General features: G+C 48.0%; 1 non-coding gene across 1 annotated transcript; it reads right to left on the reverse strand.

The window, feature by feature from the left end:
• Positions 1 to 21,133: 21,133 nt before the first annotated feature.
• LOC116889427 lies at positions 21,134 to 21,238 on the reverse strand. The gene has a single exon (XR_004386392.1). It is a non-coding gene; the product is annotated as a U6 spliceosomal RNA (small nuclear RNA).
• Between the last annotated feature and the right edge of the window lie 50,635 nt (positions 21,239 to 71,873).

Consider the following 71,873-nt stretch of genomic DNA (forward strand, 5'->3'; position numbering starts at 1 on the left):
TCACCCTCACCCTCACCATCATCACCACTATCTCCATCATTGCTGCTTCTATTGTCAATTGACAAACTTAATGTCTACTCTTCTAAGCCTCATAACCATCAAATAAGGTAAATATCACGGCCATTTTCCAGGCAGCAACACTGAAGCTCTTAGATGTTACTCATGTTTGCCTAAGAGCAAAGAGCTAGAGACTGGAAAGACGGCTCAGCAGTTAGAACAATTGTTCCTCTGGCTAAATGTTGGATTCCCAGCACCGGGGAGGCATGTTCCAGTCATCTGACAGGGGATCTGAAATCTTATGACTCTGCAGACACCAGGCACTCACATGGTGCAAATGCGAACATTCACACGCACCAAAGGCAATCTTTTTAAAAGGAAGTAAACATAAGTAAGTAAAATGTATTCTAAAAAGAAGAGGAGGAGGAGGAAGAGAAGAAGCAGTAGCAGCAGCTAGTAGATAATGTCAGTAATGTTGACGCCCCTGCTCTCAATACACCATCCTTCGCTTTCCTTAAAATGCTATAGGGTACATCCCTTTAACCTCAGGACTCAGGAAGCAGAGACAGGCAGATCTCTGAATTTGAAGCCAGCCTGGTCTACAGGTCTATAGAGCAAGTTCCAGGATAGCCAGTGCTACCCAGAGAAAGCCTGTCTCAAAACAAACAAACAAACAAACGAACAAACAAACAATCAATCTCAGGGCTCATTACTCATTACTCTTCCTCAGGCAACAGCATGCCAGGCCCTCACCACTGAGGACTAGGTTAATAAGACAGCCTCCTAACAAATCTCCTTACTTCAAGAACCTGCCCTTCCCCCAGCATGTCTGTCTGTCAAGCAATGTAGCTTTAACTAAGCCTCCCTTGTGCCCCTGCGCAATACTTACAGTGGCTCCCTGATACCTCTTGGGCCATAGTCTGGTTCTCAAAAGCCTTCTACACCTGGGCCCATGCTCTTGGACCCTCAATGGCCTACTGTTTGTCAGGATTCAGAAGCCAGGTGGAAATGATTAGCGTCACCAACAGTTCCCTGCTTCCAGGCATGGGGGTGAGATTTCAGTTCCCTTTTATGATTTTATTGCTCTCTGCAGTTAAGTAGAGGCAGTCACGTGATTAGCTCTAGCCAATGAAATCAATCTGGATGTGTGTTACTTTGACATTGAAGCAATGCAAAGGCCCTGCAGGACTTTCCCACTTCCCTCTACCCCTTGCTGTGATGCTCTGTAGCAGTGTTCCAGATGGTGGAGTCCCCATTAGCCGGAGTCCCTGAGTGACTCTATGGAGCAGAACACGTTCCTTCCTGCATCCACTGACTCGAAGTGAACTTCAAGTGGAAATGAAATTATTCTGCTGAGCTATTGCGATCTGGCGGTTGTTCAGCGGCTTAAGACACAATGAACGTTTGGGTCTTTGACCATATTCAGGTAGATCAGCAGGAGCCTCCTCTCCTAGTCATCACTTAGGCACACAGGTAGACCGAGTGTCCATCTTTTTTTTTTTTTTACATCAAACTTGTAGCAAAGGTTACTATCAAACCCCACTCACTGGGCCAGAGTGGGGTGTTAGCAAAAACCTTGCCGCTCGTTTAGCACACTACCTATCCTTAGGAGGTCACAGAGTGTCCATCTTAACACAGGCTCTGTGATTACCTCCAAGGGAAGGGAATCTGTGGGAAATGAAGCCCAGATTCTTTAAAATGTTTGTTTGTGTGTGTGTGTGTGTGTGTGTGTGTGTGTGTGTGTGTGTGTGTGTGCATTGTATGCATATATATGCACTATGTTCATGATGTCTGGTGTCTGAGGAGGTCAGAAGGGGGCATCAACTCCTCTGGGACAGACGTTACTGGTGGTATTTTAGCCACTGTTTGGGTGCTAGGAGCCAAGCCCAAGTCCTCTGCAAGAGCAATAACTCTTAACTGCTAAGCCATCACTCCTGCCCCATACCTTGACTCTTAAAGCTCCCCCTGCCCCTTTCCCCTTCCCCCTTTTTATGGTGAAAAGAATGTATATTTAGAACTAGCCAGCTGGACTTAGTTTAGATGATCCCAATTTTGTTGGCAATATCCAGAGCATCATAATCAGGAGCCAAGCTAGCATATGCCTTCTCTCCGTCAGGCCGTATCAGGGTATCGGCTTTGGCCACATCAATGGCATAGAGGTTCTTTACAGTCTGTGTGATCTGGTGCTTGTTGGCCTTGACTTACAGAGTGAGCACAAGCCTGTCGTTGCCTTCTGTCTTCCCCATGGCTCCCTCAGTCTTTAGTGGCAATTTAATGATGGCTTAGTGGCCAAGCTTGTTTCTTCTGGGTGTGCTCTTCCGAGGGTATTTGCGTTGCCTCTGGAGCTGCAGGGCCTTGGCCTGTGGAAGGTGGGTGATGTGTGAATCTTCTTTTTGTGGCTATAAACGCCTTTCAGCACTGCCTTTTTAGCTTTCAAGACTTTCGTTTTGGCTTCGGCTTTGGGAGGTTCCTTCTTAGCTTTCAGTGCCAGCTTGGCAGCAAGGTTTCACCTAGATGGAACATAAATCATTTTGCTTAACTTTTCCTTGACAGAATTAAGTCCCCGACTCCAAAATGGGGCAGAAACATATATGCTGAGAGAGCCGGGAGCTAGAACTGTTGGTGACTAGTGAGTAGTGTTGACATCATCACTAGAACATCAGATGGGCTGGTCAACCTACTCCACTCTACCCTGCCTCTGAACTCCACACCCTTTATTATGTTTTACCCATGGCTTCTAATCCACCCTCCCCCAGAGAGCTCCCCTTGGTATTTCCAGCACACTAAGAACATCACTGGATTCTTTCTTATTCCTAGCTTTCAGGGTCTTTGTGGCAGTAAAACTTCAATTGGTCAGATTGGTCATTCACTGGTTCATATATAGGTAATGAGACCAGTTCTGCTTTTAACAAACACACCCAGCTCCGTATATTCACACATACCCACTTTTACGTCAACACTGATTCACTTTAGCTTTTTAAAACGATCACTGGATTGCTGCCTGTGTCAGCCAATGAGGGGTTCAGTGCTCCGAGATGTTTATGGAATGGCTTTGGAGTGCACAGCATATCTGAATTCTTGTCTGTCAGGGTGTGATGATTATGCTACTTTTATCCATATGCTTGAGAACTGAATGGGTTACTTTGGAAAGAACTAGAGCGCTCAGTAAACCTCAACAGTTATGATTACTCCTCTTGATAGCTCTGTGAATAACAATCTAGCTTCTGAGGGTGGGTTTGATTTCTTGTTAATGGTTCAAAAACCCCTCAGATCTGTAGAGGAGCCAACACACCCTGTGCTCATGGTCTTTGGATAAAGGCCTTGAAACTGAGGAAAGGTACTATCTGGCCTGGGGAGAGAAGAAGGTGGAGCTCATAGGTAGGCTCTGTCTTGGAGAAGGCCGGGGAAGGTCCACTTCCCAGCCAGTGATTTAGGAGACAAACGAATGGCGTGTATGTGCCTCACTATCTAGATGGGCCATTCTGTAGGATGGTGTACAGTCACTCAGAGGGGCCTCCATTCTCTACAGAAGTGACCTATCCATAACACATCCCGTTTTGTCTTGCTGACTCCTTCTTATCTCACTCTCTGTCTCAATTTTCCTTCCTAGGCTCACCTTCCAAACAGACTAGCTGTGCTTAGGAAATCCAACCCTAAGATAGGGGTTAACACCAGCTCAGTGCAAGGAAACTGTCTCTGGCAGGCCTGCCTGCCTCCCTCTCCTCCCCACCTCTTTTTCTTCAAACTCTCATCTTATAGCCTAGGCTGGCCTTGAACTTTTGGTAATCTTCCAGGCTCAGCCTCTCAAGGTCTGGATTACAGGCAGGAGCTGCCACTCTTGCCTTCGCAGTCTTTCTTTTTCTTTTTCTTTCCCACTTTCCCCCTCATCTTTATTAAATTGGGTATTTCTTATTTACATTTCAAATGTTATTCCCTTTCCTGGTTTCAGGGCAAACATCCCCCTAACCTCTCCCCCTCCCCTTCTCTGTGGGTGTTCCCCTCCCATCCTCCCCCCATTATCACCCTCCCCCCAACAGTCTAGTTCACTGGAGGGTCAGTCTTAGCAGGACCCAGGGCTTCCCCTTCCACTGGTGCTCTTACTAGGATATTCATTGCTACCTATGAGGTCAGAGTCCAGGGTCAGTCCATGTATAGTCTTTAGGTAGTGGCTTAGTCCCTGGAAGCTCTGGTTGCTTGGCATTGTTGTACATATGGGGTCTCGAGCCCCTTCAAGCTCTTCCAGTTCTTTCTCTGATTCCTTCAAGGGGTCCCGTTCTCAGTTCAGTGGTTTGCTGCTGGCATTCGCCTATGTATTTGCCATATTCTGGCTGTGTCTCTCAGGAGAGATCTATATCCGGGGTTCCTGTCAGCCTGCACTTCTTTGCTTCATCCATCTTGTCTAATTGGGTGGCTGTATATGTATGGGCCACATGTGGGGCAGGCTCTGAATGGGTGTTCCTTCAGTCTCTGTTCTGAACTTTGCCTCCCTATTCCCTCCCAAGGGTATTCTTGTTCCCCTTTTAAAGAAGGAGTGAAACATTCGCATTTTTGGTCATCCTTCTTGAGTTTCATGTGTTCTGTGCATCTAGGGTAATTCGAGCATTTGGGCTAATATCCACTTATCAATGAGTGCATACCACATGTGTTTTCTGTGATTGGGTTGCCTCACTCAGGATAATATTTTCCAGTTCCATCCATTTGCCTATGAGTTTCATAAAGTCATTGTTTTTGATAACAGAGTAGTATTCCATTGTGTAGATGTACCACATTTTCTGTATCCATTCCTCTGTTGAAGGGCATCTGGGTTCTTTCCAGCTTCTGGCTGTTATAAATAAGGCTGCGATGAACATAGTGGAGCATGTGTCTTTGTTATATGTTGGATCATCTTTTGGGTATATGCCCAAGAGAGGTATAGTTTCTGAGGAACCTCCAGACTGATTTCCAGAATGGTTGTACCAGTCTGCAATCCCACCAACAATGGAGGAGTGTTCCTCTTTCTCCACATCCTCGCCAGCATCTGCTGTTGCCGGAGTTATTGATCTTAGCCCTTCTAACTAAAGAGTCATTTCATAAGGTTTTGAGCCTTGCTCTTATGGTTGAAAGAAGTCAATGGCTTCAGAAGAAGCCAGCAGCAAGGGAGAGATGTTTGGGTGCATGTGTCCCAGGAAGTCATCAAAGCAGTCCTTCCCCCAATCTTCTCCCAGGCGTAGCCTACCTACAAGCCACACCTTCATTCTTCCCCAGGCTGGATAACACCTTCCCTCAGTTCCGAGAACTGCATGCAAGGGATGTCTGAGCACCATGAACAGAGGTGGATACAGACAGCTCCTGTTACTTTAGCTTCGACTAGGGCGAAGGGTGGGGGCAGGACACTGTACTTTGGCTTGGTGGCAGGTCTGACATGTGAGCTCTCAGGAGCCCAGCACAAGGTTGTTTAATGAATCCTGTTTGAATGACATTCTGCCCTTTGGATGAGCAGTGGATACAGGCTCCTCGGTATCTCCCTATTTCTGGAAAACCTGGAGGATGATGAACACCAGGAGATACTTGAGGTAGTTAGTCTGGTGATATTTTTTTTATACAAACAGGAAGGAAGATGCTATAGTTTGGGTATTGACAGTCCCTCAAAGGACTCTCAGTTGCCTGCAGGATCCTGGTCCCTTCACTTTAGTTTTGTTCCCTGGCTCTGTGGGGGAGGAACTTTAAATTATCATGTGCTGCTGTCCCATTCCAAAAACTTAAGAGCCACATGTAAGCCCAACCACAGACAGGATCTCCAAAACCAGGAGCCCAAAGGACCTTTTCCCTTTATGAGTTGATTAGCTCATAGAGCTGATGGTAATCAAGCTATGTTGTGTGTGTTAATGTCAGGAAGCACCTCTCAATCCAGGAGAGACTTGTGAGCCAGAGAGAGAGGAGAACCTTCACAGTGTGGAGGTGGGGAACAGACAGCTTTGAGAAGCCCCTAGAAGCCAGCTCTGCCGGCTCCTACCTGCCCTTCCTACTACCTAGATAGAGTACTCGGGGAGACAGATCTCACATACAGTGCTCTCCTTAGTGCAATGGGAGGTTTGTTTATAGCCCCGTGTTTTACATGGGTCCAGAGAAGGGAAGGTTTGCAATTGCAGATGAAAATGAACTCATTGGAGAAATTTCTAAAATTTTTGGAAGGTCCCCTGATGATGGGGACATCTGCCACACTAGTGAGGGTTAGATTGAGGTGATGATTGTAAAATGACCTCCTAGCCTCTGTACCTCTTCTCATACCTAGACGGACACTTAGCATTCTGATACTAATTACTGCTATCTAATATGCTGGGTAACCTCTCTTATGATATACTGAGTTTTGGACCAATGGATAGCTTATTCTGACCCTGGATATCCTGAGAACTATCTGAGTTGAGCTCATTCCTTCAAAGTGAACTCAAGTTCTCAGTGTCTTGGGATATCCCTATAGTCTCAGCATTTGGGATATGGAGATGAGTAGACCAGGAGCTCGAGGCTAGCCTGGGCTGCATAAAACCCTGTCTCAAAAACAAACAAACAAACAAACAAACAAACAAACAAACAAACAAACCAAAATGAATTTCAAATTGGGACTGGTGATACAGGTCCTCTATTCCCAGTTACTCAGGAGGCTGAGTCAGGAAGATTAAAAGTTTAAGGCCAACCTGGGCTACTTTGTGAGAGAAAGCCTATCTCAAAAAAAAATGTATTTGTCTTTTTGTTTTTTTGTTTTTGTTTTTGTTTTTGTTTTTCAATGGGGTTATAGCTCAGTGGTGGAGGGCTTGCTGAGCACATTCAAGGTCCTGTGCTCAATTTCAGATTTTAGTCATTTTTTTTCTGTGCTCTCCAGTACACAGTGGGTAGCACTAAGTCTGTTCACCTCCTCCAGGCTTTATCTTTCCGTTGTCTGAGACAGGGTCTAGCTATATAGCTCTGACTGGTTTCAAACTCTCGGTCCTCTGCTGTAACCTCCTAAGTGTCAGGAATACAGATGTATGCCACCATGCCCATCTCTCTCTGTGTGCTTTTAGGAGTTGGTTGGCAACACGAGGAACCCCTCTGCAGGTGCTTGACATGAACAAAGAATGGTCAAAGCAAAGTCATCTTAGCCAGACTCCAGACATCCAGACAGTCACCCCACGGGCTCTGAGCTCTGAAGACTCCACAATTGAGAACGAACAGAAGCCAGATTTAGCCAGTTACTATTATCAGCAGGGAAACCGGCTGAGAATGCGGAACACTCTGAGCTAAACACAGCGCTGGGGCCTCTGATTCAGCCTGTCACTGCAAAAGGACTGCTGGCCTTTGCAACCAAGTCCCAGACCAGTATATTTTGGGGTCAGGAGAAAAAAAAATTCATTGAAATTCTCTCTAGCTGTTTGAGAATTGTTGGAAGTAAGATTCATGCTCCAGCAAGAGCTGGCAGAAAAGCCCATCTCCAAGTCCCCAAACCACAAAGGCAGCTCTCTGCCCTCCTCATTCTTCAGCTGATTGAAACAATCTGAAGCCAGGTTCAGAACACGGGCTTTGGTGAAAGGTGGGCTACGGCTGTTTGGTGGAGAGTAGCATCTGCCTCCTGGGGCGGGGTGGGGCATTGTCCAATTTCTTACTCGTTTTCCTCTTTTCCCTTTTTCAATTTTTTTCTGCATCATTTTCTTTCATGTCAGTTAGATGAGTAGGGGTTATTGGCACATCTCACCTGGTACCACAGGGTCCTTCCACCTCTGGGGTTGCCAGGTGACAGAAGAGATGCAAAATAAGGTCCCAGAAACATGGTGGCTTTGGAAGCTGTTTGTTTCTGGGTCCCTGGGTGCACTCAGGCCATCCTCTCCTCCCAGTTTCTTCCTTACTCAAGTGGTAAATCAAATGGAGTAAGAAAAAGGCCAGGCAGGGGGCTGAGGGAGATGGCTCGGTTGGTTAATATGCCTGCACCTCACAAGCATGAGGACCTGAATTTGAACCCACAGAACCCATCTAAAAACCAGGAGTGGTAGGGAGTGTTCCCGAGCATGGGAAACTCACAAAGATCCACCCAGCTTGGGTGAATTGATGAGCTGTGGACTCATTGAGACCTTGTCTCAAAATAAAAGCAGAGACATCCGGTGTTGTCATTGGGCCTCCATATAAGCATGCCCAAAATGCACACAGACAGACAGACAGACAGATGCAAGCATGCGCCCACACCCACACCCACACCCACACCCACACCACACCCACCCACCCACCACACCACACCACACACACACACACACACACAGAGAGACAGAGACACAGACACAGACAGAGAGAGAGAGAGAGAGAGAGAGAGAGAGAGAGAGATATCCCAAAGCCTGAACATCTAACCTCATAAGATAGAACCAATAGTTTCTATGAGAAGCTAAGCCAGAATAGAAGCAAAGGACGGGGAGAAATTATTCTTTTCTCCCGGTGATAAAATTGAGTTAGTGCTGGCTGCATTAATGCCCATTTGGAGTGTGAAAGGACTGTGGTCTAATCAAGGATGGGGCTGGGGCTGGGGCTGGGGTTGGGGAGGTGAGGCAGCTGTGGCCTTACCTCCCTGGCCTGTAGCATTTCTTCCCTTTCTTTTCAAACAGAATGAATAGTCCTCCAGGCAGTGCTGTCTGGCCCCAATTGTAAAAAGGTGATCTCATGGGGAACCTCTATGTATATGAAAGCTGGGGCCTGTGGTTAGGTGTGTGTGTGTGTGTGTGTGTGTGTGTGTGTGTGTGTGTGTGTGTGTGTATAGGTGCTTCTGTTAGGACTGGTGTTGCCTCTTCAACTGTACAGCCAGTGGGAGATGAAGGGAGGACAGGCTATGGGGTGGGGAAGGGAGAAAGCCTCCCCTTGGCATTTGCCCAAGCTGGTGGGGGCGTGCTGCCTCAGGTTTCAGGCAATCTAAAGGCCCATTGCTCTTACAGAGTTCATTAACAGGCCCCAGAATGACAATTTTTATCCTGTGTTAACTGGACAGAAGGAAGAGAGAAAAGTCAGGAAGGGGAGAGAGCAAGGTTCAGGTTCCTGCTCAACTGGCATTGCTCCTCTGAACTCTAATGGTGACCTGCCCACAGCTGCCTTGGCTATCACTGGGAGGGTGGAAGTGGGAGGTGGGAAAAGAGTGTAAGTGGTGTTGTGGTGTTGTGGAGTTTCATAGGCTGCCACTTCAAACACACACACACACACACACACACACACACACACACACACACACACACACACACACACCCTTCTTTCTTTTTCATTTGATTCCAGGCTATTTGCTGGGTCCCTGGGTCACACCTAAACATATTTCCCCAAGTGATGGTTCCCAGAAAACATCTCTGACAGGAAGCTAAGCAGCAGACAGCCCTCAAGGCCGTGCCACCCTCCTCTGCCCACTGTCTCACCTGCTTCCAATCTGCCCTGGTTCTGTCCTGGGCAGCTATTGTCCTTCAAGTGTGGACAGAGAGGCCCTTAGACAGGTGGCCCACAGCAGCCACTGGACAGTTGTGTTCCTAGGGACCCTTGCTCTGGAACCTATTGTCCTTTGCTGTCCCTCAAGGTGCTATGAATTCTCAGCCAGCACTTCTATTTGCTGGGCAAACAGACAGCAAAAACGGTCCAGGGCCAGGAGGCTTGGAGGCTGGCACTTGGCCAGGGGCCCTGGCAGCACAGCGTAGGGACAGTAGGAAAGAGTATCCAGTTGGGAATTATTTAGCGCCCACCTGCGTTTTCCCCTGTACTAATGGAGAGCCCGCCAGGATGAGGGCACAGAATGCCGAGGAACTGGGGACCATTCTGTCCTGCTGCTTGTTAGGAGAGCAGAGCCCTGGCAAGAGGTTACTTGGGGAAGCTGGATGATGTTATCGACCAAATTGGGGTTTGGGGATTATCTGTGGATTTCATTTATCTGTGTTTTCCCTGGTCTCTCTTGTTGTAGGTAATTAAGAGCTGATTGCTGGTAATTAAGAGTTGTTGAGAGAGGCGGCAGGATCCAAAAAGGAGAGGCACACAGTTTGTCTTCCTTTGGACAGACTCCTGCCCCCTCCCCACCCCTGTCTGCCCCCTCCTCGTGTGCCTCCTGCAGGGAAGTGGCCCCAGAGAGCAAGTCCCAGCTTGTCAACTGGATTATTTATTTGTAAATGCCTCTCTGCCTTCTTCCCTCCCTCTATTGCCAAGCCTGGAGCCAAGCCAAGTCTCCGTTCGTTCGGGTGGGTTTTAATTCCACCTCCCCACACTCAGGTGGCCTAAAGAGAGAAAGCCTTTATTTTTCCAACAATAGCTTTCCTTGGACTCCTGAGCAAGATAACAGTCACAGCTGGCTGAATGGCGATTTTCAGAGCGATGTTGTCTCTTTGGGTCTGGACTGTCTTGTTCATTCTTCCTGGTTGTGGGCTTCTCTCCTGGGATGGCGTTGGGGGAGCCAATTCTGCACTGTCTTGGCATTGAGCAATGAATATGTGTTCACATAACTGCCTTCTGTTTCCAGGATCCACCCACTGGTCTTGCTGGCTTGGATTTGACCATGGACTCTAGTGTTCTGGGTGGTCATGGCCTCTAGTTCAGGGAGCCCACACACGACTCCTCTGGTGGGCCCCCTTTTCCTCTCAGCTCCTCTGAATGCTGCAGGTGCTCTTGGCTCTTCTCCCTGCCCTGCTGGGGTGTGCTCCAGACTCCAAGCTCACTGCAATGAAGGCATTGCCTCCTCTTGGGGCATGGTTTGGATCTGAAATGAGTGTCTTCTCCTCCAAGTTTCAGGAGTTGGAAATTTGGTCATCAGGATAAGTGATAGTGAGAGAAACCAGGTTCCTTCCTGAAAGGGTAGGGGCTTGGTTTGGGTTTTGAGACAGGGCCTTGCTGTAGTGCCAAAGCTAGCCTCTAAGTCAAGATCACCGTGCTCCAGCCTCCTCCCAGGTTCTGCCATTATGCCCACTTCAGAACAGGTTGATATAAAAACATGAGTCATTCTCTATTCTCTCATCCCCTCACTTACTCACAGTACTTCCCTTTCTGCTGCACTGTTCCTTGGTGATGCCAACAGGAGGTTCTTGCCAGGATGCTAGTTCCATGTTGTTTAAACTTTCAAGTCACCAAAACCATAGGCAAGATAAACTTTTTTCCCCCCATAGGTGACCTTCCAGCCTTGAACATTGTGTTACAGCAGCAGAAAGTGGTCAGTGGTAGCACACCTCTCTCATCCCAGCGTCACAAGTCCCTGGTTTGTTCCAGGATGGCGACACTTCAGGTAGCTGGCAAACTCCCCCATTCTTTTTTTGTGACAAGAAAACTGCTCTTGGGGTTGGGGATTTAGCTCAGTGGTAGGCGCTTGCCCTAGCAAGCATAGGGCCCTGGGTTCGGTCCCCAGCTCGAAAAAAAAAAAAAAAAAAAAAAAAAAAAAAAAAAAAAACTGCTCTTGTGCCTCCTCCCCCACCATTCTGTATCTCACGCTGCAAAACCATCCTTCCCACAGCAGAACATCTAAAAATTCCAGGTGAGATTACCCCAGCTTTCCATGTTCCGTGCCCCCCAGTGCTTGCATTTAGAAGTCATGGCTCTTGAGAACAGTCGATCTGTGAAAGATTTGCCAAAGTCTTCCTGGGACCTCACAAGCCACTTGCCTTTCTCGCAGACAACCATTTATTGAACACTTCCAGTGTGGCTGGGGCACTCCTGGCTTATCATGTTTAATCCTCACAGTGCCCTGTAATGATCTCCATTTTGCATCAAGGAAACCCAGATAGAGTGGTATTAAGAACTCACTGGATCTTTTGCCTCTGTCACCCTGCTGTCTGTCCCTTTGGACTCACCTCTGCTGCCTCGACAGTGGTTGTGGTGAGGGGGTCTCATCAGAGTTTTAACACTGACAGTGTATCTACTGGTAGTGTGCCTATGTCTTTCCTTTTGAGCCTCCAGGCTTCTGGGCTGTGACAGAAGGTCAAGCTTGTCAGGCACCATGGATTGGCCTACCTGCCTGGTAGTTATTGGTGTCTGTTGTTGCCACCCTGTTTCCCATACAGGCATATAAACTCTCCAAGTGGTTGTGTTCCATGGTCACCCATGTCCCCTCAAAGGGAGAGAGTGCCAAGTGAGGAATGTCTTTGTAGTTTATGATCCAGGGGGAAAATCACAGAGCATGACTCCTGCCATATTCTATAGGTCAAAGTGTCACTCATCTGTGTGGGTTCAAGATGAGATGAAAAAAAGACCCACCTCTCCATGGGAGTAGCGAGGTGCACCCACCTCTTCATGGGAGTAGCGAGGTGCACCCACCTCTCCATGGGAGTAGCGAGGTGCACCCACCTCTTCATGGGAGTAGCGAGGTGCACCCACCTCTCCATGGGAGTAGCGAGGTGCACCCACCTCTTCATGGGAGTAGCGAGGTGCTGGAGGAGCAGACGGGATTGGAAATATCGCTGTGGCTTTAGTTAAGGGTTAAATTCCACCACAGTGGAGGTGTGTGTGTGTGTGTGTGTGTGTGTGTGTGTGTGTGTGTGTGTGTGTGTGTGTGTATCTGAGACTATGCAGTAGAGAGTGTGGGAAGAGACACAGGCAAAAGGAGAAGGAGAAAAGGGAAGGGTAGGGGGTAGAGGAAGAATGGAAGGGGAGAGACAAAGAAGGAGAATGAAGAAAAGAAAGAGAAGACACAGGGTAAAGAGAGGGAGCAGAAAATGGAGTTGGGGAAAGGAAAACAGAAGGCTCCCATGAATGTTGTATGAAAAAGAACATTTTTGTTTCTTGTTGATGCTGTTATGATGTTGAGAACTGAACTTACAGCCTTACACATGCTAGGCAAGTCCTTTACCAGCAAGCTCATTCCCAGTCCGAGGAGGCATTTATAATGTGAGCTTGAACTGGCCTGGACACCGGGGTCATATCCAAGCTTTGAGGGCTTTCCCTCCTCTCACATACTCTGTAATCTCTTTCATTCCCATCCACAGGCACTCTCCGGCCCCAACTTCCCCACATTTGTGTTTCTCTGGTTTCATTGGTCAGCTTGATCAGATTTACAGTCACCTAGGAGATCCATCTTTAGGTGTTTCTGAGAGGGCATTTCCAGAAAAGTTTAACTGGAGAGAGAAGATCCACCCTCAACATGGACAGTGCCTTTCCATGGACTAGGGCCCCAGAATTAATACAAAGGAGAAAGCGAATGAAGCAGCAGCAGCATCCATTTGCTTCTGCTACCTGACTGCGGATACAGCACCCACAGATGTGGATCACAGATGTAAGCATCCGCCTTACTGTTCCATTGTTATGGTTTCCCTGCCCCAGCAGACCCTCAAACCCAGAGTGAAAATAAACCCTCTTTCCTTAAGTTCTCTGCTCAGGTGTTACGTCACAGCATTGGGAAAAGTAGCTGCTATCCTCGGCATGCTTTTTCTTTCTGACAACCAGATGCTGGGGTGCAGTCTAAGTGAGTCTTGTGAACTGTAGAGCAACACCTTTGACGTTCGCCATCCAGCAAGTTCTCCCTTCTTCCTCTTTTCCCTCAATGAGCCTTGGCTTGCGAGCCTGCTCTGTGTCAGGGACGAGACATGCTATTCATGTTCTCTGCGTCGCTTACGATAGTTAGGATATGACTTGGCTGGAAATCATTCTAAATCCCAAATGACAGTGGTATGTCCAAGACAGAGTTCCTTTTCATGTTTAGGATGTCTGCAAGTAGGCAATCCCAGGCAACATTGCCACTGCACAGGGCCGGGGACCTGGGGTTCTTGTTGTTATGCCAAATATGACTTGTCCAGTGCAAAGGTCCCCCTTCCCTTTTCTTGGGTTGGAATGGGAAACAAGGCGTCCTGAATTCTAAGTCTCTAGCACGGAGTCTGCTCCTAGGCCTCTATGGTGACTTGAGACCATGTCTAGACATTCTTTGACAGTTCTCCCAACCAGGTAGGCTCTCCAAACAATCAAAACGGCAGAGGTGGCAGCATGAGTGACTTCTAGAGCTGGACGGATAACCTTCCTTGATCTTCTGGGTATGTTTTTTTTTTTTTTTTTTTTTTTATTATTAACTTGGTATTTCTTATATACATTTTTAATGTTATTCCTTTCCGGTTTTCAGGCAAACATCCCCTCCCCCTCCCTTCCTTATGGGTGTTCCTCCCAACCCTCCCCCCTTGCCCCTCTCCCCCCAACAGTCTAGTTCACTAGGGGTTCAGTCTTAGCAGGACCCAGGGCTTCCCCTTCCACTGGTGCTCTTACTAGGATATTCATTTTGCAACCTCTGAGGTAAGAGTCCAGGGTCAGTCCATGTATAGTCTTTAGGTAGTGGCTTGGTCCCTGGAAGCTCTGGTTGGTTGGCATTGCTGTACATGGGGTCCAGAGCTCCTTCAAGCTCTTCCAGTTCTTTCTCTGATTCCTTCAACAGGGTCCGTTCTCAGTTCATGGTTTCCTGCTGGCATACGCCTCTGTATTTGCTGTATTCTGGCTGTGTCTCTCTCATGAGCGATCTGCACTCACATTTTGATCATCCGTCTTGAGTTTCATTTGTTCTAGGCATCTAGGGTAACTCAAGCATTTGGGCTAATAGCCACTTATCAATGAGTACATACCATGTATGTCTTTCTGTGATTGGGTTAGCTCACTCAGGATGATATTTTCCAGTTCCAACCATTTGCCTACGAATTTCATAAAGTCTTTGTTTTTGATAGCTGAGTAATATTCCATTGTGTAGATGTACCACATTTTTCTGTATCCATTCCTCTGTTGAAGGGCATGGGTTCTTTCCAGCTTCTGGCTATTATAAATAAGGCTGCGATGAACATAGTGGAGCACGTGTCTTTTTATATGTTGGGGCATCTTTTGGGTATATGCCCAGGAGGTATAGCTGGATCCTCAGGCAGTTCAATGTCCAATTTTCTGAGGAACCTCAGACTGATTTCCAGAATGGTTGTAGCAGTCTGCCCCCCACCAACAATGGAGGAGTGTTCCTCTTTCTCCATCCTCGCCAGCATTTGCTGTCACCTGAGTTTTTGATCTTAGCCATTCTCACTGGTGTGAGGTGAAATCTCAGGGTTGTTTTGATTGCATTTCCTTATGACTAACGATGTTGAACATTTCTTTAGGTGTTTCTCAGCCATTCAGCATTCCTCAGCTGTGAATTCTCTGTTTAGCTCTGAACCCCATTTTTTAATAGGGTTATTTGTCTCCTTGCTGTCTAACTTCTTCAGTTCTTTGTATATTTTGGATATAAGCCCTCTATCTGTTGTAGGATTGGTAAAGATCTTTTCTTCTGGGTATGTTTTACTGAGACAGGATCTTACTCTTTGGCCCAGGTGGCCTTGGTACTCACCATGTAACCAGGCTAGCCTCGAACCTGTGACAGTCCTCCTCATTCAGCCTCCCAAGTGCTGGGATTACAGTTATAAAACTGCAGCCCCTGGCTCAAAGGTAGGTTTTGAAGTGTTATGTGGCTTTTACATGTATCTCCCCTACTTCCCCTGTCCCTAGCTGTCTATTTTTCATTCATTCTCCTCTCCATATCTCTAGAGTTCTGAAAAGCCAGTTGTTTGAGCCCTGAGGCCACTGTACAGGAAAGAGATGCTCACGACTCCTCGTCTTCTGAATGCCGCGCCGCTTTGTGTCTGCATCTGCACATCTGCCTGCATGACTCTGCCCCTTCCAGGGTCTTCCAAGCTCGCTAGGCCTACCATCCTTGGCAACAAAGCTTCCTGAGGGTTCAGTGGGGGCCCTCTGAGGTCCTGGGACACTGATGTTCCCAGTGACTGCACTGACAGCTGTCTGCTGTCTTTCCACAAGCTGTTCACCGGGTCCCAGGTGATTCAGAACGTGTGGTTGACATGGTGCCAATTTGCTCATGTGTGTCCTTCCTTCCAGACTAGGCCAACTGGGGATCCCTGGAGCAGAGTGTGTGCGTGGGCTGAGAAATGTGAAGGCTAGTGGCAATGGGGGTGAGTGGAAGAGAGCAGCTTTCTCGGGGGCTCAGGGGGATTGGGAGAAGCAGGCTGTATGCATGCACTTACCCACAAGTATCCATGTGTGTAAATGTGGACACACGCGTGCCACAATGCGTGTATGTGTGTGGGTCAGAAAACAACCTTGGGTGCTTGTCCTTGCCTTCTCCCTGATTTGGAAACAGGGTGTCTTTTTGTGTTTTTTCTGCTGTGTACATTAAGTGCTCTAGCCTACAGTTTCCTGAGAGTCTCCTGTTTACATTTCCCATCTCACTATAAAGGCGCCGAGGGCTACCCACCCAGATTTCCGTTTTTTCAGAGGATTCTAGGACAGGTCCTCAGACTTGCATTTGAAATACTTTTCCTTAGTCCCAAGGGACCATTTTTTTTGTTGTTGTTGTTGTTGTTGTTGGTAGTGGTGGTGGTGGTGGTGGTAGTGGTGTTAGTGGTTGGTTTTCTCTGGAAGGGGAGAGAAGTCTCATATATTCCAGGCTGGCCTCACATTTTCTATGTAGCTGAGGATAACCTTGAGTTTCCGATTCTCCTTTCTCTAACTCTTAAATGTGGAGATCACAAGAATGTATTAACAGACTCGGTTTATGGTGTGCTAGGGCTTAATCTCAGAGCTTTGTATATCCTAGGTAAGCACTCTACCAATTGAACCTACCTTGAACTGATCTGTCTGCCTCCTTCTCCTGAGTGCTGAGAGTACAGGCATGTGCACTACACTTGGTTAGAGGCCTTTTGCCTTAGCTGGCAGATGACTGACCTTTCCCTATATCCTTTCGTGGCCTTCCCTGTCTATCTGTGTCCTGACTATTTCCTTTCCTTCTTGCTTTTCTGTTACCTTGAAACACAGTTTTACCGCATGGCCCAGGCTGGCCTTGAGATCCTCCTGTCTCAGCCTCCCAATGTTCCTGTGCCACCATGCCTGGTCCCTTACTCCCCTTTCTTATAAGGACATCTGTGGTAGAGGACAGGGACACACCCTAATGAGACACAAAGATGGGGATGTTAGGAACCCCATCTTTGCTTGCTTCTTTTGGAGGAGGCTGCCTCTGCACCCTGTTCTCTATCTGTGTGCCCAGCACAGTGCCACCCCAGGGCTGTCCTCCAGGTATCTCACAGCTAACAGCATAAGTGCCGTGTTCAGCAACGGAACCTTGTCGGGTATTGCAAAGCCATCGAAGCTCCCTGGGTCCCTTGCTGTGTCCCATCTGTAAGAGTTAATCCTTCACATTCCCCACACAGTGCACACACTCCCTGGCAATACAGCCGGATTCAGCTGTTTTTCTTGAAATAGGAGATGGAATTTTCCCCAATGTAAAAATAATGGTGCCCAATTCTTGTGGGAGGTGGATGGGGCTGGTGCTGGCACCGCGGGCCCTTCTTTTCCTCAGAAATAGCCCCACGGTGGCCTCATTTTCTCAAACTTGCAACTCAGCGAGCGCTTAGCCTTTAGTGAGAAGAATCCACACTGCTGAAGTCGAAAAGGGAGCCATCCATTTGTCAACACAGGCAGCCAATAAGTCATGAGAACCAAAGAAGGCCCCCAGCGCTTATCCAGCTGCCTTAGGGGTCAAGGAATGGGGCCTGACACAAACTGACTCACAGTCAAAAACCAAGACAGACAGTGACGTAAGGGCTTCCCCTGTTGCTGATAGAGACAGGACATAGGAAATGTAGGTAGGGTAGATGACATTGCTAACTGGTTTTGGAGCCTGGGACCTGACTGGAGAGATTGGGTATGGGCTTAGAGAAGTCTTGAGAAGGCAGGAACATTAGGACCCGAAACTAGGAACGCACAGGCAAAGACATAGTGGGAAAGGAAGGATTTTTTCTCAATGGCTACAGCTGAAGTTGGCAAGGACCCTGGCTTCGATTAGGTCTTAATAGACTTGACCTTCCCATACAAGCTCTGACCCCTTCTCCCTAGAGCTCAGAGCTAGTATCACACTGACATCTTTTACATCAAATGCTAACGGAGGAGACCCAGGCTCCCTTTGGACTCCATCACAGAAGAAGCTGGAAGGATGGGCATTTTTCAAATGCCATGATAGTAGCTGTAGGCCTGAGCCTGCTCGAGTTAGGGGAAAAAAGAAGGCTGCGGCGCCAGGGCCAGCAAGTACTTGAGACTTCCTTTGCAACAGGAACTAGAAAGACAACAATCTCTCTGCAACCTCTAGGCTCCAACTAGAATCCTCTTTCTCTAACAAGGGGTTTTCTTCCACTGTTGTGCAGTCTTGCTGCCCACCCCCCACCCCCCCCCCCGGGCTCTCTCAGGGGAAGGGACATCATGGCTTAGGGGAAGACAAGCTGAGGGGGCCTAGAGTGGGAGGGCTACATTTCCTAGGATATTTCCTTTTCAGACTGTTCTTTCCTTCCCCTCCACTTCCTCTTCTACTCCCTTTTCGCCTCCATCTTCCCTCCTCCTCTTCTTCCTCCCTTCCCCATCCTTTCCCTCTTCCTTCTCCCTCCTCCCACCCTTCTCCTCTCAAGGAGTGACAAGCTCACCCTGGCCCTGTGGCTTCCTTGTTTACTCTGCAGTCTGACAAGAGGAGAGAGCACTGCCTGCCTCAGGAATAAGTCTCCTGGCAAAATTAGCTGCAGGATTTGAAATCCATTTTTATTCCACCCAATATTAATCATTGTTGTTTTCTGATGTTCATTACCAGCTTGTTTCCTGGGGAAACTCTGGGGAACAAAGGATTTTCAAAGCATTTTCTACAGAGGAGGAGCCCCCACATTGCCACCCCTGTTGGGTTACTTCCATGCTCAACCCAAGGATCTTCCACCAGGGTTGGAAGCCCTTCTGGACTCCTGCACAAGGGATTTCCCCTGCTCATTGTGCCAGGAAGAGCAGGCAAGAGCCAGGACAAGCCAGATGGGACATCAGTGAGGTCCTTCCCACCCCTTTCCCTTCTTCCCTCCCTCCTCCTTTCCCTCTTTCTTCCCCTCTCCCTCTACCCTACCCCCTCTCCTTCCCTTCTTCACTCCTCAAACTCCTTCCCAAGTCTGCCAGCTTGCCCACAGCAGCTGTGCAGGAAATGCATCTTTACTGTTATTTCTGTCCCATGGAGACAACGAAGACAACACACACAGCATTACTAGAGACAGATCTTATGCCTTTACACCTAGGAATACAACCATGGTCACTTAGGCCAAGACACAGGCCTTCTAGTAACTTCCCCCGAAGCCCCTTTCGCCATCTCTCGGTTGCTGTTCTCCAAAGATATTCTGTTGTCACTGTTGGCACCAGGGTCACCACTGTCCTTTTTGTCTTCCCCATATTTCCTCAGGCTGGGCCTGAACGCCTAGGATCAGGTAATCCTTCCACTTCAAGCTCCCAGAGAACAACTGGAATGCCAGGCGCTTGGCACTACGCTTGCTTGAATTATTCTGATTTCTGAAGTCACCGACTTGGCTTGTCTGTTTTTGAACTCCGTGTAAGTAGCTCATATGCTTGCTATGTATTCTTGTGTGTGTGGTTTCTTTTGCTCAACACTGTCTAGGACACTCATCTTGTTGTTGCATGTAGTAGTAATTTATTCACTTTAAGTGTAGAACACCTACCTGGGTGGCTACGCTATGATTACTTTATCTGCTCTTCTGATGATGGACATTTGAGTTCTTTCCAGTTTAGGGCTCTTATGCGCACCAGCACTGTGTCTCTCAATATAAACCTCAAAATGAATTGAATGTCATAGGTTATACAATAAAGACATGCCTGATTTTTCAAGGAGTCAGCCAATACAGGGTAATGCTTCTGCCAAAGGTCTGAGAGAGGAAACAAGGCCATACCGTCATGACATAGGTGAAGAAAGGCTTTTACTAAGGTGCATTTGCTAAGCTGTGGCAAATATGGCTCCAAAGGACTCCTATCTCCACTCATATTGACCTTGAACTTAGTCATATGACTTGCTTTGGCCAATGGGATACCAGTAATCATGATGCTGATGTGACTTTGAATAGCAAGGCTTGTCTATTACCATATTGTAAATGTTTGTGTCTCTCCCAAATTTATTTAGATCCTAAGACCCAGTGTCCTAGGGTTATGATTAGATAGCCATGTCAGTTTGATTGCCTGCGAGACAGACACCTCAGTGATTGTTAAAGCATACCTCTGGGTGTATCTGAGGAGGTGATTCTAGAGACGTGTGGGTTCTGATCTGATCAATGGATTTCCCTTGATGGATTTGTAATATGATGACATTGTGAGAGGCCAGGATTTTGAGGAAATAGGTCACAGAGGGCAGGCCCTTGGGACTAGACCTTCCTCTGCCCCCCCCTTAAAAATTATTTTATTTGTTTACATTTCAAATTTCAAATGTTATCACCCTTCCCGGTCTCCCATTCAAGAACCCCCACCCCATCTCTCTCCCCTTTGCCTTTAAGAGGGTGCTCCCCCACCCACTCCCACCTCACCCATATAGCATCCCCCTTCTCTGGAATATCAAGCCTCCACAGGACCAAGTGCTTTTCCTCCCACTGGTGCCAGATGAGGCAGTCCTCTGCTACATATGCAGCAGAAGACATGGACCAGCTCATGTATATTCTTTGGTTGATTGTTTAGTTCCTGGGAGCTCTGAGAGGGTCCAGTTCATTGATACTGTTGTTCTTCCTATGGGGTTGCAAACCGCTTCAGCTCCTTCAGTTCTTCCCATAGCTCTTCCATTGGGTTTCCTGGACTCAGTCCAATGGTTGGCTGTGAGTATCTGCATCTGTCTCAGTCAGGTGCTAGCTAGTAGAGCCTCTGAGAAAAGCCATACCAGGCTCCTGTCAGCAAGTGCTTCTTGGCATCAGCAACAGTGTCTGGGGTTTGGTGTCTGCAGATGGGATGGATCCCAAGATGAGGCGGTCTCTAGAAGGCCTTTCTCTCAGCCTCTGCTCCATTTTTGTCCCTGCATTTCCTTTAGACAGGGACAATCCTAGGTTAAAAATTTTTAGATGGGTGGGTGGCCCCATCCCCCCACTGGGGGGCCATGTCTACTTGGAGGTGATCTTTTTAGGTTCCATCTCCCCACTGTTGGGTATTTTGGCTAAGGTCATCCCCAATGGGACCTGGGAGACTCTGTCATTCCTGTTGTCTGGTACTTTCTAGTGGTTCCCCAAGTTCCCCATCCCCCATTGCTACTTATTTCTATTCACTCTCCTAGCCCTCTGGACTTCTTCCCTGTCCCTTTTAATACGTGGTCCTCCCCTCTTTTTCTTCTCCCTCCCCTCTCCTTAGGTCCCTCCATAAAAATATGGAACACTTCACCAACTTGTATGTCATCCTTGCGGCAGGGACCATGCTAATCTCTGTACGGTTCCAATTTTACTATATGTGCTGCCAAAGTGATCACTGCTCTGGCCATTTTTATGGTCCTCATTTCTGCCTGCTTGTTGTCTGCCATGAGGCAAACACCCGTGCTTCTCCACACACTATCATTGATGTGACGTTCTGCCTGAATGCACGGGACTAAGCAACCACGGACTAATCCCTCCGAAACCGTGAGCCAAAATAAATCTTCCTCGTGGAAGTCATGCCAGTCAGGTATTTGGTTATAGCAATGACAAAAGTGACTAATGCAGCGAGTATCGAGAGGTGAGCTCTTCTGGAGGGATCAGTTCATAAGGGTTCTCTCTGGTAGCGAGATAAGTGCCTTTACAAGGAGGCGTGAGGGAACCCATTTGTCCCTTTTTGTGCTGCAAGGACACAGGAAGCAGACAGGGTTGTGTCAGCTATAACAAAAACCCTAAATTGTATGGTAGCAGGTTAGTATGCTGGGATGGCATGGAGGCTAGAAGAATAGTGAGCTCTCTTTGGTACATGTGGATGTTTGGTACATGTGGGCTGGGCTTCAGTGTCCACTGTGTTTAACTCACTTTTATTTCCTTTGTTTCATTCATATTTTCACTCCATAGGTCAAATAGCCTGGAACTCACTGTGTAGCCCAGGCTGACCTCCTGACCCTCTTGACCCCCCCCTCCAAGTTCTGGGGTTGCAAGTGTGTACCACCATGCCAAGCTCCATTATTGCTTTTATTTTATTATTTATTTTTAATGCACCGAGTTTATAACCCTGCCCTATTCACATGGGTGTAGGAGTCATATACTGAGTTATGGGTAGCCTACCAGTGGCCACATCCCCCAGAGAAAAATGACTCGACTCCAATTGCTGCCTCTTCCCTCTCCTGCTCTCTCTTCTTTGGCTCCCCTTCCTCCTTTTCTCCCTCCCCTCTCCCTTCTTCCTTCTCCTTCAAATACATGTGCATGCACATCTGTACACCACAGGTGTGCCTAGTGCCCATGGAAGTGAAAAACAGGCATTGAATCTTCTGAAACTAGAGTTCCAGATGGCAGTAAGCTGCCATGTTGGTTGTGGGAACTGAACCTAGGTCCTCTGGAAGAACAGCCACTAACGCTTATCCACTGAGCTATCTCTGCAGCTCCAGGAGTCTTTTTTTTTTTTTTTTGTAAATACAATGTTCTGTTGTATGTATATGAAGCTGAATGCATGGAGGTAGCTTTTTCTCTCCCCATGGTTCCTTGGCATTAAACTCAGGTTGCCAAGCGTGGGGGCAATGACCTTGACTCACTCACTAGTCTGGTTTATACAACTTGCCCTTCTATTTGGAGCTAGTGCCTCAGATAGAAAGGGTGGGCTCCCAGGCACTGACTTCAGAAAAGAGCACGAGCATTGTCTTCTAAGTCCCACAGAGCTGTGGAAGCATTTGGCTTAGATCTTTAGCGATTTCGGTTAGAAAACCAGAATGCAATGTTGCTTTTTTTTTATTTCTTTTAAAACATTTTAATTTTTATTATTGCATTTAATTTATTCATTTGTGTGAGTGGGTGTGGGTATGCTATATCTTGGCTCATCAGGCTTGGTAGCAAACACTTCAACTGACTGAGATGTCTTGCTAGTCTGCTTTTTACTTCTTGAGATACCTTCTCACTATGTAGGCCAGGCTGGCCTTGAAATGTCCATCCTCCTGCCTCAGTCTCCTGAGTACTGAGATTATAAGTGTGTATCTTCATACCTGACCCCAGAGTACAGCTTTCCCACAAATCAAGCATCAATTACCTCAAGATGGTGTATTTACATCTTTCAATTCCTATGAATGCTAGACTTGGGGTCAACCAGCCCCCATCTTCTCCTCCTGTGCCAATGCTACCAACCACTGAGTCCTTTCAGGCATCACGTTGATTGGGACAACCACCTTGGCCTGCCTTCATGGAGTAGTTGGGAGACAGATGTCCTAATGCTGGGGAAAGCCAATGAAGCCCACGTGAAACACAGAGCAAGTACGAGACAATGCGGCATTATTATCCACAGTGACTGCCATCGACTCCAATTGCTGCACACTGGGGCAATGGGTTTTGAGTCCACCAAGGTCGTTTTGCTTTATGACTCCTCTCTTTAGCAGCCCACATAAATTTGACACATTCAGGAGCCACAGTGGCCTCTGAAAGCTTTCTCTCATGATCTCTTGCTGCATTTTTAAACCAGTGGAGCTATGCACAAGGGCCACCACCTTTATTGGCTCGCCATGACTTCTTTCAAGAGAGATTGTCACATATTCATGACCAAGGGCCAGTATAGGTTGCACCTCATCCATACAAGAATGTCCCATCAGAAAGGAAGTCTTCTTTCCTGGACTGTTCCTATCTGACGGGGAGGTTTTGACATCAGTAGGAAGCTATCAGTGTTAAGAACTATTGTTTCAGGCTGGAGAGATGACTCAGCAGTTAAGGGCACTTCCAGAGGTCCTGAGTTCAATTCCCAGCAACCACATGGTGGCTCACAACCATATATAATGGGATCTGATGCCCTCTTCTGGTGTGCATGAAAACAGCAACTCACATACATAATCTTTAAAAAAACAAAACAAAACAAAAAAAAACCCTATTGTTTCAAAACGTTAAATGGCCCAGGGTGTCTGGCAGGAGATTGGCAAGTGGTCTGGGTAACACCATCTGAGGGACTGACTGGTGGAAGACAAGCGTAGTCTCACACTATGTGGAAGAACAGAGAAGCCTGATGGGGGTGGGTATTTTCATTTCCTGTCCTCTTTCTTTGAAAGACTATCTAGTCCTTCTTCCCTTCTCAGCTACAGGCAAGTAGTGTCACAGAAAAGGCATCTGCACTGAGAGCCCAGGGCTGACCTGGGAATTCGGACTCAGTGGGCCTTGAATAGATAGCGCCATTGGAGCTCTTCTGAGCAATGCTGGCTCTTGGGTTCTGTTTTATTTCATCTTTGAAACAGCGTCAACAGTGGAAGGAGGATGGGGGTGTGGGCTTACACAAATGATTTCTCTGCAGGAGCTTTGCTGAGAATTAACTTGCAGGGACCACCCACACTTAATCCTTACTGTAGAGTTATAGCTGGGGACTTAGTTCCTCCACAAAGCCTGGAGCCCTTGCTCACAGTGGGTGAGTAGCTGTGGCGGCCATGGCCTTGCTCTGGGTTGAAGACCATGAGGGACACTGTCCTGTGAGGACATAGCGCCTGGGAGTAGTGGGGAAGGAAAAACTACTGATTCTAAGGTGAATACTGTTTCTTTATGTAGGAACCATTCTGCTCTGTGGGAGATATTAGGAAATGGAGGTGAGTTTTGGGTTGCCAGACTGAGGCGCACGTGTGTGTGTGTGCGCGCGCATGCGTGCGTGTGTGCATGCGTGTGTGTGTGTGTGTGTGTGTGTGTGTGTGTGTGTGTGTGTATGTGTGTGTTACTGGTCTTACTAGACAGGGGTGCCAAGGATGCCTGGCATCCTATAAAGAGGAGAGTGTCTCATACAATGGGATTTGTCCTCGACCAACTACCGCCAGTGCCCCTGATGAATGAGCTGGTGTGCAAAGAAAGTTCCAGGTGTCCTTTGTATAGAACCAATTGGTTCATTTGAGACTGGAGGTCATTTTTCAAGGCAACTCAAGGGACTGGGTGAGGACTTCTCTGAGCTGGAGGGACTAATGGAAAGCCTGACAGCCTAGAGCCACAGGAAAGAGGGGTGCAGGTGCTGAGGGACCTTGTGGAGGTTAGGCAGAGGCCACCCAGAAGGGGGAGCAAGGGTCAGTGGGGAGGGGGAGGGGTTACAGGGCAGAGAAGCTTTTTATACAAATGGAAGAATGAGAAAGAAGTCCCACGGGTGGAAATGTGCCGGTGGTCCCTGTAAAGCTGGGCTCCCTCATAGCGTGACAGTGGCAAAAGCATGGAGAATCAAGACAGGGATTTAGGAAACTGGAGAATCAAGTGTTCAGGCGGGCCTAGATTAAATAGAAAGGGTCTCTGAGGCTGGCTTTGTTTTCTGCCGTTTGCTTTTCCATTACTTTAGGTCGGGCCTGGATTCTGGCTTTGCTGACACCCAGAAGGGTGGCCAGGGCAGCAAACAGTGCTCATGGAAGCTGCAAGTGTCCAGGCATGGCCTTGCCTGCTTACTGGGGGCTGTGGAAGTCCCCTCTAGGAAGTGGATTCCATATGTCCTCCACTTGGTAGAGGGACCAGAGCATGTTATGGGTGGTACCCTTCAGATACTGTATAAACAGGCCAAGCTGGAGGGGTTTTCAGGCCCTGCCAACTGTCTTTGTTGACTGTCGGCTTGTTCTGTGTCCCACAATTGTGGGCCAGGCCAAGGGACTTTTAAAAATCAGGTATTGAGGTCAATGCTGAGTCTGTATTTTGTCTTCAGTTAATCTGCGGTTTGTAAGGCAAAGGAATAAGATGACAGTGACAAGGACAGAACTCAAACACAGGGCAGAGGTGGGGGAAGGGGGGGCGCTGACTTCCCACAAGCTTGTGCGGAAGGGACTGGGGCCCAGCTGCTGACATTTTTACAAAGCAAATAAGTGTCAGGCCAAGCTGGTGACCTCAGTGTGAATGGAAAAAGATGGTCAGCTGTGTGGCTGCCAGAAATGGCATGTTTGTCAGCCCACCTGTTAGGAAGTGGAAAGGGAGATGTTGAGTAACATTGTCTCAGCAAATGGTTACCCATTGCTGACCACAGGCCCGGCATGCTCTGAGTTCTTCATGCGGCCTGGTGCCTGGGCTCTACCCCATTGCCTAGGGAAAAGGGCTCAGTTGTGGTTTTATTTTGCAAGACGTGGTAACCGAGGCTGCAGTGTTCATTTCTTTATCCTAGCTTAGACAACTAAGAGGTGGTAAAGAAAGGCTGTGAATTTTGGCAGCCTGGCACCTAGTATCTAGGTCCAGGCCAGCTGCCAGGAATGTGGAAACAGGTCCAATTGGGTGGGGTTTTTGTATGATCTCTGTTCCGGTTATGTTTGTTTGTTCATTTACTTGTACGTGTGCATGTGTGTGTGAACATGTGCATACATGTGCACACATGTGCTAAAACACCTGACAGAGGTTTTGAAAAAAGTCAGAGGGGGGTTGGGATTTAGCTCAGTGGTAGGCGGCTTGCCTAGCAAGCAAGACCCTGGTTTGGTCCCCAGCTCGAAAAAAAAAAGAAAAAAAAAAAAAAAAAAAAAGAAAAGAGTCAGCACCTTGCAGGTTTCAGTGGTTCCTTCCACAGGGACATAGGAATTGAATTCAAGTTGTCAGGCTGCATGACAAATGCCATCTCACTGGACTCTGTGTTCTTCTTATAATTATAATTATGGTGAAAATTTAAGAAGAAAAAGAGCCAATCATATGTGTAATGAATTACCCTAAAATTTCGTGACATAGGATCTGGTGAGATGCCTCAGAGGGTTAAGGTGGACTGCTATGCAATCTGACAGTATGAGTTTGATTTCTGGGACCAACGCAGAGGGAAGAGAGAACCAATTTCTGCAAACTGACCTCTGAACTCTACATGTATGATATGGCATGTATGTACCCACCATGCACATTAAAAACACAGAAAAAATTAATCAAATATGTTTAAAATAAAAGTTAGTGACTTAATTAGCTGCCATGTTGGTATAGTGCCACATTGTACTAGGACTTAATTGCCCCCAGTTAGAAGAGTTTTTGTCCAGTTCTGTGTCTCTTCTGATTATCTTTCCTTCTTCCTAGGCAATTGGCCTGGAGCTGAGTCCTAGTAAACCAATGACGTCAGCTGTTAGCTGACATGCCTCACCTGGCGCATCCCTATGTGGCCTCTTTGTATAGGATGGGCCTCCCTATAGCATGGTGATTGTATTTCAAAAGTAAAGGGGGTCACATAATGACACTTCCACCATTGTCAAAAACCTGTCCCCCTACACGGGAAAGTACAAATAATCATAATGTTTAAAAGTTCTGTGTATGTATGTAAGTATCTCTGCGTGGGTATGTCCACATGAGTACAAGTCCCCAGAGAAGTCAGAAGGGGACACCAGATCCCACAGTTGGAATTATAGGCAATTGTAAGCTGCTCTATGAGGGTGCTGAGAACTGAACTCACATCCAACTCTTCAAAATATAGTTTGCTAAAAATATGCTTTTAAAACAAAGTCTTTGTAGGTGGTCAGGGTAGCTTCAAATTTGCCATCCTCCTGTCTTAGCCCTCAGTTCCCGAGTACTGGAATCATAGATACATGCTACCATCCATAGCTGGCTGGGACCTTTGCTCTTTCTAAAGTTTTTGAACATTTCTGTATTTATGCTTCATTCTTTGACAATGGCGTAGACTTGTATGATATACTTTGATTGTTCAGTGCCCCATTCTATCACTCTTATTCCTCACTCCCTCAACAATCCCCACGCCCCTTCGAGACAGTGTTCTTCACTGGGTCCCGAGGCTTGTCTATTAGGCTAAGTTGGCTGGCCAGTCAGCCTCAGGGACCTGGCTGTCTCTGCCTCTGTACACCGGAACTCCAAGCTATACTTACAAGAGTATACCACAGTGTCTGGCTTTTTACATGGGTACTGCATGAATCATCTCCCCAGTCCTTGGATGGGAAGGGCCATGTCTTAGCACTTGGGAGACTAACAAATGAGGATCACTGGAAGTTTGAAGCTAGTCTGAGGTATAGAGTGTGACCCTGTTTGGGGGAAAGAAGCTAACATCGGAATGTAAGAAAGGCATGGGCTATAGAAGATCTTACAGCCAGCCATCTTGGGAAATATGGTCTGCTCTTTGTCCTTTTCCTTCTTAAATCTTACATTTCATTCATCCATCCATTCATTCATTCATTCATTCATTCATTCATTCATTTTTAAAAATCTCACTTATCTCAGGCTGGATGGAAACTTGTATGTAGCTGACAATGACCTTGAGTTTCTGATTCTCCTGCCTTCATCTCCCTAGTTCTGGGTTTGCAGATGTGCGCCATCATACCCAGTTTATGTAGTGCTGGGCTAGCATCCAGGGCTTTGAAGGTGTGTGCTAGGCAGGCATTCTGTTAATTGAAGAAAACCTCCTGAGCTCCATTTAATTTAATTGTTATTGTTGTTGTTGTTGTTGTTGTTGGTGGTGGTGGTGGTGGTGGTGGTGTGTGTGTGTGTGTGTGTGTGAGCATGTGTATGGTGTTTGTGTGTGTTTGAGTGTAAGTGTGGGCACATGTGACAGTCAGAGAACAGCTTTTGCGAGACAGTTATCTTTCCTCTGTGACTTGCTGAGCTAGCTTGCTTGGTGCTTATTCCCACGCCCCTCCCACCCTTTTAAAATCATACACAATCTCAACTGGTCATAAATTAAGCCCTAATTCATTCTGGAGACATGTTCCTTGGTGAAAACCTACTAAATGAACATAACCTTGTCTAACAGCTTTATTCTGGTCCCATCATAGTTTTCCTGCTGGACCAGGCACTGACCTGGGGACCGGGGATATAAAACGCTGCTCCATGGAAGATGGAGCTCTCAGCGGAAGCCTTTGGTTTGAAGGGATATTGCCTTCAGTTGCATGTACACATGCAGGAGGCTCTAAGCACAGCAAGGGATTCTGAGCTTTATCGGGTGCAGAAGTCTGGCTTGGCCTTAATTTTTTTTTCCTTGTTAGAGTTTGAATTGTGCCCCCCTCCTCCAGTACACTGAAGTGTCCCCCTCCACAACCTCAGAACTGTGACTGATTTTGGAGGTGGGGCCTTTGATGAGATGATGAAGTTGAAATGGGGTCCTTAGAGAGAGCTTTATTCAAAGTGACCCACATCCTTATAAGACGGAGCTCGAACACAGAGACGTCATAATCAGAGGTTGGATTATGGATCAGTGAGTAAAGTGCTTGCTATGCAAATGTGAAAACCCAAGTTCAGAGCCCTGGAACTGTGTAAAGTTGGATGGGCTAACTAACACATCTGTAATCCCAGATCTTCTGAGCAGAAATGGGAGGCAGACACAGAAAACTGTCTGGAACCTCACTGGCCCAGTCAGCCTTGGCTACATAGCAGCAAACAGCAAGAGACCCTGCCTCAAACAAGGTAGTGAGAAGGATCTACATCTGAGGTAGTCCTATGTGGCATGTGCACTCCTACACTCAGTGCATGCATGCATGCACATACACACACACACACACACACACACACACACACACATGCACTCATACACACATGCACTCACACACACATACACACTCACACACACATGCACTCACACACACACACACACTCATACATGCATGTACACATGTATGTGTTTTCAAAACGAAATGTTCAGCCAGGCATGGTGGTACATGCTATTAATTCCAGCACTTGGGAGTCAGAGGCAGGCATGAATTTGAGGCCAGTCTGGTCTTCCAAGTGAGTTCCAGGACCACCAGGACCATGCAGAAACACCCTGTTTTGTAACCCCTCTCCCAGACAAAAAGCAGGTAGTAGTGATGTAGCCTTCTTCCAATCAAGGAGACAAGCCGCAGAAGGAGCTGACCTTTGAACACAGACCTCTAGCCTTCAGAACTATGAGAAAGTAAATACCTGATGTTTCAGTTACTCAGCTGGCCGTGTTCTTTCCTTTCTTGTAGTGCTGGGGATTGGTCCCAGGGTTTCACACATGCTAGGGAAGTGATTGAGCTGCACCTGCAGCCCTCTTTTTCCTTTGTGAGACAGGGCCTTGCTCTATAGGCCAGGCAGCCTGGAACTTTTAGTCCTTCTTTCTCTGCTTCCTGCATAGCTGGGATCATGGGCCTGTGCCACCAGGTCCAGTTAGTCTGTGGTGTTTAGTCGTGTGAACCTGAGACATTTGTCCCAAATGTCCTTTGTAGATGACCCAAATGGCATGACTGAGGGTGGGTCCACTTTCTCAGAATGCTTCTCTCTAGGGATAGCTTCACCTGCAGGCACATAATGGTGCTTTGATGAGACTAAATTTGGGTCGTCCAGGGGATCCTGGCCTGGTCAGTGAGGGCTTACCTCAAAATAGGTCCAGATGTCAACCAGTCTGAAAGAGGATTGAGTGAGGAGCACTGTGGATACTTCTGTGTATCCTGGGCCTATTGTCTAAGGCGAACAGTCAACTCTGAGGACTTCCTCCTCCTGTGCTGTTTCCACCCCACAGGGATCCAGACCCTCCTAGTCTCCATGCATTTTTTATTTTGCTATATTCTTTCCATTGTTCTGATGTGAATAATTTAAAGTGACACAAAGGGGGACCTATCATCTCTCAGAACCCCCTGAGCCCCATCTCTTTTCTGTTCCACCCTGTTGTGCCTGCATCCCTCCTAAACCTTTTTCTCAGGTCAACACATGCACATGCGAACACGTTCCTCCTCCTCTCCTCGGTTCTCGGTGGACAGCAGAAGTGACATTTTTGTATCTGTCTCTCTCAAGCCTCTCTCGTTGCCTTTCACTCCTTGCACTCTCTCTCTGAGGTAGTACATGTGAGGAAAAGAGCTGCTTCAATTTGAGAAGCAGCTTGATCTCTCTCTCTCTCTCTCTCTCTCTCTCTCTCTCTCTCTCTCTCTTTAGTCACACACAGGGTGGGGCTTCCTTCAGGGCTAACCAGGGAAGGAAAGAAACAGTTCCCGAGAAGATTTGTCCCTTTCCCCTGGACGAAGGCATACAGGGTGAGTTTTGGGGTCATAGACACTCAGGGGATTTTGTGTGTAGCCTGGATCTTCCAAACGAAAGCAGAGCTGCAGCCGGCTGCTGGCACTGTCTGCAAAGCAGCCTTGAACCAGGAAGCAGGCTGCACTCATCAGGAGAAGGCATGGCCAGGATTTCCTGAAGGTTCTGGCCTCTAGCCTGTAACCCAGCACTGTCCAGTAGAAATGGACCTTGAACAGCGTTCAAAAGAAAACAGGTGAGGGTAATTTGAATAGTATATTTTATTTAACACCATTTATCCAAAATATTACCATCTCAGCATGTAATGCAGGCAAAAAATATTAATGAGCTGTTCCACGTTATTTTCTTGAAACTAAGCCTTAGAATCCCCTGTGACTTTCACACTTAACAGCAAATCTCAGTTTAGACTGACCACATCTCAAACTCAATAGCCACGTACGTCTGGTGGCAAGCATGCAGGATGGTGATAGTCCAGCCGAACCAAGCATGGAGGCCGCACTCCATCCAGCTACTTAATCAGTGGCATGCAGACGCCTGCTTTGTGTACTTGTGAGGAACTGGATAGGGGCTGTGTGATGAGTGCAGGGAACCAGCCTTCCTGAGTTACTGTGGCCAGCACTATTCATCATTAATGCGCTGGCAGAGCTGTAGTCCAGCCCCGTTGCTAGTGGCTTCCAGTTCACACACACGGTCCCATGCTGGGGAATTGTTGACCCACATTCTCTTTTTGGGGAGCTAAGGATACAGTTTCCAAGTGATCTGGCCCTGCCCCCCCCCCCAGCTGGGGCCTCACATCCTAGGTATTTGCTTCTCTCCCTTGCTTTAGGTCCCAGCACCCCTCTGGCCTGTCCCTTCTATATATAGCTCTCTGTGGTGACAGCTGGCCCTGGGATGACTCATCAGCCACCGTGGGTGTCTCCGGATGGAACCCTGACCATTTATTCATAGGGTGCTTTTTGCAGCTTCTGGTCTCTTCCTAGCAAGTCCTGTCCTGGGGGATTGTCCTTTAGAAACCATGGAGACTGAGGGTTTGATTAACCAGGAGGCCTCTAGCTGCAGATCTCTGGGGGCTGTGCAGGCCTGAGTCAGAGAAGTCTGTCGATGGAAAGGGATCAATCTCTTCTCGGATGTCTTGGATGGGAATGTTGCCTGTCTTTCTTCTGCTTGCCTAACTAGCCCTGGACTGCCTTGGCAGCGGGGCCCAGGAAATGCCAGCTCCCTTCCAAAGTTTATAGGGCTTCTCGCATGACTGCCGGCAAACCCTAGCTCTTTCCAGTGGGCCATCAAGGCAGTTGGCAATGCTGGGCTAAGGAAGGCAGTTCCGCTCACCTGCTGTACCATTGTGGGCAAGTCCTTTCCCATATCCTAGTTTCTGTTTTCTCTTCTGCATGGCTCTCTAGTACCACAGTGAGGGACCTCCTGTGACAACTGTCATTACTGTCCAGCCAGACCTATTACTTCCGTTTTCCCCAAAGCAAACCAAAGTGAGGATTTGTGGGGAAATCCTCCCCAGACACGCCCTAAGGGCAGAGCAGAAGTAGGGTGAGAAGGGGAGAGAGCTAACCAGTTGCAAAGTGTCTTAGTCAATTTGGGCTACAATAGCCAAATACTGTGGGCACGGTGACTTACAAGGCATGGAAGTATTATCCCTCATGGTTTTGGAGGTTGGGGGTGGACCCTTAGGACTACCATGAGGGGCGGTTCTGGGGAGACTCCTTTCTAGGTCGTTTCTCCTTGCACCCTTGCATGTGGAAAGAGGGCAGGAACTCTGAGGACTCTGTCAAAGGTACTAGACACATTGGTGAGGGTTCCTCCACCCTCACCACACTGCCTCATCTCCTGAAGGTCTCATCACCTAATCCCATCACCGTAAGAGTTGAGCTGTCCTCCATGAATTTAGAGGACATACCATTCCTTCTGTAATGAGAGACTACCCCTAGCTTGAGCCCATAGTGAGTTCTGGGGGGGTTGCACAACTCTATCTGTTTAAGTGCTGGGATGAACCAGGTCTTTCTGGCAGTCCCAACCATTGAGTTACTTCCCATGTGTGTATGCATGGTGTGTGTGTGTGTGTGTGTGTGTGTGTGTGTGTGTGTGTGTGTGTGTGTTTGAGATAAGGTTGGCCTGGGACTCACTGTGTGGACCAAGCTGACCTCAAATTTAGAGATCTAGCTACCTGTGCCTCCTGAGTGCTGCGCTCAGAGGCCCGCACTACCATGCCCATTGTGTAAGAGGCTTTTGTTCTCAGATGTCTGGTAGCTTTCTTCCTTTTGCCCCCCCTCTTTGTCCCAAACTTGTAGGGTCTCATCTTCAGGTGATCCCGCTACCAGGGCTTCTCAGGCCTGTCTTCTGAAGCCTCCTGGTCTTTCACCTCAGCTTTCAGCTTCTAACTCCTTTCCTCCAGCTTTGGCTTCCCTTTTGCCCCCTCTGAAGCAACTTAACCAGAGAAGCTGCTGGGTGCATGGCTGTACACCCTTACTCCTGTCCCCTTTATCACCCACTACTGTGACCAAGCTCAGGTATAGGGCGCATGCGATACTGAGTCTACCAAATCACCGTAATCCCTGAGTTTTCCATCCACTAGCGCAGATGAATTCATTTTCCATTCTCAGGAATTCACAGTTTGAATGATTCCCCCACTGCAGTCATCTTGCTGCATCTGGGATTGTGTTTATCGCAGGCTGAGGAATTTGCTTTTCCACCCCAGTAGAATTCTCTCCCCACGCCTTCCTCCTCTTGCATCCCCCTCCCTTTCTCCCCCTCCTCCCTGGTTTCTTTCATTTTCCTTTCTTTTCTAGCACTTCTTGGCTCCCCTTCCACTTAATTCCTCTCTGGTTTTCCACTTCCTTCCACTGCTCCTCTCCCTTCTTCTTCCCCACCCCCATTTTGGTGTTCTTAGGGTGACAGTGACCCAGGACAGAACCAGAGCTGATGCATTGTGTGAGAGAACACTCCAGAGCCTGCAGGCAAACCCATACCTGAGGTGAGCCGTCATAGCAGGGAGACAGTTGACAAGTGTCCAGGGACTGTGTTCCTGATTCAGTCACTATACAGTCTTGTTATTTCTGACTTAAAAATAAATAAGCCAACATTACTTGATGCAAGGTACCACATGCACTTGATATTTGGTCACAATGGAATTGAAGAAGGATGCTTTTAAGAGGGTCATTAAGACCAACACTATTTGAGAATTTTACGGAAATTCCATTGAGTTTGAAAAGAAGAGTGCTACCTCGCCTTCCTAACAATACCTATTCTTCCTCTTGCTCCCTTATTTCTCCCATCACTGGCTCTGACTTATTAGCATTTTCAGGGCCCCACCCACAGTGTGCCTGTGATCCTGGGGCCGTGGCGTCTAGCCATGTGAACCCGCTCTTGGAATCTTAGGTTGCAGTCAGCCAGCCTAGGCGCAGGATAAATCCAAGTGTCAGTAACACCATCTCTGATTTCCTGTCTTCTGCCTCGTACTAACTTTTCCTATCAGGGTGTCTGCACTGGGGACAAAGGTCCCCTGGCCCAGGACTGTGTAAATGATGGCTAAAAGCCTTATCAGCCTAGACCATGCCAAAGAAATGAGGTCAGAGCTTTGGGCTGTTCACCTGATACCACAGGGAAAGATTTTCTCCTGGACACAGACAGCCCCACCTTGGTTGTCTACCCAAAAGCAATGTTGCCCTGTTTTCCATTTGCACAAAGTGTAGATGAGAAGATGGCGGGTGGTCCACGGTGACTGATGATCACTGTAAACTCACAGAAAGGAGAAATCTAGAAACACTAAGGTACTTGCATGAAGTGCTGGCATGTTGGTGAGGTTTGTTGAGAATCCACAGTCTTAGTCAGGGTTTCCATTGCTGTGAAGAGACACCATGATCAAGGGAACCCTGGTAGAGAACAACCTTTAATTGGGGTGGCTTATAGGACAGTGGTTTAGTCCATTATCATCATGAAGAACAGCGTGCCAGCACACAGGCAGACATGGCGCTGGCGAGGTAGCTGAGAGTTCTACATCTGGATTTGAAGACAGCAGGAAGTGAAGCTGATACACTGGCCAAGCTTGAGCTTCTGCCATCTCAAAGCCCGCCTCCTAGTGACATACTTCCTCCAAGAAGGCCACAGTTCCTAATAGTACTCCTCCCTATGAGCCTATGGGGGCCATTTTTATTTAAACCACCACATCCACATATAACAGAAAACATGCAGATTGGGTACAGATCCTGTGTTCTTGACCTTTGAATTCATCTCCTGAGAAGCTCACTCATTTGTGAGGTGAGAGCCTTGTTCCCTTGGAATCCTCTTCTCTTTCTGCCAGTCCTGAGACCCTTGGCCCCAATGTCCCTGAGTATAAGTATTTCTATGATTAGGATTTAAGCAGTAAACGCCAGATTCCTTATCCTTAGGTGGCACAATCTGAGTGTAGTCTGCACTGTCAACCTTCTGTGTTCTAGGGGACTGAGACATTTAGTCACAATGATGGCCTGTTCAGGCCACTCTCTCTGGCTTTTTCCCTGGCTTATCCATGATGCTGGGATTACCTTCCCAAGGAAGTTCACTTATAAGCTTGCCTCAGACATAGTCTCTAGGGTAGCAAGAGACTTCAGATCTAAAGTCAGCCTCTGTCCTCTCAGGGTACCGTCTCCCCCAACTAAGCATTCACCATCTGTAATTATGAATGCTTCCTTGACAGAGCCTTCGGAGTCTAAGTTTGAAGCATCGTGCAGGGTATATGAGGGCAGATAAAATGTACATTTTATTTACCTCAAAACCCCATACATGGTCCAACCCAGAGCTTAACATGCTACACATCTAATATTAGCTCTGTGAAAAAGAATGAGTGCACAATGCTCAAGATTTTCATTACCCCCCGTCTCTGTCTCTGTCTCTGTCTCTGTCTCTGTCTCTCTGTCTCTGTCTCTCTCTCTCTCTTTCTCTCTCTCTCTCTCTCTCTGTGTGTGTGTGTGTGTGTGTGTGTGTGTGTGTGTGTGTGTGTGTGTACATGCATAGGGAGGCCAGAGGACAGCTTCAGGTATCATCTTTAGAAACAGCAACCACCTCACCTCCTTAAAGACAGGGTCTCTTCACCGGCCTGAACTAGCCAATTAGCTCCCAGCTGGCCCACCAACTTCAGGGATCTCCCTGTCTCTGCCTTCCTTGAGCTAGAAGTATAGGCATATACTACCGAGCTTGGCATTTTGATGTGAATTTTGAACTCAGGTCCGCATGGTTCCAAGGCTAACACTTGACTAACTGAACTATAACCTCCCTTATAGCTTTCTAGCTATTTACTCTTTGAGGTGGTTTTATTTAACTTGTTTTGAGACAGAGTGTCATGTAGCCCAGGCTGGATTTGAACTCACTGTGTAGCTTAGGATGGTCTTGAACTCCTGACCCTCCTGCCTTTAATTCTCAAGTGGGAGGATTACAAGCATACACCACCATGCCTGGTTATTCTATTTATTTAATTTGGGTTTGTATTTGTTTTTAGCTTAGTTTTTAAATCAACAAGATAGTAGGTATCATTTTGACACCTCCACATATGAAGATCATATACTTCGGCCATATCTACTCCCCTATTACCTCTCTGGTTCCTTTGGGGGTGATTTTAAGTGCTTTTTAGACTGATTTTGCTTTATGTGTACCAGTGTTTTGCTTGTGTGTATGTATGTGTGCCAAATGTGTGCTTAGCACCCTCCAGGCAGAGGAGGACATCAGATCTCCCTGGAACTGGAGATACAGATGCTTGGAAGTCATTATGTGGGTATCAAGAACTAAACACAAAGGCTGGAAAGATGGCTCAGGGGTTAAGAGCACCGACTGCTCTTCCAGAGGTCCTGAGTTCAATTCCCAGCAACCACATGGTGACTCACAACCATCTGTAATGGGATCCGATGCCCTCTTCTGGTGTGTCTGAAGACAGCGATGGTGTACTCGTATACATAAATAAATATACATAAATAAATCTTTAAAAAAAAGAACCAAACACAGGTCCTTTGCATAAGAACAAGTGCTCTTAACTGCCTAGTCATCTCTCTAGCTCTCTTTTGGGGGTGATTTTAAAACACACAGATTTTATTGCATTTGTTAAGATTCATTTATTCTTGTTTTTTATGTGTATGGATGTTTAGTTTACACATCTGTCTTTGCACCATGTGCATCCCTGGTGCTCATGGAGGCCAAAAGAAAGCACAGGGATCTCTTGGAGCTGGAGTTACAGATGGTTGTGAGCTGTCACATGGATGCTGGGAATTGAATCTGGATGTCTTAAAAGAGCAGCCAGTGCCCTTAACCCCTGAGCCATCTCTCCAGCCTCCAAATATAGAGTGGAGCTGGGATCATAGCTCCATGGTAGAGCCCTTGCTTAGCTTGTATGAAGCTCTGGGTTCCGTTCTCAGTGTCTGAGAATGAAGACTACACAGTGTAACTCCGAGATTTTGCATCAAACCTTGCTGTGCTGAGTGGGATCTGTCTGTGTCTCCTCCTCTTTAATATCAGATGTGCTGATGACCGCTTCAGTCAAGAGCAGGACAGAGCTGGGCTTCTGCCTTGGAGTGGCTGTCATGTAAGTTAGCCATGCTAGGCGGGAGCATAATCTGTAAAGCCACATGGAGGCGATCCAATCGACAGTCCCAGCTGAGCCCAGCCTCTCAGTCATTTCAGCCCAAACACCAGACCTGGGAGCCCAGGCATAGTGGAGCTGGGAGAAGGACCAGTGTTGGTCCTGTGCGAATTCCCCACCTAGGTAAGCCTGGCTCCTTCACAACTCTTACACTGCACTGTTAAAGGGTCACCTTTTTATGCAGATATAACAGGATTGCCCTAGTCTGTTTATTAGTTATGAGCCCATTGGACGCTCACTTAACAAGTTTCTACTAGGTACAGAAATGATTGTTCAGTGATGAACAAAGAAAAGACCCCTACTTTAAGGAGCTTACATTCTAGAGCAGTGGTTTTCAACCTGTGAGTCGCAACCCGTTCGTTTGGCAAACCTCTTATCTCTCAAAATATTTACATTACAATTTATAACAAAATCACAGTTGCCAAGTAGCAACGAAAATAATGTTATGAGTGGGGTTCACCACAATGTCAGGAACTGTACTAAAGGGCGGCAGCCTTGGGAAGGTTGAGAACCACTGTACTAAAGGCTGCTGTGGACAACCATTGTTACCTTGCAAAAACCATGTCCTGTTGAATCGTTTTTTTTTTTTTTCTTTCAAAAGCTCTTCCAGATGGTGGTGGTGGGGGTGTTCCTGATGAGTTGCCAGGGGGGCTCCCAGAGTAGGTGGAAACCCAGAGCCCTATTATTTGCTGACTGTCAAGCATGGTGTCCTTGTGTGTTGTCCAAGCTTCACGCACAGCAGGAGAATCTCTGGGAGCTGAGTCTTCTGCTCCCCAGCAGAAATCCAGGGGAAAATGGTTTATGGGAGAGAGCTAGCAACTGCCTCATGGAGAAGGATGACAGCAGCGTGCTCAGGGCAGGAATGGGGGAATACTTAAATAGAAATGATACCCTTGGGTGGCACTCCTTTAGCTCCCTAACCTGCCTCAGAGGGCCAGGTTACCCCCTGTATCCTGACACACTGTATTCCTAAATCAGAATGTGGGATTCAATGGGATTTTTATGCTGCCTGGGACCTGTTGTTCTGTCTCTGTCTCTGTCTCTGTCTCTGTCTCTGTCTCTGTCTCTGTCTCTCTCTCTCTCTCTCTCTCTCTCTCTGTGTGTGTGTGTGTGTGTGTGTTCATGTGTGGATACGCATGACTGTACATGCACATCATGCATGTGTGGAAGTCAGAGGTTGGCCAGACATCTTCCTCATCACTTTCCGTGTTATTTTTGGAGACAGGCTCTCGCACTGAGTGTGTGCTCACTAATTCAGCTAGGCTAGCTAGTCAACAAGTCTCAGGGCTCCTCCTACCTCCATACCCACCCTGCCCTGCGTGTCTACTTTGTGGCATGGTTGCTGGATACCGAAGCTCAGGTCCTCGCTTTAAATGGCAAACGTATTACTAAGTGAGTCCTCTTCCTAGTCACCTTTTATTGCTTCATTGTTGAGACAAAAATCTCAACAATACTGTGTGACCCAGGCTGGCCTGGGGCTTGCAACCTTCGAAGCATTGAGTTAATAGTGAGCCACAATGCCAGGCCGCCTTCTTCTGCTTTTAAGCCAATTTCAACAGTGCCTGCCTGTCTCTGTCCTACACAAAGAGAAAGCAGAAGTCCACAGCCTCCAGGGAACCAGTTGTGATAAAAGACGATGCTACCAGGTGGGGCCTATGGTTCCCACCCTTGAAGGGCAAATTCTACAAGGAAGGCTCAGGGGTCTACTTGGAGCTTTCCCATCATGGAAACCTAAAGGTCTGGAAAGTGTCTGAGAGAATAATCTCCCTGCCCCTTTAACAACGGGAACACCTACCTGAACAGAAATCAGGTTGGTACAGAGGGGTTGAACACATGGCTGGCACTCGGGACACGTTCCTTCCCTTCCCCTTAGCATCTCTGTCAAGTCATCCTGAGACTGGTATGCTGGCTGTCCTGGGGGTTTTTCTTCCTCAGCTACACCAGGCTCAGTCTCTCCAGACTAAGCAACTCAGGGCAAACAGAGGCCCAGGCTTTCCGAGCGGTTGGTCTATGCTACCCATCCATTCAACAAATATTTACTGAGCTGCGTTCCATGTACATGGCTAAAATACAGCTGTGAAAAAGACAGACGGAGGAAGACCCTCCCCTCCACGGAGCACACGTTTTAAATTACCTTTACTTAGTGTGTGTGTGTGAGTGTGTGTGTGTGTGTGTAGGTGGTGTGTGGAGGTCAGCGAACAACTTTCTGGAGCCAGTTCTCTCTGCCATGTAGGTACCAGGGTTCAAGTTTAGGTTGTCAGGCTTAGTAGCAAGGGCTTCCTCTTTACCCACAGAGCCGTCTGGCCAGCCAGGGGTGCACACTGTAATAAACAGGAGGTAACAAAGAAGCACAAGCCTCAGCATCGGATTTACAACTCAGAGGTGACTCATCTTCTGTCTGCTGTCCCTCTATGAAGTCCTGGCTGGCTGACATCTCATCTCAGAGGTGACATCTGCTTGTACGTGTTCTTAAGAATGTTCCAGCTAGGGTCTGGAAAGATGGCTCTGTAGTTAAAAGTGTTTGCTGCTCTTAAAGAGGACCTGGCTCTGTCTCCAAATCCCCCTACAGCAGCTAAAATTACCAGTAACTCCAGTTCCAAAGGGTCTGATACCCTCTTCTAATGTCCAGGCACACATATATACATTCACTTATATACATAAAATAAATAAAAACGTAAGTATTTAAAAAGGAGTGCCCCAGCTGACATGGTGGGACACGTTCTAGAGACTGGGGCAGGAGTATTCTGACCTGGGGAACAGTCTTCACTACATAGCCAGACTCAGTCTCAGCGAAACAAAAAACAAATTAGGGCTGGGAGATGACTCAGTTGCTAAAGCTTGCCTTGCAAACACGAAGACCTGATTTCAATTCCCAGAACCCACCTAAAAAGCCAGATATGTTAAGATATATAGCTAAACCCAATCCTGAGAGGCGGAACCAGAAGATCACAGGGTCTCAGTGGGCAGCCTGCCTAGCCTACTTGGCAAAGTTTCAAGTGAGTGAAAGAGCCTGTGTGAAAAACAAACAAACAAACACCCCCCCCCACCAAAAAAGAGCAGTGGACAGCACCTGAGGAATAACAGTCAAGGTTGTGTGTGTGTGTATGTGCACATACTCCAATCAAGTACCAGACAGCAGCAGCAGTAACACCACCACCACCACCACCACCACCACCACCACCACCACCACCACCACCACCAACAACAACAACAACAAAACAACCAAAGGACAAAAGAGAAAGTTTCATTGGCTAGGGGTGAACCTTAATTGGTTCAGTGCTCACCTAGCACCCCATCACCCTAGAAAATACCCGTCCCCCACCACACAGCCCTATAATACAACAACAAAAAGAATATTTCTAAATCAAGCCCTTTAGGTCCAAGAGAACCAGACTCATGTATTTCTCTTGATTGACTAAGGCTTACTCTTTGAATAGCAGAGGGCCCCTTTTCTAGTTCCATCCATTTTTTTCCCTGAATGATTGACAGAACAGGTGAGACCATGTTCAGGAGACACCCTATCTCCTAACCCCGACACATCAGCCTCTACACGATAATACAAGGGGAGACTTCCTGCGGGTGGTCACAGACACTGACACTGCCTACAGCAGCGGAGGTCGCTGCTTCATTACCAGGAGTTTCTTTATGAGTCTAAAAACAGATTAATAGAGGAGGTTTTTTCCCCCTGAGAGGGGAGAGAAGGGTGGAAATAAAATTTCCCCAAGACAAAAATAGTCAGGGCCCATGCAGTTAACAAGGCCCTCATCAGAAAGCCGTGTTCAGACACTTGCTCTTATTAGGACAGTGGGTGCTTCCTGTGCCTCAGGCTTAATTCAGGAGCTTCTCCCATTTGGTTTGGTCTTCCTCTGGTAAGCCCTCTGGATTAACCTGTCACACTCTGTCAGTCATGACGCAGGCAGCTCTCTGTGTCCAGGCCCTGGCTGCATTATTTATTTTCCATAGGAAATTAGACCAGAAAGCTCCACGGAAGTGGGGGTTGGGATTCATTTCTTTACTGGACTCTCTTCTTCTAGTGTCTTCTTCTAATCTACAGCTTGGACAGAATTTTCCGGCTAACAGTTGGTAAGTCCTTAGCCAAACGCTTTGAATTCTCCATGTGGCAGATGAGCAGACACTCTCGCCCCTCGTCCCTCCTCCATCAATATCACCCTGTCCTCTGTAAGACAAGGCTCTTGGAGAGGGGTGACTGAGTGTGCACGTGTTGGAATAGGGTGATGGGGAGGGAGAGGACTAGTCTTATATGGAACACATCTTTCCTGATATGCCCCTCTGTAACTGGAATGGCCTCCCAGTTCTTGCCATGCCCACAGCCTGCATCCCATTGTATCCCTCTCCCTCTCCCACACATTGTGGAGCAGAAAAGCACTTTGCAAGGAAACAGCCTATCCCCAATCTTCCCCTGTAAGGGGCTCCAAAGCAAATTCACCTCCCTGGACTCAGAGCTCATGAAGGCCTGGGGTATGCAAAACCCTTACAGTTTGGTTATTGTAGCTCTGTGCTCTGTCTTCTTCCTGTGGGTGGCTTTGTGACCTTTATTAGACTAGCCACAGAATGGTTAAAATTAGAAAGATGGAGGTCAGGACAGAGGGAAATGAATTCTCATGTGTCCTTAGTGGGAGTGGGGAAAAAAGGCCAACTACTCCAGGGAAAGAGTTTCTGATAAGGTTAAACACATGCCTCTGTGTGATCTAGCCTTTGCTCTCTGACTTGACCTAGAAGTAATAAAACTCTGTGTCCTGACAAAGACCTACATGGGAGTGTTCTTGGCTGTCTTAAGTCTCTCAGTCCCAAACCAGGAACCCCAGAGATGCTTACAAACAGGCACAACACCTCCATGCAGTCAAGTAAGAATACCACCTAGTAGTCATAAGGGACTAGGTTGGCCATAATTAAGGGTGCTTATAATCCTAGCCATCAGGTGGCTGAGGCAGGAAGATCTAAAGTTGGAAGCCAGATTGGGTTCTATAGAGAGAGCTGTCTGAATAAATAAACACAGGGAGGGCTATAACTCGGTGGTTAAGTGCCTGCCTAGAATATCTAAGGTACTGGCTTCAATTCCCAGTACTAAACTACAAAATAAAACACAACCCCAAAATATATACATGGGAACAAAAGAGAAGTCAGCTATAGGTTCAAAACAATATGCATGAATCCTAGACGTGCAGAGCAAAAGAAGCCGGTCACAAGATAAACACTATACACTTTCCACCAATACAAAGTATAAGAGTAGGCCAAACTAATATATGGTATGGGTTCTCGGAGTGTGCTAGATATCTACCCCATCTCCTCTTGGTAGACCTTTTGCAATGTCACTAGACATTTTTGCCCATTACAACTGTATGCTCTCTCTCTGTCTCTCTCTGTCTCTGTCTCTCTCTCCCTCTCCCTCTCCCTCTGTGTGTGTGTGTGTGTGTGTGTGTGTGTGTGTGTGTGTGTGTGTGTGTGTACACTGCTGCTACTATCTAGAAGGGTGATCCTGAACTCCATAGTGTCAAAATAGAGAACCCTGGTCTGTGGTAATAGAAGTTAGCAAGAGTTATTACTTCTTAAGGAGTGCTGGCTGGAAGGGGCATGAGGGAACTTTCTGGAATGATGGCAATGTTCTATATTTGTGTTGTCTAAAATAGCAACCGTTAGCCTAACGTGGCTGTTTAAATTAAAATGAAACGTAATTAAAATTTGAAGTGCCCAACAGCTGCAACTGACAGATCTAGACCATGTCCACCTTTGCAGACTAAGAATGGGCGGGGCTTGCTCTGTTTCCTGAGCCAGGCTACTTGAAAATGCACATCTTTTATTGCATGTCAATTCCATACCTCAATCCATACAACACAGTGAGGTGAGAAAAAGAGTCTTTGTACAGAAAAAGAATGGGGATGTTGGTGAAGCTCCACTCCCCACGAATGTGGCTTCGGTCCTCCAGGTGGTACCCCATGACTGGCCAGGCCTGCCTCCACAAAGTGGCACTCAGAAGGGGCGGGGCGGTGGCATCCTTCAAATGGGCTTCAAAGTCCAGGAAACGCCAAGACCATTTACTCTCTAGGGAACTCAAGAGCTGCTCCAGCTCCGGGGGAATTGACTAGCCTGTCAGGAGGACCTGAGGAAAGAAAAGGCTCTGCTTTCCCCACCCCCACCCACCCACCCATTGCCAGGTAGCCTCCCCCACCCTGGGCTGCAGGCTCTCCCAGCAGAAATTGCTCCATTCCGAGTCACTGCCGCCTCTCGCTCGCTCTTCTGGTGCGAGGGTTTTACAATAACAGCATTGTAACCACTTTGAGAAAACCAATAAAAAGGCGGTGACAAAAGAATAGCGAGCCGGCTGGAAATTGCACGCGGGAGCACAGGCCTGGGTCTTTTGCTGCTGCGTGTTTAATAGTGCTCCTGGGCTGCAGGCTGCAAAGACGCACGTGTTTATTTGGGGGATGCGCTGCGACTTAAATAATGAATCTTGCCTAAGCATTCAGATGAATGCAGGGAGCTATGCCAGCTTTCTCACCCAACTCGGGCCAGTCAAGAGAGTCCTTGTCAGACCTGTAGAGCTGGCTTCTCTATGACGTGGTATGGAGAGGTAGGAACGTGTGTTTTCCTTCGTTCATTCATTCGTTCGTTCGTTCGTTCACTCATTCAGCACCCAAAATAGAACAGCCTGTGATTGCTCCGAAGCCACAAAACCACCAGTGTAGCCTGTGCTTGTTGAAGAAAAATACCGAAAGGGTAACACATTGCGTCCAACCTAAGGCAGCTTGTGGTGATCTTGTTCTCTTCCCTGACCACAGGGTTTGTCGTCCCACTCTCTGCTGTCCCACATTCTCCATGTCTGTGTGATGGCAGCCCCTTTGTCCTTGAGGTACTTATCAATATCCATCTTCAGAAATCATTTCAGACTCACGGAAAAGTTGCAGAAATTGTGTGAATAATTTTGAAGCACCCTTTCTCCATGCTCTTCAAAAGTTAAGCCTGCCAATTTCCCTTTTCAGTCTTTTTCTCAGGCTCTATGTATTTATGTGTTCGTGTTTGCATGTATATAAGTCTGTTATGCGTCAGTCTGTATCAATTCCTTGAGGGTCTTTGGAGTCCATGAGGACTCCTTTCCTCTAACGCAGACCTGTTAAGAAGCAAGGCCATTCTCTTACACAATCACACTATAATTGCGAAGAGCAGGAAATTAATACTGATGAGGTGTTAAAATCACCACACAAAGTCAGGAGTTCAATTAATAAAATTGTACTGCTATTGCCTATCTACAGACATCTGTATTTCTTCAAGTGTCTCACTACTTTCCTTTTGTGGCAAAACAAAAATACAAAACACACAAAAACCCCAAAGCAAAATTAACAAAGAAACAAACCAAACCAAACCAATCAAACAAAACACCCCATGGGGTTTCAGGGCTCAAGACTCAACTCACAGTGACATGGTTGCCTTTTATTGGCACATCTCTTTAGTTGGCTTTGATCTAAAATAGTTGCTCTGTTTTGCATTGAAATTCTTTTTTTAAAAATTGTTACGTTTATTCATTGGTGTGTGGGTAAGGGGGGATGGGCACGTGCAGGTCATGGCACATGTGTAGAGGCAAGAGGATAACCAGCAGGAGTCAGTTCTTGTCACTTGATGCCACTGTGCTGCATACTCTGGACTAGATGGCCCTTAAGCTTCCAGCTGATTCTCCTGTTTGCCTTCTATCTCCCCATAGCAGGAGTGCTGGTGTTACAGATGTGTGACAGCTGTATTAGGCCTTTTTATATGGGTCCAGGGAAATCAAACTCAGTCCATTACTCACGGAGCCATCAATGAGGGGCCTCCCTTCATTTGTTTTGAGGGTTTTGATTTCTAGAAGGAAATGACCAATACAGGGCTGGTGGAATGGCTGCTGCTGCCACCTTTTCTAAATGTTAACACTTCATAGCTCCATTATTGAGAAGAGGTGCAGGTGAGGGGACTTCTTGAACCTTCTGCACAAACTCCTTTAAACGACCACCCTCCTACTCTTTCTTCCTAAACTACCAGTACCTAACAGAAGGTAGCAAGTGTTCTAGGTCTCCAAGTGACACCTTTCCTTGTGGAAACTGAGCTGAAGAGGTTAGTTCCCTTGAAGCATTCCATTCACCCCCACCCCACCCCAGCTCGCCACAGGGCTGGTAGATGAGGTGTTAAAATCACCACGCGAAGTCAGGAGTTCAGTGAGGGAAAAGGTGAAATCAGTGTGAACAAAGTCCCCTCACAGGAGTTTTCTGAATCGGTTTGCTGATTCTGGGTCCCTTTCCTGGTCCCCTCCTTGATTCCAGCCTCCCCCACTCTCTCCAGAATCAGTATTTGCCTCCCATTGAAGCCATCCACCAGATGGGCTGCAGCATCGAAAACATAATTTAATTTCCAAGATGGCCAGCATTGTCACCCGAGTGTGTGCCATTGTTGCTGCAGAGGGAAGGAACACCTTGACATTTCTGGTTGTGATTTCAAGTGCCCTCATGTGATAGTGCTAGCTCTCATTCCTCAGAGCATATAGACACTCAGGAAGAAGAGAGAGAATAGAAAGAGACACGGCTGACTTAGAAAGCAGGAGGGTACATTTCCGGTAAGCCACTTGTATGTTAATGGCCAGACTCTATATAGGGCTGTTTAATAAAAGGCCTCGGTGTCATACAATCTGCTATCAACCAAGTCCTGAAATTGTCAAAAATGAATATTTTGGTAGTCATACTCGCTGCATGTATGTGTGATAGGGGCTTATGTGTGTTCATGCTCCGGTGTGCACATACGCCTCTGTGTGTGTTCAGAGGTGGCGAGCTATTTACACATGCAGTGCTATGCAAAGCTATATGAACCATATGGGAATCTATTTAAAATATTGATATTCTCAGTTAAATCAACAATGCACAATAATGTCATTGCCTATGAGAGCTCTATTTTGACACCAGAGGGGGATGGGGGTAAGAATCCGACACACCTTCCCTTGCTGCAGTTTGTCTGGGATCCTGAATCAGCAACCTCGCTATAAGAATCCAGAATACACAGAGACTACACTTGAACTAATGCCTAAAACCTGACGGAGACATCCTTCATAGTTAATCTGGTTACTCGGGGTTTATTTCACAGTCAGAAGTTCTTATGATGGAAGGGGCCCCCGCTGGCTTCTCCCAGACATAGGACTGAATTAATGAATGAATGAATTCAACTTACCAGGGCAGATTTAAATTGCTTACGGAAACAGAGTCTGGTCATTTTTCTTCCTTCCGTTTTCTTTTAAAACACAAATATGAGTCTCAAATGGGTGCTGTAAGAGTCATTAATCCTTGATAACCGACTGTTTTATCTTTTGATTAAAAAAAAAAAAAAAAAAAGGCTGACTGACAGTGAGCTCACAACGATAGGTTCGTTAAGAAGTCTGGTTCAGATGTGGCCTGGCAAATAAACGCCCAGGTTTCCATTAAGCGGGGAGCACCCAAATGCGAGGTCTGGTTCTCCCAGACTTAAAATGTAAGGGACACCTAAACTAGCCTTGTCTTGAAGCAACAGGAAGTGTTCAAACTCCCCCCACCCCCCACCCCCGCCCCAAACTGAGGACTTTCAGTGATACCACCTGGCTGTCAAATTTTAATGGGTGCTTGTTAACAGGGACTCTGAAACATTGTGATTCTTTTGACCATCAGTAACTTTCAGGCCTGCCAGTGGGGTTGGGCTGCTGTATTGGAATAGGGACCTTAACAGCATAGACTAGGGGCTGCTCTGGTGGTCCTGGAGGACTCTAACAGTGCAGGTCTACTGGGTTGGAAGAACGCAGCAATGGAGAAAGCAGGGTAGGGTTCAGGGCCTCTGTCCCCCAGGAATGCAGAGGAAGAGAGGCTTTCTGTGCTGCCTTGGCCAGTGACACCTTTAAGTCTGCTTCATGCTTGCTTGCGGCTGGGAAGTCCACCCTTCTGCCTGTCTGCCATGGGACAGACAGCTTGTGTGGAAATGTTCCTAGAAAGGATGAGACTAGCCCCCTCAGCTTTCTCTTCTTTCCCTACTCTGTCCTTTTCTCCTCAACCTTTGCTTCTTTCTCTTCCTCCCATCCCTTTCCCCTTTGTCTTTCTTCTCTCTTCACCCATTTCCACTCTCTAGCCTTTCTATGACCTCCCGTTCAGTACTTTCTTCCCTGCTGTCCTTCATTTCTTCCAGATCCTTCCACTCCCCTATCCCTCTAGTTCCCTTCCTTCTGCTTCCCCCGGCCTGCCCCGTTCCAGTCTCTCCCTCCTCCTATCCTGATCTCTTACCCTCCTGTTCTTCCCTATTGCTCAACTCAAAATTTGACAGCACCCAAGCAGCTCATGTTGAGTGTCGCCAGTAAACTGCCACTTCTCTGGATGACATCCTCAGTCAGAGTCCAGTCCTTCCCTCACCATGACCCTCCACAGACACATCACTTGCTGGCATGGTTGTCTAGGAAGGGTGGCAGACAGTTCCTGGTATTTTAATGTGTAGCTGAGTGACCAAACTGGGCTTTCCAATAGGAGGGCTCTGACTTTCAGGCCAAGAACATGCCCAACCTTGGCCAGTGTCTGGTGCCTAAGCAGTCTCAACTCAGACCATAAGCCAGAGTGGCCATTCCAAGATGCTCTCCCCACCCCCACCTGGGATGGAGGAAGGGAGGTAAGCAAGAGTAGCTATTTTCCAAGAAGGTCTCAAAATAAAGTTCTCCAAGGGGAAGTCGAGTTTCCTGGACGTAGCAGAAGGTGTGTGGTTGAGCATGGTGGGATGTGTATATGTGTGCAAGTGTCTCGTGTCCCCGGGGAGAAGGAATGACTGCTTTGGCCCAGAAGGAAGGAAACATTCTGCCTGGAGCCGCTGGGCACCACCATGCGTTGTTCAGAGGATTCAAGAGTGCTTTGCTGGTGGAAAGCTTATTTTGCCCAGCAGGACTAAAAATCCAATTAAAGAAAGAATGAGGGAAATGCGAAGTCTGGACTGCGTGCTGGCACCGCCCTGGCCGACTTCCTTGGCAGGGATTTCTGCTGAGAGGAAGGGCCAGTGATGGTCCTGGGGATAGCCCAACCCAGAGGCTCTCACGAGCTATGGCCAAACATGAGGTTGCCGCCAGCTGTCAGGCCCTCTTTGCCTGCCCCCCAACCCCATCCCATGCCACAGTCTCCTGGAGGACCTGCTGATGCTGTGGAGAGCCCGACTGGCTGGCAGCAGCTAGGGCACCAGCCAGCCTTAGCTCTTGGGCCATTTGAGCCACCCACCCTCCTGTGCCTATTGACATGGGTGAGAATCGCACAGGCAGATTAAAGGCAGCATATGGCCCCCCAACTGGAAGCCAGCGGGGCTGAACCAACACTGGCAAATTGTGTTCAAACCGCATTGAGAATCCTGGCAGCTGCACCTGGCATGGGGAGCAGCCGGCGACCTGCATACAAAGGGAGTTTTATACACAGGGGGCCAAGGCAGCCGCGTTGGCGGCTCTGCCCTCACTCCCTGCAGCCTGGTTCTCACCTCCCCCTCGGCCCAGATCTGGCCACTGGCCCTGGGAGGAGAAGCTCTCTGTCCAGGTTTCCAAACCTGCAGAAAGGCAGCAATGGGGACAATCTTCAAAGGTAGAAGGAATTTCTCAGTGTCCTTTAGCCCTGTACCTGTGAGCCCCTAGGAGCCCCCCTCCCAATTCACTAAGGGCCATATTTCTGTACCCAGGCAGGCAGGGAACCTACAAAGAACAACCAGGATCTCACTTTTGTAGAACACAAAGCACCCAGAGGAGAGAGCTTCCAAGTGTCCCCCTGTGTCAGGTGACACATAAGCAGTCATCTGGGTCATTACTTGTCATCTTTCCAAAATAAATAGTCAGGAGGCAGAGGCATCTAGCTACGTCTTGAACGAAGGGGAACCATCAAGTGGCCGGCATGTAAAAATAAATAATGGAACTGGGGGAGGGGAGACCAATTAAGCTGCAATAAACCTAGAGAGTCAGGTAGAGGCATGCTCACACTCATGGGGTCAGCATGTGAAAACATGCTGCGTTGTGTCATCCAGTTAGTCAGGTGTGTGCTGCAGGTCAGCTGGGAGCACATGAGTGTGTGTGTTTAATGCTAAGATCTGCCAAACCCCGAAGGGACGTGAAGTGGGTGTGTGTGTGCTTTTAGGATCCTCTTCATGGGCTAGGGTTTGGATAACCATAGCTGTTGGCTTCCCAGGGGTGCTCTATCCTGGAATCTGCTGCCCTGGCCACATAAACCACCCATTTGGCTGGTGACTCTCCATCCCTACCCTAAGGGCATACCAGTATTTCCTCCTGCCTGGCCATCTGCCACAGTTCTAGAAATAGAATTTCCAGGATAACTGGGGCATCCTTAGACGACAGTGGGTGGACAGTTCAAGGGGTTTAGGGAAGAGTTTGGGGAGGCATGAGGCACCCTTGCATTAGGTCTACGAAAGTGCACTGTCATGAGCCCATGAGCCTGTCCCCAGTCCCTTTTTAAGAAAGGGGTTCACTATGCAACCCTGGCAGGCCTGGATTTGCTATGTAGATCAAGGTGGCCTCTAACTCACAGAGAGATCTGCCTGCCTCTGCTTCCCTCTGGATGCTTGGATTAAAGGTGCGCATGTACCTGTGAGCCTGCCTTTGAGATGAAATCAGACTATTAGATTTGCTGCCCAGACATGGGTTGGTGTCTTAGTTAATGTTTCTATTGCTGTGATAGAAGAGCATCATCAAAATCAATGTGGGGAGGAAATAATTTATTTCATTTTACATTTCTCAGATCCAATTCCATCATTGAGGGAAATCAGGGCAGGAGCCCAAGCGGAGCAGAAACTTTAAGGCCGGAGCTGCTGCAGAGGCCATGGAGGGGTACTTCTTACTAACTTGCCTCCCATGGCTTGCTCAGCCTGCTTTTTCCTAGAACCCAGGAGCACCTCCAAGGATTGCGTCACCCACACTAAACTGACTCTCTCCACAAGCATCAATCAATACAATGTGCTGTAAACTTGATCATAAGCAATTTGATGGAGATATTTTCTTAATTGTTGATTCTAACTCCCAGATAACCCTAGCTGACCAACTCAAGTTGATCAAAACCAAACACACACACACACACACACACACACACACACACACGATCAGTTGGAAAGTGGCTTCCATTCTTTATTACCCTGGCATAGGTACTAGATGCCTTCTTCCCTTGCGGTTTGAGAGGGACAGACATTTTGAAAGGGAAACCATGACACCTACATGTTTGTGTTCTGGACTGTCTCAGGCAAAGTTCAGAGTGCAGGAACATCACTCTGGTGCTGAGAGGGGGTGTGGTACCTTGCTCTTGTTTTATCTCTATGTGGAAATGGACAGGTGACACAGTGATCTGCTCAAGGTCACCCAGTGGGGACTGACACAGACTGAACCCTCACTGTAGACTCCTCCTTATTACCTGGCCAGCTGTAGAGGCTAGTCTTCCAGTTTTGACTCATCCAGTCATGGGGAGAAGACAATGTCTACCCACTTCCTCCCAGACAGAAGGTCCCTTATGAGAGGGAACAGTCAACTGTTCTCTAGCCCCACTCTCCTGGAGAAGGACAGAAAGGAAAGCTGACTACGGAGGGAGTCTGGTTTTGCCTGTCAATTTTCTCATAACAGAGCCTTCTCCCTTCAGATCTGACCTTTGTCATTCCAATGAAGATGAGCCAGAGTCTGGGACCATGGACTGCCTATAAGGACTACAGGTGGGGTTGGGGATTTAGCTCAGTGGTAGAGCGCTTGCCTAGCAAGTGCAAGGTCCTGGGTTCGGTCCCCAGCTCCGAAGGAAAAAAAAAAAGGACTACAGGTAGGAGAAGCTGGGCGCCTCTTTGAATCAGACTGGGGAAGAGCTGAGGGCACCTGGCTTCCTTATCTAAATTTTGACAGTAAGCTCCAAGAGCTGGGAATGCATGCTCTGTTTTGGTTTCTATGGAAAGATCCCATGTAAGAATGTTCCCTGTTTGTGGTCTTCATTTGTGAAAACAGCATTTTAGCCTGAGAGTACCTTATGTCATCACTGGCTAATATAGTTGCTGGTTTACTTGACCAGATTTGTTTTTCTGCTTTGAACATTAACATATCTAGATGGCCCTATGCTCCCTTCACAGTTTTAACAGTAGTCTATGTTGCCTCTTAAATTGGTCACAAGTCCTTGCACTCATTTCCCAGGTAGCCCTTGCTCACACAGATCCTGGGTTTCTCTGGGTGACTTGCTTTGCCCAGGAAGACACTGTTAATTATGGCTAATAAAGGTTTAAAGAGTCCTTGAGTGCCAGGTCTGGCTGCACATGTCTATAATCCCAGCACTTGGGAGGTAGAGGCAAGAGAATCATTGCTACTGTGAGACAACCCTGTTCTATACAGCAAGTTCCTGGTCAGTCAAGGATACACAGCAAAATGCTATTTCAATAAATAATAAATAGTAAATAAAAATTCTTTGTGCATTGGAATTTGCCCTCTCGTGCTTTATTTCTGTTACTATAACAAAATACCTTATGCTGGGTAATTTATGAAGAAAAGACATGTATATAACTCACAGTTGTGGAATTTAAGTTCAAAAGCACGCCACCAACATCTGCTGGGCATCTGGTGAAGGCCTTGTTGTATCGTAACACTTTAGTAGCCAGGCATGCTGCAACTTTGCAACTGTGCAAGCTTTGGTCTCCCTCTTTTTATAAAGCCAGAAATGCTATCATGGTGGCCCTTCTAACTCTGCTCAATCCTAATGGTCCCACCTTCAAACACTATTAAAAATATCCATTCTCAGAACTAACAACTGCCAACTGCTTGCTTGAGGCAGGAGAAGGCATGTTTATCAGTCACGGGTAACACCCAGCTGACACACGGCACCAACTAGGAGACATGCACATTCTGCATCCAAGGGGCCAGCCAATCTGACCATAGACAGATGAGTCCAGGTGAATTCTCAGGGCCGTCCAGCGTATCCTAGGTGAATTCACAGCCCTGCAGAGCTGTCTTAAGCTGCCAAAAGTTTTGTTTTGTTTTGTTTACTATTGTTGTAGTAGTGTGTAGTAAAATACACATGTCAAATTTATCATTTTAATCTTTTGAAGTGTACTTGCACCTTAACTCATGATGGGGACACGCCCTGATAAGCCTGTTATAACAAAAATATCATAGATAAAAAGATACATTCGGAGCTTGACGTGGTGGTACCTTTAATGCCAGCATTCTGGAGTGAGTGCCAGACCAGACTAATGTATGTAATAAGTTCCAGGGTAGCCAAGGCTATACAGTGAAACCCTGTCTCCAAAAACAAAACAAAACAAATAAAACACCAAAAAAAAAAAGAACCCCAAAAAACAAAAGAAAACAAAACAAAACCCAACCAAACAGCATGTTTTAGCCAGTCCTGGTTGCACAGACCTGGAACACCAGCTGCTTAGGGGGAAGGCCTGCCTAGGTTACAAAGTGAATTCAGAGCCAAGCCAAGCAACTTAGTGAAACTTTGTCTCCAAATAAGAAGACAAAGGTGCCTGCGTCCATTACTGACAACCTGAGTTTGGTCTGGAGGACTCAGATGGAGAAAAAGAGAACTGAGTCCTGTATGTTATTCTCTGACCTCTGCATGCACACCATGGCATGTGCATGCCCCTCCCATAAATGAAATGTAATAAAAATATCAATGACAAAAGGGTGCTGAGGACAAAGGTCAGTGGCAGGATGCTTACCCATCAATTAAGCCCCCAATTCAACCCTCAACACAACACATATTTGTTTTCTAATAGCACTGGGCCTATCTATCCCTTCTTTTGGAGACCTTTAAGGCCATCATCAACATGGCATGGGGTCTTTGTACTTATCTTCATGAGAAGTACATGGACATACATATATGTTGGGATGTGAGAGCCTTGTCCTAAGACGCCTGTTACCAACCAGGATGTTTACAGGTCAATACCAAGGGTCTACGGTCACAGCCTTGGCAAGAGGTTGGAAAGTCATTAGTTCTTTGAGGTTTCAAATTCTAGCTAGAAGTTAGGCATGATAGTACATGGCATTACATTTCACCACTAATGAGGTGGAGTTAGTGGGTCTCTGTGAGTCTGAGGCCAACTTGGTCTACATAGAAAGTTCTAGGCCAGCCAGAAAAATATAGTGAAACTCTACTAAAAAGTAAAATCTATCTGGAGAAGGCAAAACGCACTGGGAGGTTAATTCCAACTACCCCTGTGGGGGTTTCATAACCTCTTCTGAGACGGTAAGTATGGGGGTGGTGGTGGTAGTGGGGGTTGTGGGGGTTGGGGTATGGTGGTGGTGATGGTGGTGATGGTAGTGGTGGTGGTAATGGTGATGGCGATAGTGGTGGAGATAGTGGTAGGCAGACGGAGGAAGTAGGTAGAAATATTCTGGAGTCCTTACCAGGCAGGGATTGAAATGAGACACAGACATGAGTTTTCTTTGAATAAGTAGTGTTCTCATTGGTTTGAAGCCTAAATTCTTCTGGTGACTGAGGTCACCAGGGAGCACTTCACCCAGGTGGCCCATCTGGAAGGTTCTGGAGCCCAACTGCTGAATTTACACCCTCATTTGCTGTTTGCCGACTCTGTGACTCTGGTCAAGGGAATTGAACACGCAGAGCTGTTGAGTAGATGGAGAGTTCTTGGCTTCATGCCTTTGATACAGCAGCCAGGGTGCCTGGTAGAGGGAAGAGGGAAGGTCTGTGGTGAGAAGCTGGGGCTGACTCAGTTGCCTTCTGGCCAACCAGACCCACTCTTCTCCTCATCCTGGCAGGAACACCAGTTAACCAGATCTCACGACCACATCACAAACCTTTGCTTGCTGCCTATCTGCTTACAGCTCATTGTCCAAAGGAAGTCATCAATACAGGCTCACCATAAAGGGGCAAGAGATGTCTTCCACTTTGAGTGAGAAAATGCAAAGTCTTATGCAAGAGGAAGAATTTCAGAGTAGGGACAAATTTTAGAATGATAACCATATACCACTGTGTCCATTAGCTTACAAACCATTTATTGGGGTTGCACTAAGACAGTGGGGTTTGAGGATACATGCTTACAATCATAGCACTTGGAGGATTGTGAGCTTGAAGTAAAAGCAAGCTGAAGGAAACACAGACACAGACACACAGACACAGACAGACAGACAGACAGACAGACAGACACACACACACACACACACGAGACACTTTTGATCTATCCTTATAAAAGGTAGAGGTAAAATATCATACCATATCTATAAGAACAAGTCTCTCAAATCTCTAAATGTGTGTGTGCGTGTGTGTGTGTGTGTGTGTGTGTGTGTGTGCGCGCGCGCGCGGGAATGAATGGGGAAAGCTTTCTAGTCCTTCCTCCATCCTTATGAACCCGTGACTTGTAACTTGTAACTTGTCACCTTGGGCTCCATAAATATGTATACTGACTGATCAATGGGGACATTCTCAGGGACAAAGAATCCTATTGGGGCTTGCACTGAATGTCACATAGAGTGAGGATGTAGGCTTGCTGTAAGGATCTGCCTCTCCAGTGGATTTCTAGTGTTCATTGTCTGCTTCTTTCCCAGCATTCTCAAGCTGCTACCCCTGGTGGCTGCTGTTTGAACCCTACTGTATTTGTTTTATCCCTCCCCACCAAGGTGGACCTGGAGATCTGGTGTGCAGGTCCTCTCTTGCACAGTTCGCGTTGTCTAGGCTTCCACGTATCCACCACAAATGGGTAAATGTGTTTTGGGAGGTTGTGGAGACCACGGGTGCTGCAGGTGATGTGGGCTCAGGCAAGATGTGTGGAAGTCACGTTTGCACTGAAAGCGCCCAGTGATTTAGCTGGGGATAAGACACACGTGGATGCCAGATGCTGGGGCATTGAAAGTCGGGCGCTGCGTGGTTGGGAGGGGCGGCTCTGTGTGGGGGAAGCAGCTGCCTCTCAGCAGTCATTTGGGACCTGTGAGGTCTGGTCAAATACTGACAGCGACAGGCTGCCAAGAAACGGCGAGCCAGCCGGGACTGCTTCCTCAGGAAGAGAGCCAAGAGGGGGCCCTGGCAGGAGCCAGGGCAAGGACAGGTTCAGGAAGAAAGGGAAACTTTCCAACCTTAAGGCCAGTGGGCGAAATTTATTTTATTGTTTTGTTATTGAGACAGGTTCTTATGTATCCCAGGCTGGCTCCAAACTCACTGTTTAGTCAAAAATGACCTTGAATTCCAGATTCTTCTGCCTCCACCTCCTTAGGATTATAGGCATAAGCTACCATATCCGATAATTTATGTGGTTCTTGGGTGCTTGACTTCCGACCCAGAATACCAGGCATGTATTCTACCATCCTAGCCCACCTGTCTGGTTTTTGTTTGTTTTGTAGTCCAAGGTGGCCTCCAATCCATCATCCTCTCACCTCTGAGAGCTGGGATTACAGGTGTGTACCACCATGCCTGGCTTCACTGGGTGAGGTTTGCTGGTCAGGAATTCCATTTCTTTTTATCCTTTTTATACAAAATTGGGAATATACAGAAAAATGTAATGATATCAATGCCACTTGCTCATGATCCTTTGCTAGAGATAATTGCCTGCCCACACTTTGACACAACTTTTTCGGGGCTGTGATAAAGTGGACACATTACAGCAGTTCAGTAGGTGGGGCAGAAACGCCGCTGTCTGGATTCAAGCATGTGCCCTTATAGTATCAATGATAATCGTGTTTGTTTCCCTTCTGTAGGCCTCCACTTTTCCAACTTTAGAGTGGGGCACTGAAGCCTGGCATGGTGACGCACACCTTTAATCCCAGCACTTGGCAGGCAGAGGCAGGCGTATCTCTCCGAATTCAAAGCTAGGCTGGCCTACATTCGCATTTCCTGGCCTGCCAGGACTACACGGTGATGCTCTACCTCAAAAACAAAATAAAACAAAGTGGGACTGTGGATGGTATTTGACTTTCGGGGTTGGCTAAAGAGCTGATTGAGGTCACCCCTTATTGTAGAATCAGTCTTTCTTTTATCAGAATAAAACTCACTAGAGATGGCTGTGGGGTTTTCTACCCTATGGAGTCATCAGAATTTAGCAGCGTTATTATTATTGGACATTGATGCTATTCTTGGCTTTTCCTTCTCTCTCTTAACAGTTTTGTTTGTTTGTTGAATGTGTGTAACATGGGTATGTGTCACATGGCTGCCGCAGAGTGCAGGATGAGGTCATGGACGGAATCGGTTTGCTCCTTCCACTATGGATGGGTTCCAGGGATCAAACTCAGGCCTTCAGGCTTGGCAGCAAGCGCTTTTACAGGATGAATCACTTCACTGCCACCCCCTCCCCCACTTCTTATTTATTTACTAATTTATTAATAGACAGGTTCTTCCTACACAGGCTAGGCTGAACTAGAACTCAAATCTCCTGCCTCAGTTTCCCAAGTATCGTGAGGAAAGTGCTGCTCCGCTTGGCTGTGAAGTTTCTGTTAACGTAAAGGGTATTTTCAGGGAACAAGTCTGTTGGGAGGTTTTGTTATTTTCCTTCTATTGTCCTTTCTTATGAAGATATAATAGACTTGATATAGAAAATAACTGAAAGACAGAGGAATAAAGGGGCACACACATGGCCAGAGCTAACTCACAACTCGAGGCAAAATGAGGGATGCCCAGAGCTCCAAGGGCCGACTACTAAAAACCCTAAGTTCTCTTACTTGCTAAAAAGTGACCAGCTGGGACATGAGAAAAGAAGTCTTCCAAGTTCTTAAGGAATGCTTACTTCTGCTATGTGACAGACTTTCTGGCATTGTTAATGCCAGGAAGCACTTTCTTATGGCTTTTAAACACGGGCAGGCTGTGAGTACCAACTCTTGGGAGCCCCTGCCCCCTTGCTCTCACCCCACCTCTACCCAACTCAACTTAGGGGATGCCCCCAGAGGTTTGAGCTTGCCTTGGCCTCAGCCTGCTTCCCCTGACCTCCTTTGAAATATCTACATATTCCATTCCCCAGATGTCACTGAAGGCCTTACGGCAAGCCCCTAAGTGTCCCAAGCCAGGCTCAAAGGTGAGAAATGACTGGGAAGAAAGACCTCTGTGACATAGGCATTTCTGGAAGGGTGTGGCCTAGTGCCTCCTCTTCAGGTTCAGATTCAGGAGTGGTGATTGCTTCTGCCTCTCTCAGGCCATCTGAAAGAAGGCAGTGAACAGTTCCTCCCAGGAACTGTACTTGGCTTCCTCCCTTCAAGAAGTCACTGGGGCTTGAACAATGGCTCAGTGGTTAAGAATTCTTATTGCTAACAAAGAAAAAAAAACGTGAAAGAAAAAAAAAGAAGACTTACTGCCCTTGAGGGTTTGGTTTCCAGCACCCTCCTGGTGGCTCACAGCCATCCATAACTCCAGTTTCAGGGGATGTGACATCCTCTTCTGACCTCTGAGATCGCCAGGAATGCATTTGGTGTACTTACACACATACAGGCAAAAGTCATACATGTTAGAACAACAAACAAACAAACAAACATGATCTCTTCTCTTTTAGAGCCCAGATTGGCCTTTGGGTTTGACTTCTCCAATAAGGACACGATGGAAGTGTTTCCATGGAGCTTTGGAATTTTGGACCCTGGGTCTGTGAGATAGAATGTAGGAACATCTAGCCATCCTACCAGAAAGAGAGTGTGGCTGTCAGGAGCTAGCCCCTGCTGCCCAAGCTGTGCCTGAGGTACCGGGATGCCCCAGGCCTTGTCAATCACCTGTGGCCTGGGCTGTAGCTGCCAGGTGGAGCAGAACTGACTCAAACATCTTGAGCAAAAAGCAATGGTTGCTTTCAGTCACTTCATTCTTAGGCAGCACTGGGTAGCACAGCACAGCTTCATGTATGTGAAGGGCTTGGTCATTGGTAGAGGAGTCCTTACAGGTTCCAGGGACAGTACACTACACAGCATGCTTTGGTTCAGCAAAGGTGAGGATCCAGAGACATGTACTGTCATCTAACAGGGTGTCATGGTTTCCATCTGAAATGTCTCTACAGGCTTTTATCTTAATCATTTGGCCAGGAATGTTGGAGTTTTTGGGAAGTGGGGCCAGGCTGGAAATTGGTCATTAGGGGAAGAAGGCCTTTGAAGACATAGATGAACCCTACTTCCTAGCTCTCTCTGCTTCCTGGCTCAACACTATAAAAGGGTGTCTGTCTAATGTTCCAGTCACTAAGACCTGTGGCATGCCTGCTCCTTTGTAACGGACCCAAATACATGAAGCAGTGACCCAAACCCAACCTCCCCTCCCTTAAGTCGCTTCTGTCATGTATTTTGTCCCAGCAACAAGAAAAGTAGCATAGAGAGGGATTGATTCGAATTGCCTTGGTGTACTCATCTTAGACCATGAAGGAAAAAATGGAGGTTGCTTATTAGCTTCTGACAGGGGACCTGGGAGGGCCACCTAGCAGAAACACAGTTCTACCCTGTGCTTGTTTAATTGCTTGTTCTTTTCTACATTCACTCCATCTACCTCCCAAGTCCCCTGCCAGTGTCCTGAGGAAAACTGTTGACACCCTCCACAAGTCCTGCTCAAGACAGAATCCACCACCTCAGCGGCCTTCTGCTGGCTTAGACATTTTCATATGTACTTGCTGCCTCCTTCCAAAGACTTCGTGTGTTGTTTGGTTCTTCAGAATGAACACCATTTTATAGTTGACAGGACCTAGACTGTAGGCCCTCTGGAAAGACAGGCTGCATTTTGTTGTGTTCCTTGTGGCTTGAGACTAAAACAGACAAGTCAGCAGCCTGGGGGCTGTTCTTCCCTCCCTTACCAACCTTTGGACCAAGGAGGAGGAGGACAGAGCAATTCCAGGAGGGACCTCTTAAATTCAAGGGCAAGTGGTGGCTGGCTTGCTATGCAGGCTCTTGATGTCCAAGAACAACACACACACACACACACACACACACACACACACACACACACACACACACTATTTCAGGGATCCTCTGTGAAGCTTGCTGTAGAGCTCAATCTTACTTAGAGAAAGCCAGCTCATACACACACACACACACACACACACACACACACACACACACACACACAGCACTCTCAGGCACGAAAGAGACTGCCCTAGGGGAAACACTGTCTGCAGGAACCAGACTCCACAGCCTCCCCTGGGACTCGTCATCGTGTCTCTCGTCAAAGTGTCACTTGTCAGGCGCAGCTCTAGCTCAGCGCAACTCACCCCTCTTCTAGTTTGCTCCTGGCTCCTCCTCCCTGGCTCCCACAGTGAAAGGCCTCAGGGGGAGCCAGCACCGCCCTGTGAGTTTGCAAGCAGGTGCTGCTGTCTTGTCCTGGCAATTTTTGGCTTGGACCCCAGAACCCTAATGACCCCACGGGTATGATAAAAGGCCACTTACGTGGTTGAGGTGTTCACCCAAGGCATTGGGGGTCAATCTCACCTTGGCTGAGTGTCCTCAGGTCAAACAGCAATTCCTGGAGTTCTGTGTTTTCCTTTTTTCTTTAGACATTCCCTCCCCCCCACGAAGGAAAAGGTAAAAGTTGAGGGGGGTGGCACTAGGTAGGGAAAGTAATCTGAGGGTAATGGGCCTCAGCAGACAGTTAAGAGGTCACTGTCAACTACTGCACGCTCTACCCAACAGGGCCAAGATGGAACCTTTGCAGGGTAACTGCCTGTTGTGGCAGCTAAGAGAGGTAGGTTTCCTCTACCCTCAGCTTGCCTCTGACCCAGAGCTTCTCCAGAAGCAGCGAGGAAAATCAGAGCTGTTTACCTAGGTCTTCTTTATGTATTCTATTTGAGGTCCTCGGGCTGCCAACACCAGTTTCTTCAACCAAGAGTATATCCTCAAGTCATCTAGAAAGCCAGAGGACAAAACCCATCTCTTTCTTTGGGTATCTGGAATAGGCATTCCATTGATAGGAGATGAGGCTGTCATGGAGAGGGACATTTAGTGGCCAGGGCACTAGCTCATCAGGGGAATCAGATTGTTCCGGTTGCTGTGGAAACTAGGGTGTTTGGAGAAATCAGGTCTTTTGCCTGAGGTCACTCCACTGGACACCAAGTTGAAATCTCAATCTCTTTTCTCCTAACATGGGGTTTTCATGACATTCACGTGTGCATGTGCATCTTACAAAGCTACAGAGACAGAATTAGTAAGTTCTGAAGGACTCTAGGGTCTCCTGGTCCAGTGCCATCCACCTCTGTGTGCCTCAACACCATCTTTAGGACATTGCCATCTCAACCAGTCCCCAGTGAGTCACCACCAGAGATCAAGAGCCTGAATTTTGTAGTCACATATACTTAGGCCTGAGTTTGAGTCCATCAAGGTCTAGTTGTCTGGTACAAATCATTTGGTATTTAACCATGACCCCATTCTTACCTGGATCTTTTTGGAGGGGGGAAGATGAGACGGTGCATGGATAAGAGTGCTTCAGAGCGGATTCACTATGGTGCAAGGAGTCAGTTTCTCTGCCCATGTCAATTGGATCCTCCAGGAATCCTCAGGGACATGAGTGGGAAATAACAGGAAAGCTTACCCAGTGAAGAAATGGCTAGCCACAAAGGACTGTGCTCGGCACACGCACTGAGGAACCTTGACCTAAAGGCTGAGACAAAGCTTTTAGGCTTCAGAGCTGGAAGTTGTTAGTTACTTGCCTTTTTCCTGGGAAGTTCTCTCTAGATGGTCTGAGGAATGGGGGTCTGTGGCTGACACAGCCGCTCCGAATCCTTCCTTATGGCGTTCTTTTGGAAAGTCAGCATGTCTGGTGCTATGAGTGACTGCTGTCCGCTTCACGATTCTAAACTACATACTACATACTACATACTACAGCTCCCATTTCAGAGAACTTGCCATAGCTCTTCCTCTGCTTCCCAAGCTACTATATCGGCAGGCTTCGCCACCGAAGTTCAAGTTGAGGTGAAAAAGACTTCCCCATTCAGGGGATGGTGACAAAGCTCTGGAAAAGCAGAGACCAGAAGAAACACGGCTGGGACTACATTCTGGAAAAAAAAAATGTACTCCCAGGAATCAAGGAAGAAGTTACACCAGTGCAGACTCCTTCCATTTGTTGATGCAATTAACACTTTATTGTGTGCCTACTGTGTTCCAGGCTGCCTTAGACACTGAGGATAGAGGATGGATAAAAATCCCATACATTGTAGACATTATGTAGTAGCAGGGAAAGCCTGGCAATACACAAACAATCAAGTACTTATTGTGCCAGGAAATAACTGGTGTGTATGAGCGGAGGAAGAAGTGAACTGATGATGGAGGGGACCCCCCCACCCCCGTATCTGGAAAGGTCTGTAACCTGCAGGGAAGACTGAGCAGGCTTAGCTATTAAAAATGTATCCCAGGGATCTAGCTTATGGGACTGGATGAGCTTCCTCTAAGTGCAGGATAAACCGCTGTTTCCCAGGCTGAGTCCTTGGCCAAGGTCACCAGCTTGTTAGTGTCAGTATGGGAACAGGACCTGCGAAACCACAAGCTTGTTTGACCCTTCACCTCCAAAGATCTGTCTGGCCTATCTAGTTTCCCAGCAAAACACACCACTGGGTCTTCTAACAGAACGGGCCCTGTGGTGCCTGTGTCTGCCCCTCCACAAGGCTGAACGGTCTGAGTTAGAGTGGGTTTGAGCTTTGGAACCCGAGAGGGCCCAGGAAGGAAAGAACTTGGGGATGTGATTAGACTCAGCGAACTCTTCCTGGACCAGTCTGCCCAAGCCCTCAGAGGCAGCTTCCGGTTTCTGGCTTTCCTCCAGGTCTAGGACTGTCGGTGGGAGTGTGGTGACCAAGAGAGGATGAGGGCGGGTAATCAGGGCCAGTAGGCTTCCTACATTATCCCTCTAGTTCTTCCTGGCTAAGCTGGCAGACGCGTGGGAGGGCAGAAGAGGATAGAGTGTCCAGGAAGGTGGGGTACACTGAAGTGGCGATTGAGGAAAGGCAGAAGAGTGCATGGAGAGCTGGAGCTCTGGGGTCCCAGAAGGAGTAAGGGAATGGAATGTTCAGAGATGGCGGGTGGTGCGTGAGGGCGTTTGGGGAGTTAGTTTCGAGACACCGAGCGAAGCCGAGGTGGCTCAAGGTGAGGGGGCAGGAGATTGGGGCCCCCCTGCAGTATCTCGGACCACAAAGGGCCGGGGAGCTCGGGCCCGCGGTGTTAGCAAGCCGTATCGATCGAGGGGCGGGCGCAGCGAGCGCGCCGAGAGCGGCTCCATCCATTAGGGCCGCTGTTCGCCTCCAATTAGAAAAAAAAATCATTACTCAGCAGCCAGCAGCGGCCTGCGCGCCGCCCGGGACCGCCCGCGAGCGAGCGAGCCTGCGAGGGAGCGGCGGCCTTCCCCGCCCGCGCTCCCCACCCCCCTCCCCCGGCGCCCCGCCTCCCGCGGCCTTAATGACAACTATTAGAACTGCCTCCCCGCACCCACCGCCTGGCGAGCACAAAAGCGCCAGATTCATTTGGTAATCGGGGTAATTACAGCGGGGCGCGGGGGCGCACGCGGCGATGGCGGGCGCGCCGGCGGAATGCTAAGGGGCTCGGCGCGTCGCCGGTTCCCACCCCGCAGCCCTCCCCGACTGGCCTGGAGCCCCGGCAGCTCTCGGTGCCACAACTATCAGAGCCTAAGCCCTTTTCCCGCTGCAGTCGCTGGAAGGGAGGTCCCGATCGCTAGACAACGCGGAGCTATCACCAACCCCCCCTTCTCCAATCCCCCGCAGTCCCCGGCTCCCCTCGCCAGCGGTCTCCGCCGCAAGGCCTGCGGCGTCCCGGACAAGATTTGCTGTGTCCAGGAGTCGGAGAACCCCTCCGAGGTCCGGACGCATAATAAATACCATGTGTAATGTATTTACTCTGTTGCCCCCAGTTAATTTACACCCTCGCGCTGCGCCGCCCCCACCCCCGCGCGCACCAGCCTGCCATTCCTATTTACAGACGCGAGGCGCTGTACCTCGAGAAGGATGGCCCCCCCGCACCCTTTTTGAGAGCTTTAGGATGGATGCAACGTGTCGTTAAACCTGAAAGGAGCTGTTACTTATCAGTAATGGTGTTTTCCGCAGGCCTTTCTCCTCACCAGCACAGGGACATGAACCACCTGGGTACCACAGGTACCACCAGGACTATGGTGCCCGAAGGCCCTGGTGGATGTGTCTGTTGGAGAAGAGGGAGTAAGCATGATGTAGCTCTAGCAGAAGGCAGCTGAGGCATCTTTGAGGGGGGCCTACTCCTGAACTGCAGGGACCTGGCTCCTCAGAATAACCCCTTTGCCAGGCAAGAGGGTGCACCCCAAGGGGGAATGTTCTTCCTCCAAAACCGCCCAGAACAGCAGCTCCTTAGGCTGCCCCTTCGAGAAGCTCCCCCTCCTTAGCAGCCCTCCAGAGGTGTCTTTCTTGCAGTAGCAACTGCCTTATCTGGGGTGATTTTCCATCCACCCTCTCTGGGTAGCAGGACCCATCTTCACATACAGGACTTATCTTGTGGAGAAGCAGGGCTCTGTGCTGGAGGCAGGCCTATCAGAATGGAATGCTCACTGGGCCTTGTGTGTGTTCTTAATGACCCATAACAGCTCTCAGAGGTGAAAAACAAACCCTTACACCCCTTTAACCCTTTCTGTGCCTGTTGTGGTCTAGGAGACTTCTCAGTCCTGCTGTGGTATCTTCTATCCTACACTCTGAGTTTCAGACAATGGTTAGGCTTCTCATTGGTGGTGGTGGTGGTGGCAATGGTGGCAATGGCGGTGGTGTGTATGTTAGAACTGTGCAAGAGCTTGGAGGAGAGAACTGCAATCCCTGGAAGTACCAACACAATTCTGAGTAGGAATGCAGTTTTCTAAAAGGAGGATTCTTAAGGGGATCTGAGGCAGCACCAAAGGTTAAGAACCACCTACCAGCTATTCAACCTCTTGCAGGTCTGATTGCTGAGCGGGCTTCATTACCAGGACCAACAAGGGCATCCCAAAGCAGTTGTGATTAAAACAATGAGATAATGCTTTAATATTTGTACAGTACAGATGTCTACAAATATAAATTATTAATGATGCCCGAAATGGCTGTGCGTATGCATGCACGTGCATGAGTTGCTGGCTGGTTGTGTGTGTGTGTGTGTGTGTGTGTGTGTGTGCGTGTGTGCGCATGTGTGCGCGTGTGTATGATTGGAATGATAAGCTTTGCTCTTGGGAAGCCTGTTTTGAACCTCTTCATTTCTCTGCTCCTCAGGATCATGGGGAATTGTACCCTCTTCTCTGAGAATCAAGCTCCTCTACTTCTCTGGAGATTTTGTCCACTAATTAAATCAAAGGCTCAATGGTCTTGGTCTGGTCTGCTGTCCCTTCTCTACTTACAAATAGAAGGGACTCTAGACTTTCCCCAACCTTAGTCACTAGATTCTTTATGGTACCTAAGTTGGAAATGCCCGACAACTACTATGATTTTAAAAATAACCACACGTAAAGTAAGCCCGAATCTAGTCTGTTAAGCAGGCCCCAGGGAGGAGGAGAAATGGATCGATGAGGTGGTAGGCTCATTTTCTTCCTTTCTCCCTAAGAAAATAAAGCAGGGGAAACTTGGCTGAGATCCTGAGACCAAGATTAGAACCAGTATTCCTCCCCATGACACCCAAAGTCTTCCCACAACCAAAAGCTGTTATAAAACACCATGACTGAAAGCTACTTGGGGGGGGGGATTTATATCACTTCACAGATCACAGTGCATCTTGGAGGAAAATGATGGCAGGAACTCAGGACAGGAACCTGGAGGCAGGAACTGAAGCAGAGGCCATGGAAGGATGCTGCTTACTGGCTTGCTCCCCATGACTTGCTTAGCATAAATACTTTCATCAGGCCTGCCAGCCTAGGGATGGCATTCTCCACAATCAGCTGGCCTCCACATCAATCATCAAGAAAAAATGTTACACAGCCTTGTCAATAGATCAACCTGTTGAGGGCATTTTCTCAGTTGAGGTTCCCTCTTCTCAGACAACTATAGCTTGTGTCAAGTTGACAAAACAACTGGCTGGCACCCATACCTTCTACCCTGTATTCTTTGCCGCCATTTTCCCCAACACATTTCTTATGCAGTTATTTCCATCTTGGGAATTATTCCTAGGGGATTTGAACTGCTACAATACGTTTCTCTCCATTTTCAGCCGGCCATTATATGTATAGGAGTATTCAGAAAATAAAGCAGAGCATTCCTTTGCCCCATTCCAGAAAGTTCTAGGTACAGATGCTCTCCTGTAGCCTTTTAGGCTAGATACCACACTTCGGCTATTATGCTGCCTGTGGCTTGTTTTAATTCCTTTAGTCTTGTTCTCCTAGATAGTAAGGCCCATCTCGGCCCAGGGTTCCTGTGTTCCAGAAGGCTGGCCCTGCTCATCAACTAGTCTAGTAGCTTGGCAAAGTCCACACTGAAGCCAGACCTCAACTCTGAGACTCATAATTCTTTCCATCAAGTGCTTTGAGCAAGTCCTACAAATCAGTACACTGACTCTCCAGACGGACTTGGAAAGAAGCATTGGATAGGGCGGTGGAATAGGACCGGTCAATACAAAATCAGATCCAAAGAAGGCAAGCAGAAAAGGCATAATTGGGAAACAAAGGCACTGCTAGAGCCCCGCCTGCTCCAGGAAAAGCAGTCATCTGCCCAAAGACAGATGAAGTGGAGGACTGTTTTCTGAAGGGGAAGGGGCAGAGGTCACTAGCTAGGGGAATGTGTCATCTTTGACATGGGGAGGGTGGTTATTCCAGTCTAGGAGAACCCTGGCGGGCTCCCTCCCTAGCCTGGGAGATACCATCATACATCCCAGTCCCCGGGGAGAAAAGGCAGGCCCTAAGTTAGTGGGAGTGTGGTAGGGAGGGAAGAGGTATGTTACTGGAGTCTGATGCCCTGTCTACCATTCAAGCTTTTTGTAAAGTGGATATCTCTGCAAATTCACTAGCTGACCTGAGGGACCTGGGACTAAAGCCAGATCCCAGCAGTGGCCCTGGCTGAAGAGCTATTTCTGGGGCTAATTGGTTCACCCGCCCATCAAATTTTACAGGCTCCAAGCTGCAGCTCATTGGGGGCGGGGGCAGAATTTGGGGATAGGGAGGTAGGGGTACCTACGTAGACTCCGTGCTGTCTGTACACAAACTTGAAGCCTTCGTCCCCTCGGAGAGTCGAGCAGGGTTGCCTCTGGCCCGGAGGTTCTGTGCACTAGAGTCCTACCAGTTCTAGGGTGGGTTCCCGGAGGGACCCTGTTCACTTTGCAACCAGCATCTACCTCTACCCATACCCAGCTAGCAGCTCCCTTAGGAAGGATGCAGGTGAAGGAAGGGGCCAGGCCTTCTGAAGGTGGGAATCGCAGTGCAAGCTCCAACGTGCAGCTGCCCAGGGCTCTGGGGACCAAAGACTTGCTCTTCATTCTCCTTCAGACCATCCCTTCCCGCTCCTCCTCCTCATACTTCCCGCCAGCTGCAAGCAGCTTCTGGTATCTTCTCCCTGGTCTCGAGGCTGGGGGTTGGGGGCAGCTTTGCTCGAGCTGTGCCCCAAGCCTAAAACCCTCTTATCAGACGCCTACTCTGCCCGTTTCGCTTTCAGCTTTAAGCTCCAGGAAGTATGGGCAACCCCCACGGTAAACAAAGGCAAACGCTTTCTTTATCTGCAGCCTTTACTATGCTAATGTTCGTTGGGAATCTTCCGGAGCTGAGTGAGGAGGCCGCCAGCTTTCCAGAGCTGGCCCACAAAAGGCCTGTGCCTACTTTGCTGTCTATTAACCCTGTGTTGGGGGCGGGGGAGCACTTGGGAGATGCTCTTGGGAATAACAGCCCCTTATGACCTCACTTCCACTTCTGGACCCAGTTTGGGATTTAGCCCTGGGAAGAGACCAATCCAGTTCCTTGTTTATAGTTGCCTGCTAAGATCCAAGTGTGGGAGCCTAAAACTAATACAGGTTTTGTGCTTTTTCTTTTTTGAAAAGAAAAGTAGTTTGAAGGTACAAATTACTTGTAGGGCCCCCGCACTGATCCCAGAAGGGGACTGTGCTAGGTCCAGACCTTGAAGTTATTAGGATTCAGGTGAAACCTTCACCTGTGCCCAGACATCGTCATGGGCTCATGTAAATCCCGGAATAGCCATGTGCCCAGCCACTGGTTAGATAGGCTTGGACAGGCTCCTCAAACACTTCCATACAGCATTGCCAGGCCACATGGCCTGCCTGCTTCTGGGCTCACAGCCAGTCTGTGGTTTGCTCTGCCATCCCAGGCCAGGCCTCATACAAGTGAGTGGTCTCAGGCGTGTCCTCTTGGATCCTAATGACTGAGGGCAGAAGCAAGCTGGCTGGGCAAACACTTTCCCTCACCCCCAGTTACGTTCTGTACCATGTTCTGAGTGGAGGAGGTTGATCCTTAATTGGATCACACCACCTTGGCCATTGGCTTCCTGTTGGGTTTGGCCAATGGGAGGCACCATTGGGCAATCAGGCCAGTAGGAGGAGTTAGATTTTGGAGCTTTTGTTTCCCCAACTGGGCAGCAAGTTTGCCAGTGGCTACAACTCCCTGTCCACCCCAACCTTCACCTAGAGCTCTCTGCTGAGGTGGGCCAGCTGCTCTGGTCTTTAGATGTTTCCTATTTATCCCACGATGCTTCCCCTAAGCTGCCATGTGTTTCTTTATCTGCCTACCCACACCTCTATAAATAGTCTCTTCTTCAAGTTCAACTGACTTGTTCTGTGCCATCCATTCCAGATCCCCGCCTCCTCTAGCAGGTCCTCTCACCAATCACAGACGAGGGTCTACCTTGAGTTTCTTATTTGGTTGCGCATATGTCAAGGGTGAAGGGTGGGGGGATACGTTTTCCGTCTTCTCTCCTTGGTTTGAAGTCTCTTGCTCTAGTTTGCCATGTCGCTGAGCACTAACTGGTTTATCTACGTGGACTCTCCTTCTTCTGAATATTCAGAGAGGTTATGGAAGAGACAGACCTTTCTCAACTTCCTCAGTTTGGGAGTAGACAAGGGGACACTCTAATCTCTGAGAATCTGATAGACCTGTTCATGGCATATGAAGTCAGCCACATAAATTATGGAGCTTAAATAATGGTCCCAGTGATGGGACGGTAAATGCTTAACAACAGGATCCCTGCCTCCACCCAAGCCTTGATTTGTAGCATCTGCTGATCGCCTTGATGTAAATATTCCCACCACAGCTAGTCTGGAGCTTCCCACACAACGTGCTGACTGTGTGGTGCTGGGGTGGGGGGAAGGCATGAAAGAGGCAGCACTTCCACACAGTCTAGACTAGAGAGACTCCATGGCAGACAGAATTATAGACTGTGGCAAGGCAGGAAGATGTGAATGTGGAGAATTTGTTCTTAATATGATTTATCCCATTTCAAGTTTTAATTATTTTAATTTAATTTATCTTAATTTTTATTAATGGCGTGTTCAACAACTGGGTTGCAGGTTTTCTGAAAATTTAATGATTGGCTCTTCTAAACCAGCATCATTTGGCTCCAGCACACGTGGATGGGTTCTATTGGCTGAATGGCCATGAGGGAAAAAAAAATCAGTTTTCATCAAGGTAGAAAACAAAGGCAAAGCAAAGCTGGCATTTCAATTGCGCCACCTTGTGGCACCACCTAACAGTACCATATCCCACCCCTCATCCCCAGTCCCCCACCTTGGTCATGCTATGACCATTTGGGAAGACCAAACATCTTGGTTTGCTCATTACACTGGATTAACTCTGAGTAGCACCCATTTCACAGTCTCAGAAGTGCACTTGTCTGATCATCAATAAAAGATGCAGTCACCCAACCCGTACCCAGTAGATTGCAACTTGTTTGCAGGTAGGAAGTGGGTTCTATGTTTTTGCATCGCCAAGCCAAGGAAGCCTTCAACCTATGCTTGTCAAAAGACCAGCAAAAGTGAAGGCTGTGGAACAAGTTGTCCTGCCTTGTTGGTTATGCCGTTAATCGCTGGGGTTTGGAAATGCTGAGATTTTAAAATAACCTGGTGGTCCTGTTAGCCCTGACCCATCGTCCTTGTCCTCGCGCATGAAAAGCCAGGCTGAGAGACGTCAGAGCCTCATCTCCCAGGGAGCGTGCGGCAGCCAGAGGGTGTTGGTCTGGCCATCTGGTACAGGAACAGTTGAGCCGTGTGGGAGCCCAGCTGGCACGGGAATCCTTGGCTGTCCCCGGCAAACAGCATGGGGAGGAGAGCCATGGGATCAATAGTAATTTCCTTCAGAAGAACGGCGATGTAGTGTGGTTGGCATTGGGCTTTCCCTGGCACGGAGGGCTCTAAATGCAGTTGCTTCTCCTCGTCGCTAAGAAATGGACATGCAGCAGTACGACGGGCAGAAAAGGGAACAAGGATGGGACTTTCCTGGCCTGAGCCCAAGAGATGTTGCCAGGTTGGCTGTAGAAGCCAGCTTTTCCTGTGCTTGCCTGTCATTGGTATAGCCCCATAGACACTTTGAGGCCCTGATAGAGAGGAAATCGTGGAAGCTGCAACATTCCCACGAGCCTGCTGGAACATTCCCACCAGCCTACCAGCACCTCCCAGGCAACATCCATCCACTCAGCTGTTGAGGGGAAACATCAGTGTGTTCTGGGAACAGGCTGGGGCTGAGGTGGGAAAGAGGGATCAATGTCTACTCCTCATTGCCCAGACAGGAAGGAGCTAGCCCATGTTTCTGAAACAGGGCCGTCTCCCCACACAGAAATAGTGGTGAGCCCACGGTATTCATTCCTGACTACGGGTCTCAAAAGAACGGACCAGTTGCCAGTTGCCACTGGAAAGATGGGCAGGGGTCTTGTTGGACAGGGTGTGGATGCAAGGTTGGGGGACGTGTGCTCTATTTCCCACTTGGAATTGCCCTTAGTACTCGGATTGCCTTGACCTTCTAACTTCTGGCAAGTCATTCCATTCTGTGACTGGTCTATATGGGGACATGAAAGGACTTGTTCTCTTACTTCAATTCTTGACATCTCAGCATCTCCAGAACAGTCCGTGGGCTCAGCTGAAGCCTCTGTTAATAATTGCTCTGTCCTTCCTGTTTGCCTGCCTCCCTTACAGGTGCTCAAGGGAGCAGCAGCAACTGAGCATCTACAGATAGGTGTGTACAGTGCAACTCTTTCCAGGGACACCCAGCGGAAGCCAGGGTAGGTGGGGGCGAGGGTTCTCAGGGGCAAAGAGAGCCTGTTGCCGTGCGCTCGTGCACATGTGTGTAAGAATCTGGCTAAAGATTCCTTTTTCTATATACATGTATGTGGATGTGTACTAAGGGGAAAATGTCCTGTTCTGTGGGCCACACCCAGGATGCGAACCAAGAAAAACCTGGGAAGAGCTTCTTCGTGTCTCCATATTGGTGATCAGGGAGATTTCGTGGGGGAGGGGGTTTCTATGGTGGCTGGAAAGAATCACTTCTAGCCACCCAGTCAGATTTCTGGCACTTCTTAATTTAATGGATATGTTCCTGAGACAGGCCTCATTTGCCCCAACCTCTTCTCTCAGTTGCTGCTGTGCCCATGGGTTGAGCTGGGAGGGAGGGAGAACGGGCACTTTGAAATGAGCTACCCCCTCAGTAGCACCGCACCGTAAGCAGATTCCTAAACCCTCTAGAGTCTGTTTCTTTATCCACACGTGAGTCGGAGATAATGAGATAATGCGCATAAACGGCCAGCAGGAGACCCGCCTGCATCTTAAACACAACGTAGCTGCTTTTCCTTTCTTTCTTCCCCTGTCCCTGCTCCTGGGGATTGAACCTAGCAGCTCCGGCCTGCTGGTCGAGCACTCTATGACCGAGTTACAGTCCCGCAGAGGTTGCCTTGTGCCTTGATTTCCTTCCTGCCATTTTTTTTTTCTTTTTGGTTTGCTTTGTGCTCCTCCTTTAGTGGAATTGGTTGCCAAGTCTTCTCTGGGTTTGTGGATACAGGAGGCAGGGAGTGCCGATGGAAGGGGCTGAGCGTACAAAGAAGCTCCTAAGCTCAGTCCGCTCCAGTCAGTCCTGCCCAGTTTTAAGCAAGCTGCTGTCCAGGAGGAAGCATTTTTAACAACTCTTTTCAAAAACAACTCCATTTTCTTTATTTTTATTTATTTATTTTTTTTGAGTCAGGGGTCTTGCTATGTAGTTCAGGCTGGCCAAGCTTCCCATCTGTAGTCTAGGCTGGCCTCAAACTTAAAGCAATCCTCCTGTCTGGTCTTTCAAATGCTGGGATTCTTAGGCATGAGCCATCCCACTGGGCTAAGGACTCCCTTTCCCTAAGCGAGAGAAGCCTGTAGGGGAACCCACTTGCCCATGGTTACCAGGTGACAACAGGAGTCTGACCTGGCAGGGCTCCAGCCTCTGCCTGGCAGATTTCATGACAGGATGTGCAGGTAGGTGGCCTTCCCAGAGGCTTACACTTGCTTCTGCTGCACTTCTACATCCTCTCCAACCCCCCACGCACCAAAAAAGTACAGGCGATGGCTTTGAAGTTGGCTCCTGGAGGTAGCTCTGAGAGGGGGGGTGGGCAGACAGACAGAGAGACAGACAGAGACAGAGAGACAGACAGACACACAGAGAGACACACAG

This window comes from Rattus rattus, chromosome X (genome assembly GCF_011064425.1).
Source record: "Rattus rattus isolate New Zealand chromosome X, Rrattus_CSIRO_v1, whole genome shotgun sequence".
NCBI lineage: Eukaryota > Metazoa > Chordata > Mammalia > Rodentia > Muridae > Rattus > Rattus rattus.